The sequence below is a fragment of the Populus trichocarpa genome, chromosome 1 (genome assembly GCF_000002775.5).
Source record: "Populus trichocarpa isolate Nisqually-1 chromosome 1, P.trichocarpa_v4.1, whole genome shotgun sequence".
NCBI lineage: Eukaryota > Viridiplantae > Streptophyta > Magnoliopsida > Malpighiales > Salicaceae > Populus > Populus trichocarpa.
Genome location: NC_037285.2, coordinates 37,765,272 through 37,837,360, shown reverse-complemented (window position 1 = coordinate 37,837,360; position 72,089 = coordinate 37,765,272). Strand labels below are relative to the sequence as shown.

At 32.1% G+C, this 72,089-nt stretch overlaps 1 protein-coding gene across 6 annotated transcripts; it reads left to right on the top strand.

Moving 5' to 3' along the window:
* The first annotated feature begins 14,000 nt into the window (after positions 1-14,000).
* On the top strand, positions 14,001-66,963 carry LOC7485079 (glycerophosphodiester phosphodiesterase GDPDL3). Of its 6 annotated transcripts, none has more exons than XM_052455992.1 (10): positions 14,001-14,342; positions 15,454-15,747; positions 16,458-16,567; positions 16,723-17,224; positions 17,649-17,687; positions 17,797-18,081; positions 18,749-18,891; positions 19,550-20,033; positions 20,374-20,556; positions 30,172-30,647. In XM_052455992.1, the coding sequence occupies exons 1-10, from the start codon at positions 14,231-14,233 to the stop codon at positions 30,282-30,284; spliced, it is 2,265 nt and encodes a 754-aa protein (XP_052311952.1). In that variant the 5' UTR covers positions 14,001-14,230; the 3' UTR covers positions 30,285-30,647. The 6 variants fall into 6 exon arrangements, 5 of the variants coding, with proteins under 5 accessions (XP_052311952.1, XP_052311954.1, XP_052311955.1 ...); XR_008060183.1 differs by having other exon boundaries at positions 14,002-14,342; positions 20,374-20,746; positions 30,360-30,647; XM_052455994.1 differs by lacking the exon at positions 30,172-30,647 and adding an exon at positions 66,499-66,963 and having other exon boundaries at positions 14,002-14,342.
* Positions 66,964-72,089: the final 5,126 nt, after the last annotated feature.

Sequence of the window (72,089 nt, the reverse complement as noted above, 5' to 3'; positions counted from 1 at the left end):
GAGAAGAACTCCTTAGGATAGAGGTACAGATATGGCCCTGAGTTGTTAAGGGTATAACAATAACGAGTTGATATGTCTCGTCAACTTGAATATCAAAAGCTAGAAGCTTATGAGAAGCTACCTAGACGTGTATATTTTCAACTAAGATAGTTCGTCCAGAGAGAGGAATGGTTGTTGATCTTCATCTTTTATTTTATTTTACCTAAGTAATAACGTTTGGGATTATAGTAACGTTGTTTTTAAAATTATGTTTCGCTTGAAAATATATTAAAATAATATTTTTTATTATTTTAAAATTTTATTTTAGATATAATTACATTAAAACAATCCAAAAATATAAAAAAAATTAATTTAAAACAAAAAAAAATATAATTTGTTAAAAGTATGGTTGTCTTGCAAAGACAAACTCCGTCTAAAAATTATAGGGTCGTCTGTTACTATAGGAAAAATTGGGTGGAATAATTTCGTCTTCTTGATGGAGACAAAATCCATCCAAGTCATGTGTTTATATTATATAACTCTAAACTGGGCCGTATGTTTAGTTTTAGGTCTATGCCAAAAATTCTAACAACATGACTACACGCGTAATACAAAACTTATGAAAACAAACAAAAAGTTAGGTGCTAATCTTAAGCACATTTTGGTTTAAATTTACTATTTGTTATGGTAGATTGGAGTTTACTTTGATGCTTTTAATGGAAACACACTTAATGACGTGCGAGCTGGATAAAAAAATTTAAATATTTGACTATTATTTTTTTATTTTTCATAGTCCAGGGTATCCAGGTCAGTTTACGTGCACCACGACTAATTTTCGCATCCACTGAACACCCTGCAAACCCAGTGAGCAAGTAAGACACCGCGGGGTAACATACATGCACAGAGAAGATCAACGACATTATTAATAATACAAGGGTTGAGGGGTGCATTGCTCAATGTTCATATGTTTGGAGTAAAATTGACAAAATCAAACGGTGTGGGACTCAATTGATAATAGAATAATATGCTAGAAGGGCCAGCCTGTTGACAGTAAGACAAAAAAAATAAAAAAATAAAAGAGAAGGTGCCAACCTGTTGATAGGAAGACAAAAACATCTTAGTATGCTGAAACTAAAATCTTTGCTTGCGATCAATGTTCGATTCTATTGTACTAATTATCTAGCTGGCTAGTTCTTTTTAAATCCTGCACCGTGACATTTATTTATCTGCGTCGGCAAACAATACGAAGGTGCTTCCTCTGCGTGTAGAGCATCTCACTATCAATAAATGTCCTGTGCTTGTGTAATCTCATACGCAGTCAATATTCTTACATTAAAAAAAAAAAAAAAAACAATGTGAAAACGACAGAAATCCATGGTCAAATGTTGCTGGGACGAAACCGAGGGCTCGGCATCGCTATACCACGAAATAAGCTCATGAGACAAGAACAATATTTTACAAATTGGACAATGATCGTATGATATCATATCAGTTTAGCAACAAACAGTTAAATATCAGACGCTAATAAGTCAGTATTTTGTGTCTCATTTGAGGTGCGTGAGGGAGCTGGGAAGGTTCTGTCTCAACTCTCAAGTTGGTGAAGAAAAGCCCACGGCCAGCACATGGTGAGGGAAACACGACAGTTGACATAACAGCCATGATTGATATTGCATGACATATAAACTGCTGTCTTGATTATACTAAGTCGTGGGTCGCTGGAGCCACGTTTAGGCAAGAAATATACAGATGGATCGCACTCAAAGCCGCGGATTGAGTCCTCAAAAAAGTATTTCATGGAAAGGGATTTTGTAAATGTTTGTTGATAAATTTAAAATTTATAATGTTCATGCATCTATATGTTACATAAAATAATAAGCTCAATATTAATACTGGAATTTTATGGTCAATTTTGAGAAGTAGCTTTTTATGGTTAAATAAGGTGTCTCTTTAGAAAATTGGTCTTCTCTTACCCATAACAGTATGTTTTATTCCATCAAAAACTTCCGAAAAGCACTCAAGGGGTCAGAAGAGAAACACCATTTTCTTCATCGATCCGCATACGAGATTTCAATCTTTAAGGGGTTTACTATAGATCCAAGAACGCTTTCTTTTAAAGTTTTCTTTAAATATGTATTTGAATGTGAAAATCTTGAAGTTCTAAGATCATAGGTATTATGAATTTATTTGATTGTTCATGTTTGCAATTAGATAATTGCTTACACTATCAACACATAAACATTGCGACCATGATCAACTTACATGTGTTTTAGGTAGCTGCTGATATGCCTAGCCTGTATTTATAATGCAAACTAGGTACAGCTTGCGTTGACATAAAAAGTTTATTTATTTAATTTTTATTATAATTATAATTATAATCTTTATTTTCATGATATTATTCAAATCAAAGATAAAATAGTTAAATTAAATTAAATTATTTTACTTCATATATTATTGTAGTCTTTTAGTTGTTGTTGGAAGATTTTTTTATATATATAGAATCTCAATATGATTATTTTATTAGTAATTTCATTAGATAGGACGGTGTTTAGTAGTGTGACAGTTGTTGAGGATCATGATCCAACCATAAAAATTAATTGTTCAGTTTCCTTTAAAGTGTGGGTACCATTTAAATTAAGGTATAACCATAGTTTCATGTGAAGCATTATGCTCTTGTTTTTCCTGATGTCATATCTCATTTTATTCTCTCCTCACCGATAACTTTTACAAGAAAAAAAAGAGGTATTCATTGTAAAAAAAAAACAAACAAACCAAAATACCCCCATTCTATTCCATCAGAGTTGTCTGTCGTTTCTCTTTTTTTTTAGTGTGTAGACCAAAATCCTAAGGTTAGACCTCAGCTTATTCTCTCTCCACAAATAACTTTTACAAGAAAAAAAAGAGAAATAACCATTGTAGAAAAAACATACCAAAATACCCTCATCTTCTTTCAAAAACCCTCATCTTCACCATTTCTTTTCTTCTCTAATGTGTAGATCAAAATCCTGAGCTCAAACCTTAGTTTATTCTCTCTCCACCAACAACATTTGTAAAAAAAGATAAAGAGAAAGAACCGTTGTTAAAAAAAAAACCAAAATACCCTTATCTTCTTTCAAGAACCCTCTTTTTCTTCCATCAGATATATCTGTCTTTTCTCTTTTTCTCTAGGGTGAAGACAAACCCATCAATTCCATTATCACTTATCTCAATAGATCTTTATAAGTAAACATCATGAAGTAATTTTACCCTTCAATTTTGTTTATTTCAGATGTTTTGTTCTTGTTTCTCATGTTGAATTCACCTTCTTCTTTGTTATCTCTTCAAAGATCTATTACATATTTAGGTTTATATCATATTTACATGTGTGTTAGTGGTGTTGTGTTTTTCTTTCAACTTTTATTTTATATGATGGCAAGAATGAAAATTGCTCCTTATTGGTTTTTGTTGTGAAGCAAGAAAAAGAACAACTCAAATAGTGAATATAAACAGCGGATAAGAGGTTTTCAAACAAGTAATCAATTTTTTTCTTCATGAATCCTTAACTCATAGTTATATTTTTAATCAATTCAAACATAGGGTATTGTTGATTTCTTAGTTTACTTAAGGTTTTTAGACTGGTTTACTTTAGATCTCATGTTCTAACAATGATGTTCCTTTTCGTATTTTTTTTTTATCAAAATGTAAGTATATTTAAAAGATCAAAATAAAATAAACTAGGGGACTAGCAGGTTCATGTACAGAGATATACAAAAGGAAACAAGCTCCCTGACAAAATAATTACATCAAGCTCATCTAAAAAGGAGCTACAAACCAAAGGAGGAGGCAGACATTGGTTACATGGGGAACCTAATCAGAGAGGAGGTGCCCAACCTAACCAAACAAAAAAACCAAAAAGACAGAATAGAGTAACAGTACTACCTAGTAGCCAGCCAAGACTACTTCAGACAACAACCCGCAGCCTTCACCATACACAAGGAGAGAATCACGATAAAAGCATAGCATATAACCTTGCCAGCATAAGCGAACAACAACCAAAAAATGGAGCACAGTACTGGGCAGGAGCAACAACTGCCATCATCCATCAGCATACTTAGCGTGGCCTACAAATAACCAGCAGAGAGAAACGTAGAATCCAAGGCACCATCAACATCCACTAAAACATGCATCAAGTCAGGCAGCAAGCAAACCAAATGTTAATCAACTTGGAGATCAAGGTGGTTTTGATCATAGAAGTGAAGGTAGTATAAAACAGTTTTCTAGTGGTAATTTTAGACAACATTCCCCTACTTGTTATATGCTTTTTTCAAGCTATTTTGGGCAAATTATTTTGTTCATTATTGGTGTTTTTTTTCCCTCACGCTATAGTATACGTAGTTGTCTTTAGCTTAATGTTTTTTAATTTGTTGTGTTATTTTGTGTACCTTTTCCGTAATTATTAAGGATAGTGTCTCTTGATTTATAGCAAAACTAAACTACCTCTCCTCTATTAAAAATCTTAAATCTTAAATGTTTTTAATAAAAATGGAATTCTTGTATTAGCACGTAAAAACTAATAAAACTAGGATCAAGAACATGGGCTATTGTAATGAATTATTTGTATTCTTAACACTTCTTAATTAAATTGAAATTGTTATGTAAATCAACAAAATGTTTTATCCATACTATCTCTTTATTAGGCCTCGTATTCAATATTACAACTATTGTTAACAGCAATCCTTACATATCTTTATTTGAAAACAGGTAGACTTCTTTTTTCTACTATATTTGAAAGAAATTTAATGTGCCATACTATACACTAATTCCATTGTTTTAATTCATAAATTCTAAATTATACAATGCAATCAAACATGTTTACTCTTCTAGTTAATGATTAGATTACACTTACGACATTAAATGCTTAATTGTATGTTTTGAAATAGGTTATCGAACAAAGCAATTGAAGGTTCTAAAAGTGAAGATAAAGCTTCTTAGACTAAATAAGTGTTGTATACTTTCTATGACATTTACATCAAAACTATTAAGAAGGGCACGAGGCCAAATACTCATTTTGACAAAACTGGTTGGAAATTTATGGTTATTGCCTTTGAAGAGCAGGCTGACCATGCTTTGACCAAGGCACAATTGAAGAATAAATGGGATGATATCAAAAGGTATTTGAGGATATGGAAAAAGTTAATTTCTAAAACTAAAGTTTGTTAGAGTAGTGAATTATGAACTATTTTTGCAATTGATAAGTGGTGGAAAGCAAAACTCGAGGTTATTTGTTAGGATCTTCATCTTTTCAATTTCATTTATCTTATTGAAGCATTTCATTAACTCATTAAGTTTAATTAATTATATTTAATTTTTTCTTATGTAGGAAATCAGAGGAGCAAACAAGTTTAGGCATGTTGAACTATATGTTTTGGCTCCCTCTTTAGGAACGGTGCATGATAAAGATGGCAGGGATGATGGAGTGAGCAATGCTAATAATATTGATATTAATCTGGAGGAAATAAGTGATGATTCAGAAGAGGATGATATTTCTAATTTGTTGATATGAGTAACATGATAGTTGGATTCAACGTTGCAAACAACAATAACAACCATAGTAGTGGTAAGAAAAACAGCAACACCATATTCTACAGTTCAAGGTGAAAACAAAAAGGGTTTTGAAATGGAAGCATAATTATTTTCATGCTTGGATCGACTAGTTGATAGCGTTTTGACAAAGAATAATGGTTCCTCCACTGATAGTAATAAGAAATGGTGTAACATTGAAGAGAGGTATTGGATGAGAACTTTAGGTGAGAATAGTAACCTTTGAAAGTTAGTTTTGCAGTTTCAACAACTAATATTCAACTATGTTTATATATGCATCCATTCCTATATAAAATATTGTATTGCAAGCGTATTTGCAATGTCACTTTCAAAGTTAATATTTTACGTTCATAAGTAAACAATTGAAAGTTAATTAGAGCTTGTTGTGTAGACATAAACAAGTAACATTTAACAAGTAACATTTTTTTATTTTTTTATTTTTTTATTTATCAATTACCAGTCTTTGAAACTATCATTATAGTTAAGGAATAATACAAGTCAAATGCATCCATTTTGTTTGTCTGACAATGGTTAAATAATTTTACTACAAGTAAAAAGTAACCAGTGTAACTATTGTCTTTTAAGGAATACAAGTTCAAGGTACATTGTATATAAATGTAACAAGATAGGTATTTTCTTGTGATAATTGGATAGTGAATGCAATGAGATAAGAAAAGTGATAGTGTTTTGTAGGTACAAAAAGCCCATTTAAGTTCTAATATAGGATATGAAGGAAATAATGATTAACTAAATGAAGGATATAACAAACTATGCTAGACATAAATAATAGTGTTTGTGTATTTCATATAATGTTAAACAAACCTTGATGCTAATAGAAAAGTAATATAGATTTTTATATGTTATTTCTATTTTCATTACTGGTAAAATAATTAGTTCATTATTAAACCTTTTATTATCTCTATTTCTTAAATTTCTTGCTATGCAACAATCTTTTTGTAAAGCCACAGTCAACAACAGAAAAATGCAAATAAAAAATACAAAATAAATTTAAGATGATGATGTTAAACATTATGACCCATATTATTAATTATGGAGTTATTAAAAAAATAAAAATAAAAAACACATCTTACAACTTCAGAACATAATAAACAATTATGTTCAATTATTATCATAATTTTAATAAACTTTTCCACAAAACAATAAATTAGTTTCTTGTTAGTTATTTTCCCTATTTAAATTTTTTGTAGAACTAATAGTCTCTTATAATTTATTCTACTCATAAATACAAGAAATGATATCTCATTATAGATATGGATGCTGAACGGTTTAATGCTTTTTTTTATGGAGATTATGATAATGTAATAAATCATTTTGTTGATTATGTTAATTGTGGTGGTGGTGGCGGTAGCATTGGTTGTGTTAGAGAATAATATAAATCATATCCTGGAACCTCACCTAACAGCTTAAGCTATTGGGTTGAGATGGTTTTTTGACATAGTATCAGAGCCTTGATGACCAAGCGGTCACGAGTTCGAATCTCACCGTCCCTATTTATTTGATAAAAATTAAGCACAAGGTAATGTGGGTCTGTGCAAGTTTCAAGCCCAAAGGGCTTTTACTTGAGGGGGTGTATTAGAGAATAATATAAATCATATCCTAGGACCTCACCTAACAGCTTAAGCTATTGGGTTGAGATGGTTATTTGACAAGTTGTGTTAGTGATGGTAGCAATAAAAAGGATGATGATAATAACGATGATGAAAATGCTTTTGATCATCATAAATTAGTATTATGTAGAATTAAAGATCACTCAATGAACTATAATAATTATATATATAAAGAACCTTGTATGATTTCAAACAACACAAATATGCGCTGGTTAAATGAAATTTTACATGGACATTGAGAAATATGTGTAAACATATTTAGGATCGATGCAACAATATTTTAAAGTCTATTCTTTGATTTAGAAAGCCAACGAAGGTTAAAAGCTTCAAGAAAGATGAGAGCTATTGAAAAGGTTGGCATGTTTCTGTATACATCAACATTAGATGCTTCAAATAGGGAAGTTTAGGAAAGATTTCAACATCCAGGAGAAACTATTAGTAGATATTTTAATGAAGTTCTGAGAATAGTTTCTTCTTTCGCACTAGATGTTATAAAACCAAAAGATTTTAAGTTTGTAAACATACAACTTGAAATTGTGATGAATCCAAGTTAGATACTTCATTTCAAGGTAACTCTAATATACTTCTTTATCATTAATAATTTGGATAGTTTTTTTCCAAATTACTTAGAAATTAATGCTTCATGCTTCTTGTTTTTCATGTAGAATTGTATAGAAGTTATCAATTGCACACATGTGTGTGCTTGTGTATCTATAGAAAATCAAATATCATTTATTGGCATAAAAGGTGTGCCGATTCAAAAAGTAATGGTAGCATGTAGTTTTGACATGCAATTCATGTTTGTTTAGGCTAGATAGGAAGGTAGTGCAAATGATACGCGAATTTCCCTTAAGGCAATTAGCAATCCCAATATCAAATTTCCAAACTAACTAGAAGATAATAACAAACAAACAATTTAATTTAATTCTATAACGAAAAATTAATGTTATTGTAACTATTAGGGAATAAATTATAAAGTCATTATGTGTTATCGCAGTGAAGTACTACTTATTTGATTATGAATATCCAAATGAGTATGAATTTTTAGGTCTATATAAAGGTAAGAGATATCACTTGCCAGAATTTCATCGATGAGGACAACCATGAAGTAAGGAAGAAGTATTCAATCATGCTTACTCACCAATACGTTATATGATAAAACATATATTTGGAGCGTGAAAAAAAAGGTGGAGAATTTAGCAGAATATGTCTGCATTTCCTTACAAAACACAAGTTTAGATTGTAGTGGCATCAATGACAATACATACATAACTATATTAGAAGGAAGTCACAGGAAGATGTGGAATTTATAAAATTTGATCACTATTTCAATTTTGTTCCTGATGATTTTTTAACTGATGTGGTTCCGTATTCACAAACCCATGGAAACTAGAGGCCTTGTATGGATTATGTTCTTGATGGGATTGTAGCAAGTTTAATAGGAAAATAAAAGTGGGATTGTAATTTGCATTGTTGTATTTACTATGTATTAATAATCCAATATACATTAATATAATTACAAAATAAGAAATTAATACATGTTTTTTTTTATCATTTTATTAGCAACATCAATTTCAACTATAGTTTCAACCAAACATCTTTAATGTATTTTTTATTAAACAACAATTTCAACCATATTTTTAACCAAACATATATTTTAATCAAACCAACTACAACTAAAAGTAATTTTTCTAAACCTAATTTTTTCAAATTACAACCACAAAAGCTACTACAAAACTAAATTCACTTTAAATGTGTGTTTAGTATTATGATAGCTTTTATGGTTGCGGTTTTAAAAAATAGGTTTAAGAAAAATAATTTTAGTTGCGGTTTTAAAAAATATGTTTAATTAAAATTGTTATGAGATGGATTTTTGTATGCAAAATAAATGAAAAACAAATATATTTCAAAGAGAAAGAGAGAGATGGAAAAATGATATGTTTTTTGGTGTTTTTGTTACAATATATATTAGGGTATTGTGGTCATTTCATCATATTTGAAACTTGCGTTTGATGTAGGTTGCAAACATAAATTTTACAAAACTTGATAATATTGAAAAAAACTCTAATTGAATAATTAATGCAATTAGAATTGTATAACTAAATAATAACCTATGATAAATAGGAAACTAACCATTTAGAATATTGATTTTTAATGTGTTATTATACATCGATTATCGTAGAAACTTCTAGAATAAATTGTCACCAAAATGCAAAGCATTAACACTAAAATCTCGATCACATTCGATGTTTGATTATTTTTTATTTATTTAAGACATACTCGATGCTTATTTTTAATAAGACTTAAGCAATAATTTCTCTTTAATATCAATGATATATGGATTATGATGCCCAAAAGGCCTAATACTCTAAATAAATACCTATTTGATGAAGCTATTGGGCTAGAGGCTCAACAACTAAGATCGAATAACAACATATCTAGCCAAATTGGTGGGGCCAGAGGCCAAATTAAAATAAAAAAGGAAGACCAAATAGTTGGGCTAGTCTTCAGTCCAAAAAAAAAGAAAAGAAGAAGATCGGACAACAAGAGGAGAGAAAAAGACCAGCTCGTTAATTGAAATAAAAGAAAAAATAAAAAAAATAAGAGAAAGGAAAGATAAGTCATTGAAGCAGCATTGTGACTTCGATGATGTAACATGTTGTACTATGAGAAAGCTCTCATCGAGACAAATCCAATAACATCAAAGAATGTCATTGTCAGAGATAGGACAATCTCAAATGCACCACCATAACTTAATGGGGCTCGCTTATATGTAGACACCTATAATACACTCGCCAACCAATTATTCTCTTTTTTCCTTCAATTCAGTTCTCAGTTTTATTTGAATGGACATCATGCAAGGTTGGGAGGGAAGAAGAAATGAAAAACGATAAAATATTATCATGCACGTATTATTGCCACCCAAGCACTTAAAACATCTAAGTTGGCACAAGTTATGAGTGCATGCCTTATCAACACAACATCGCGCAACCACTCACTGATGTTATATGAAGCACACCTAATTCTCTATTGTAAAAGTTATGAAAGTCATGGGCACACACCTTATTAGTACGACGCCACACAACCACTTACTAGTGTTACACAACACATACATAATTCTCTATTATAGAGATATTAGTGTGGGCGTCAACATGTCTCACCAATGGCTACTATGATGCTACCTTATCTCACCAGTTAATAATGTGATGCAACAACCAATGACTCATTTTATATGTTGCCTGCGCGGTAAAAGTAATTATTCTTCATGATTACTCTCGCATGATATATCTACAAATCCACTCTCCTCGAAGCAATTTCATGTAACCAAGGTGTATAAATATCCGATATTACCAAGTAACAATAACAAGCCACAATGTAACACCACACACAACAAACACAACATGCACTCTTTTATGTTTTCATTCTTTTTGTTATATATTATTCACTTCTCATAGTTCACTAATATAAATATTGGAGAGTTTTCTCCTCCTAATAAAAAAAAGACTTGATGTTGAAGGGTTCGTGAAACACCAATACAATCCAACTAAAAAAAAAAATCTTCTAAAATCCATTGCACTAGTTGTCATGGAAAGGCTAATTTTAATTTGAGGTTTTTCCAAACTTTATCATTTTTCGTTCTTTATTTCTCTGTGCTTTATCTATGTGACCTAATAGGAGTCCTCACGGTTGTTAACTTTCTTGAATTTATATCGAAGAAAAAAAGAAAAAAGAACGTCGTGCTTTCTGCTTTCGGGGGCAAGAGAAGGTAAATAAATCCTTTACGGGGACAGTGAGAACCTATGTTTTGTCATTCAATGCTGATTAAAATGAAATAAATACCATACGTGCTGGCAAGTCACCGTCTCCTAAAATAGGAGAACCATTCTACGCGTTTTGCTTCCCTCCGCGCCACCCAATCATATCATGACAAGTGGCTGTTGCCAGATTGTTAGTGCTCATGGTATGGACCCCATTCTAGCTGTCTTCCAACCAGCACTCATCACCTTCTCCCAGTGTCTCGAGCCATCCCGATTCCATCACTGAGTGGGCAGATAGGGCTCTCTAGTCCAACTCAATAGTTAATATATATATATATATATATATATATATATATATATTAACACATTACAATTATTAACACGAAAACAAACTTTCTAAATATATTCTTAGGAAAAAATAAAGAAAAAAAAGAAAATTACATAATTGAAAATCAAAATTCAAGTTAGAAGAATAATTATTGGCAAGTGAATTTCAATTTAGAAAATGAGAGAGATATGATTTAAGGACATTATATTCATCGATCCTTCTCCGTGTGATTTTTAAGAATTTTCTTCCTTTCATATATCCTTATATATTCATATTTTCTTGTCATGCTGTTTTGTTATTTTTGGACATAAAATGTCTGTTATACTATTAAAGGAAAAGTTAATTTTAAAAATATAAAAATCAGATTTTTTTATAAAAAAAATAACCGAATCTAAGAAAAAAAATACTAAAAAAACTAAAAAATTCAGAAAGACAAAAACTTTGAACATTTCAAAAAATTTAAAATAATTCATAGAAAATATAGAAAAAACATCTTTTTAACCTTTAGGTTTTATTGGGTACTTTTATTTTTTTTCTTTTTTCTTTTTATTGTTATTATGTTTTATAAGTTTTTTCCCTAAAGTTTTCAAGTTTCTTTAATTTTTTATAGTTAAGTTTCATCCCCTTTTTTTATGTTTTTATAGTTTGAGGGGTATTTTATAAAAAAAATAATAAGAAAAAAAGTATATGGGAGAAAATAATAAATATATAAGGATGAACATGTCTAAGAATATTATCCAATATATAAAAATAAATCGGTCAATTACTAATGAAGAACTAAAACAATTAAATAAAAAAAAGGTTAGAACAATATGGTTCACCGTAACACAAATGGAACTCCCTCACTAATCCTTTTATCTCGGGACATTATTGTCATTGTACAGACATACATGAAGCTTTCATTAAGGCCATGTTTGTTTGTAGGAAAGTAGTTTCTTTTTGAAAAGTGAATTCCGGGAAAGTGAATTATTTTCTGATGTTTGGTAGTGTAATGGAAAATAAGTTGGAAAACAATTTCCAGTGTTTGGTTATGTCATGGAAAATTAATGAGCTGGAAAATAACTTATTAATGTTTTATTTTTCTCAAGTTTATTAAAATAATGAGAAACAAATCTTACAAATTAAAAAGTTGAATGAGAATGAAATTGAAAAAAAATATAATTTCATAAATTATCTCAAATAAGATAAATAATAATCAAAATAATAGAGATCAAATCTAAAAAATAAAAAAAAATAAAAGATGAAGAAATTAAAATAATAGTAATTAACATTTTATAAATTATTTCAAATAAAATAAGTAATAATCAAAAGAATGAGGACCAAATTTGATACATAAAAAATTTCAATAAAAAAATGATAAGGGAAAAGCAAATAACAATTATAAAAATGAGGACCAAAGTTAATATAAAAATTAAATTTTAAGAGATGAAATTGAAAAATAAATATTCAAAACAAAATATATATAGCAATCAAAAGTTTGAGGACCAAATTTGATATAATCAGCAAATAATATGACATTTCTAAATTTTTAACAACTTCTAGAAAGTGTTTTTCGCCCAAATTTTCTAGGAAAACACTTTCCTGAAAATCAAGCCAAATTTTTCTTTGACCAAGTGTTTTTCGTTGACCAACTTTTCTAATGGCAAACAAACACAGGAAAGTTTGGAAAGTGATTTCCCGAAAAGTGAATTCCAGAAAATAAATATAGCCTAAAATAACAAGTACCGACAACAGAAACCCCTCTTAGCTCATTATCCAGTCAAATAATTTAATAACCTTAAGCCAATTGCTCTCACCATCAAGATAACAAAATTCAAAATGCAAGTTAGATTAGGTAGTGTTTAGCTTACACGATTGCAGTTTTTTCTTAAAATTTAAATAAATAATTTTAAAAAAATAAACTGTTTAGTTAAAATTATTGTGAGATAAACAAATTATTTTAGTTTTTATAAAATTAACGTTTGAAATATAATTATATGTGGGGTTCAATTTAAAAATATAAATTATTTGACTAATTAAATAATTTTTTTTATAATTAAATAAAAAAATAAAAATTACTGCAATAATAAACAGTTTTAACGTATCATTAATACACATTGCATATTTTTAGACAAATAAGCTTAATAACACAACAAATTATAAATTAGTCTCTTGGTTTTTATTTTAATAATAAATTAAATAGTTTTTCTAATTCTAAAAATTAATCAATTATATAGCATTAATTTTGTTTATATTTAAAATAAAAATAAACGTTTTAAAATTCAGATGTTAGCCTAAAATTTAGATGAGTATCAATAGAAAAAAAAAAAAAAAGAGAATTTAGTTTGCAACTTTGCATTAAAAGCTAATAAACCTCTCTCTATAATATTATCATAAGATAAAATCGGCTATGGAAATAGAAAATAACCAAACTTCTTGATGATATGTATAAAAAACATATAATTATTTTTTAAGGTCAACTAATAGTAAATACAATAATTTATTAAAAGGATAAACCTTCAAGGGTTATTTGACTATAGTGAAAGAGAGTTATATATTTTTTAATGTAAATATTGATGGCAGCATAATAATTGTGTATAAAATGTTTATTAATTTGTAAAAACACTTTAAAATATTTATTTTTTATTTTTTATTAAAATCATTAAAAATATTAAAAAATTATCAATTTAATATATATTTTTAAAATAAATACATGTTTCCTCGAAACCTAGCGGCTCTTGCTGACAATCCACGTTATAACGTCGATCAAACACGCAGCAATAACAAATAAGAACACTAAAAAAAGAGGAAAGAAAAGGCTCGATACATTAACAAATCTGTTAAAAGCCTGTCTGAAAAGGTTCCACACCTCCCCCCTCTCTCTCTCACCCTCCCCGGGAAATCTGTCGCATTTATCGAAAAAACTTGGCCGGAGTTTTGCTTAAGCTCCTCCAACAAGTCGCCGGCTAGATTTTCCGGCAATGTGTAACTTACGCTCGTTCTTCACTCCTCTACTAGCTGTCCTACTACTTCAGTCATTGGTGGTTGTTGTCTCTGCTCAGGGATCTGCTAGTACCTGGCAAACACTCACCGGTCTGTCTTTGCTTTTCTCTCACTACCACGCACTCAGATTTCTCTCTCCCTCTAGATTTTGTGTTTGTTTGCTAGGAAAATGCATGTGATGCTCGATTTTCTATTTTAGAATTACAGCTTAGGAGCTAGTTGCATTTGTAGGGAAGTTTGCTTTCCGTCTTTGAAGATTTGGCCTTAAATAAATATTGAAAATATATAAGAGATGCAATATTTTACCTTTTTTTTTTTTTTTTACATTTGATTTATGATAAATGTGTAATTAGTAGAATTTGTGATAATTTTATTTATGGTATCTTAGATCGTTAAACACCGTTTTAAATAAGCTTTAGTTAAGAAAATAGCAAGGAACAACATGGTTACTATTTCTAGAATAAGATCACTTGTTTGTATTGGGCCTTGAAGATTACTTTAAATTCAAAGATTAAAATTGATTTCTTTTTCGAAAGCTGATTTTTATTTCATCTTGGGCTTATGCAAAATGAATTCTTGAATTTCTTTCTTTTCTTGGAGAAATCACATCATGTCATTTATGGAAAACCTTCAATTTATATGAAATTCCTACCAGCTCAGTTCATTATACACACACAAAAAAAAAAAAAAAAGTGCATGCATTTCTTTTTCATGAATTACAGGCTTTTGGATATTGGTGTTGTGGGTGGTTTTTCATTTTTATTTTTACATTTCCCCACACTCTAAGTTCTGATAAGTCAATTGTTTTATGTGATAGTTAATTTGCTTGAACCTGGCTTTCCAAAAAACCGGAGGTTTCTATAAATCTGAGTTTGTTGAGAAAATTGACAAAAAAAAAAAAAAAATTGTTGGTCAACAAAATTCTTTCAAGAAAAATGGCTACTCATAAGATTCTTGGTGCTTTCCAAAATATTTCTATTATGAATACCCAAAAAATGTTGAACTTGCAACTTAACTAATTCTTATCTGCTCACAAAATAATTTGATGTAATTTGTGTTGCAATAACAATTTTTGGTTAGTGAACTTGCAATCTGTGTTGCAGTAAATTTGCATGGATAAAAATATGACCCTATAACACATTTGAGTAGAGTCAATCGACCTTATAATGAAAAAAGCTCACTAATTAATTTCATTCTGCAGGAAATCCCCCTTTAGTCATAGCACGTGGCGGGTTTTCAGGATTATTTCCTGATTCTAGCTCAGTTGCTTTCCAGTTTGCAACGCTTACAAGTTTGCCGGATGTTGTCCTATGGTGTGATGTGCAGTTAACTAAAGATGGTGTGGGGATTTGTGCCCCTGATCTCAGGCTTGACAATTCTACTAGCATTGCTCAAGTTATGAAAAATAAAGATAAGTTGTACCTAGTTAATGGAATTCCTACCCAAGGATGGTTCACAGTGGATTTCACTCTCAATGAATTGTCACTTGTATCCTGTGAGTTTGGCTAAGACTTCAACAACTTGCTTCATATGGTTATTGGTCATTTTTTGGTAGCCTGTTTATTTCTATACTTCTTGTAAAGTATTATTATTACATGAAGTGATCATTTGAAATATCCAGATTTTCTTAGTGTTGATTGCTAAAAATTTGCATGAATCAAGTGAATCAGATGCCATTTCCTTCTTTTCATTTTTTGTTGAAATTAGCAATGAATTGACAAAGGCGGGAGTCAAACTCAAGACCTTACCCCTCTTATTTGCATAAGAATAACACAAAAATACAAGCTGTTTATTCTCCTTTCTTATTATTTATTGTTGTTGTTATAGTCCTTCTGTTTGTGAAGTTTGCTTGATGTATAAGTGATAGTTAGTAATGGTGGTCAAGCATGAAAGATAGTTAATAACATCAAGTCATTTAGAGACACTGAGAGTTTTATTGCAGATAGGATACTTCAATCAAATATTTGAAGAAAAAACCAATTGGGGGTTGTTTTGTTTTTGGATTTGGATATCCCATTGTTGATCTTCAGATTTTACTGATAGGGACCTGCTCATTAGTCTCTGAAGGAGATTTTATCTAAATTGATCTTCATGAGATTGACTATGAAAATTTTCTTAGCATACCAGTCTGTGTGGATCAACTGTTTCTTAACTTCTCAATTCCTGCCTTGAACTTCTGATTCTGACATTGTTTTTCCTTGACAGTGGCTCAGGGAATCTATTCTCGGAGTGAAAGGTTTGATAACACTTATCCCATCCAAACTGTTGAGGATGTGGCGAACTTAAAACCACCAGGCTTATGGTTGAATATTCAGGTAGAGAAGCAATCTTACACCAGTACCTTCTATGAACTTATTAACATGAAGCCTTCTTTACTGCTTTTGCTTTTCTTCCCTTCCCTTTAATTCAGTGGAACATGCACTCCCATCTATTATTTCAACCAAATTGTTTTGTTCTGATACTTTTGCAGCATGATGCATTCTTCACACAGCACAATTTGAGTATGAGAATCTACGTACTGTCTCTATCCAGAAGGGTTGTCATTAATCATCTTTCATCACCAGAAGCGGGTTTCTTGAGAAGTATTGTTAAGAGATTTAACCTAAATATAACAAAACTGGTCTTTCGGTTTCTGGAACCAAATGTCATCGAGCCATCAACAAATGAGACATATGGTTCTCTCTCAAAGAACTTTACTTTCATCAAGACATTTGCATCTGGAATTCTTATCCCTAAGTCATACATATGGCCTTTAGATGCAAGTAATTACTTACAACCTCAGACTTCTATCGTCTCGGATGCACACAAGGCAGGGCTAGAGGTTTTTGTATCAGATTTTTATAATGACGCCCAACTGAGTTACAATTACAGTTATGATCCTGTAACTGAGTATCTCAGTTTTGTTGACAATGGTGACTTCTCTGTTGATGGTGTGCTCTCTGACTTTCCAGTAACTCCATCTGCGACTATTGGTAAGCTGTAATCCTTCTCTTTAAGCATCATGGATCTGAACAAACCGTGAACTATTGGTTCAATCTAGTATTTTTCAACTCAAATAACTGGACATTTGGCAGTAATTTCTTTATGGGAGCAGTTGTTAGCTTGCCTACCATCATTTAACTTTCAACTGTTGCTACTAGCTTCTCATGTCAGAACATGCTTGATACTTGATTCCTTATCACTGCATGATTCAAATTTTGTTCGAACTTAAAAGGTTTAGTGCTGTGACTGCTGTTATCATTGACTCATAGAACCATTGAGACAATATCTCTTCTTATCCTAGCTGTAATCTTTCGGTTGGAGTTAAAGATTATAATGCTTAAGTTCTGTCTGGATATTTCTCCTAATCCGGAGAATAAATATTTTGAGATTCTGATTTCTCCTTCTGTATTGCAGATTGTTTTTCTGGTCTAGGCAAGAATGCTACACCTCAAGGTGCAAAATTATTTTCTGATTCTTTTTATATGAGATTTAACTTCAAAGGATACTGCATTTTTTGAACATTAGTACTTACCTCTTCCGTCCTCCTTTTCTCATGGTTCAGTGAACCTTTCGGTCATCTCAAAAAATGGTGCAAGTGGAGACTACCCTGGTTGCACTGATTTGGCTTACCAGAAAGCTATTTTAGATGGTGCTGATGTTATTGATTGTCCTGTTCAAATATCAAAAGACGGGATACCATTTTGCTTGGGCTCTATAAATCTTTATGATAGTACAACAGTTGCCCAATCAAGTTACAGCAATCGTGAACAGAATATTCCACAGATTAAGGCAGGCGGTGGGATATTCACCTTTAGCTTAACATGGAGTGAGATTCAGAACTTAACTCGTAAGTTCAAACTGGTTGGCTTTTACTTCTTTTGCTTTTTCAATCTTCTGTTGCACCCCCTTCCCAATAAAACATGATTTTTTTTATAAATTTTTTTTCCTTTTAGTGTGGGAAAAAAGCTTGGCCTATGAACAAACAATTACGTGGAGGGGCATTACTCAATCCTCACATTCTGTTAAAATAGAATGCTCAGTAATGGATCACAACGTTAAAATAATTTAGGACATTGAGGAAGAGAAATAAAGAGTGGCCAGCCAAAAAAACACATCCATCTAGGGCTCAAAGGAATAATGTCTTGGTCGTGGGAGTCACAAGACAAGATCTCATAACCAGCTATTCTCACCACTTGAGATTTGAGAATAAATACATGAAAAGAATTACAGAGATTACAATTCTTGGAACAATACTAAACGCAAATGTCCTTTGCCTGGCACCATTCTTTTGATTTTGCTCTCTTTACATTTTGAAAGGTAGAATTTTGTGAGAAAAGGAACAGAAATATTCCTCTGCACTTTTTTTTTTTGACTCCTGCCCAACTCTAAATTCTGCTTTGTAATCTAGTTGTTGTTTGAATTCCATTTTATGTTTATTTGTGGATGTATGATTGTCCAAATGTTTTCATTGAAGATAATGATTTTGTATTGATCTTTTTCTTTTTGCATTGTAGCGGTGATGTCCAATCCATATTCAAAATATTACTTGTTGCGGAATCCCAAATTCAGAAATTCAGGGAATTTTCTAACATTGTCTGATTTCTTAGCATTGGCGAAGAACACTAGCTCGCTTTCTGGTGTCTTGATTAGCATTGAGGTGGGTTTTTGCTAAGCTCACATTACTTGTACATGATCCTTCGTTTGAATCATCTGATTTGAACTTGCATAAACTGCTTGCACTTAATATTCCTTTGATTGTTTGTGGAAATTTTACATTTTTCCTGTTGGATGGAAAGCATGTTATCAAAATCAAATTTATCATCACACTACACCTTATTAGTAAACAAAGCAGTGCTTAATTGGTTAGTTCTGTCAGTGGAACATATTATCTCTTCTATGTTTCTTCCCCAACTTGGAAACCATTTCACACGTGGTGTTAGTTTCCATGGGTGATGAAACTTAATGGACCATCATATTCAATGGTTGCTCATATCAGTTATCTCATCTGCTAGCAATCTGCATTTTCATTTCTTTAGTAGCAATAAAGATGACATTGGTTCCTGTGGTTGTATTAACCGCATCCTTTGGCGTAACTTCCTGCCATCCTTCTAGTCTCATGAGTAGCTCACATGCTTAGTACAGACCTTTGAGCTATAATTGCACGCCTGAGGATTTCTCTCATAGAATAATAGAATAAGGTCTTCAACAGCAGCCAAAAAGAAGAAGAATATGTGATTATTATTTTTGTCCACATTGAAAAAATGAAGGTTGTTCCCACCCTGACTGATGTTTGTTGTCTGTTCTGTTCATTTCAGAATGCAGCCTATCTTATAGAGAAAGAGGGATTACCCGTTACTGACAAAGTACTTGAAGTCTTGAGCTTAGCTGGTTATGATGATCCAACTTCCAAGAAAGTTATGATTGAGTCCACCAACAGCTCAGTTCTAATGAAATTTAGGGACAAAAACAATTATGAGCTTGTGTACCGGATTGAAGAGGATATTCAAGATGCTGAAGATGCAGCACTGAAGGACATCAAAGACTTTGCTAATTCTGTGGTCATCAGCAAGATCTCTGTCTTTCCTAAAAGTTCTTCATTCCTCACTGGTGTCACAAATGTTGTGCCAAAGCTGCAATCGCATGGGCTCTCAGTTTATGTGGAAACTTTCAACAATGAGTTTGTATCTCAGGCATGGGACTTCTTCTCAGATTCAACAGTTGAAATTAACTCCTACGTCATGGGAGCCAACATCAGCGGTGTTATCACAGAATTCCCTCTGACTTCTGCCAGATACAAGAGTAAGTCACTGATGTTTCTAGTTTACATGCAACAATACAGAGTGAATCCTGGACGATGTTGTATGTTCTGGACAAATTATTCCTTAGATGATCTTGTTCTCATGAAAATGTCAGTTTAATTTCATGCTGTACTAGGCTGAGAAAAATAGATTCGCATATTACATGTTAGATGTAGAAATCAGGTTAGGATCATACAATATGACTTGAGAGTATATTTAACTGCCATTATTTGTGTTAGTCTCATTTCAGATTTTATGGAAATTCCATAATAAATATATCCACCAGACATGTAGTGATATCTGTTTGCCATTTAGTGACACATTGCTCCATTTTATTGCAGGGAACCGATGCTTGGGCTATAATGTTTTACCTCCTTACATGAGCCCTGCTCAGCCTGGCGGTCTCATTCAGCTAATCTCACCTTTTGCCTTGCCCCCAGCTGAGCCTCCAAACCCAGTGTTAACTGCACCTGATGTTGTGGAGGGACCCTTGCCCTCTCATACAGCAAGTCCCCCAGTTCCAGGTGGTGGAGCTACAGCAGTACCACCAGGAGCTCCAAATGGGCTGCCCAAGATTGGTGCGTGCATCTTCCTGTCCAAGTTGGCTATGCTCATCACCATTCTTCTGCTGCTTTAAAACTTTATCGTGATCACTCTATTCAAGATCATTATGTGCTTTGTCATTTCCAATCTCTTTGGTCAAAGATGAAGCACCTTGGAGTTTTTTGTTGAACGACTGTTCAAAAGCTAATCTTTTGTGTTCTTTCCCCTCTCATTTGGGTTATTTTATTGGACGGCTGTGAAGCTTTCTTTTTGATGTATAATTGTAGGCATTTTCTTCCTTAATTCCCTACGTATTGTGAAAAAAACAAATTCCTTAGAGGACACGTAAGATGTGATCGTGAATTGACTGCCTGTGTCATGGTTGTAAGATGTTAATTATTCTTTGATGGTAAAGTATATGATTTAATAAATAAAGAGTAATGTCAATCTATTTTTTCTCACTGAAATGTCTTATTTAATTATTTTCATTTGTTGATCTAATAAATTAAGTAGTCATTGATTATTGTTGATTGATAATTAATTCTTTAATTAATATGCTATTAAATTTTCATTCTTTTTCCAACAAAGGAAAATTATAATTAGACACTTAATCTTGATCAAAGAGTTCGTAACTTGACTTCAATATGTTAAGGAAAAAAAAAAGAGTAATGTCAAAACTAGAAACCGAAAAAAACACAAGGAAAAGAAAGCATGTAAGTTATAATTACAAGAAATACTAAAAGATGTGATGATTCCACTGCAACTTTGCATGTGCGGTCCTTTTCTTTTGGTTTATGGTCTTTTCTATTTGTAGTCGGTTCCTTAAACTTGATTACAAGGTTTTAGTCGGTTCCTTAAACTTGATTAGAGGCCAATAAAGTTTGAATTTGTAGCGTAAATACACAATTAAAAGAGAAATAACCAAGCTAAAAAAAGTGTGGCTCATTTGAAATTTAGGTGAATAATTTCACTTTTATTCACATATTCTCCATTAACTCCTCATTTGATTCCTTTAGTTTTAACATTTTATATTTTGATTCAGAACTATTTTTTTCACGTTTCAATCATGGGTTTGCAATAAGAGAGAAATCAAAGGAAAATAAGGAACATGAAAGAAAGTTATCGGTCAATAATATCTTGACAATAAAAAATTAATTTTTATGTCAATGAGTTCTATTTGACAAAAAGAGCTTTATTGAGGTGTTTCTTATCCTTTATCTTGCTAAAAAAAATAGATAAGATTTCTAAATTTTTTCTATATCCTGGATGATGTTTTGGTTTTTTGACAAATAAAGGATTGAACCACCTTTCAACACTACAAATTCATTCCATTCACAAAGCAAAGAATTCATCAGGTTTAAAATTATCAAAACTAAAATTATGCGTGAACTAGTTGGTTGTTTGGTGATACCAAATGTTATATAGTAAGTTATAAACATCATAGTTTTCAATTGTATTATCTACTTTTTAAAAGAGTTTTGTTACATTTCAAACAATTGTAAACCTTCAAAAATTTAGAAGAAAAACTCTTGATTATTGGTGAGATGCATCACAAAGATAAAAAATCTTGAAGATGGTATTTCTTCAACCGGTGAAAAAAATAAAAAAAATAGTAAGAATTCATTAAAAACATTGGAATCTCTGATTTAGATTAGTTAATAATATAATACTCAACATCAGCTTTATGCGTGAGGTGTAGACGTGAGTTTATCGAACCATCGCCGATAATGCGACTATAACAGCTGATATGCAACATACTCTACAAAGATAGAAAGCACAGCGGATCTGCGGCAGCGGATTTGCTATAACTCATCTGCGAAAATGAATATCATATATAATCACAGAAAAGTCATATTCGCTCACCGACTGGAGTGGATTCGGGACATAATAGCAAAACGGCATCAACCATTTGCAAAGAAATAAATGAGAGCTGGGAACTAGTGAAGCATGGAGCTAAATGGGTTACAGGCAACGGAAAACATGGTTGGTTCTGGCAAGATGCTTGGGTGACGGACAAGCCACTCAAATACAGTGCCATCAGAAACCTCTATTTTTCACCGTCAAGATAATAAAATTCAAAACACAAGTTGGATTAGGTAGTGTTTAATTTACGCAATTACAATTTTAAAAAAATTATTTTAAATAAATAATTTTATTGGTAATTTTAAAAATACAAACTGTTTAATTAAAATTGCTGTAAGATAAATAAATTATTTTAGTTTTTTCATAATTAATGTTTGAAATATAATTATATGTGGAGTTCAATTTAAAAATATAAATCATTTTACTAATCAAATAATTTTTTTTATATAATTAAATAAAAAAATAAAAATTAGCACAATAATAAACGGTTTAACATATCATTAATACACATTGCCTATTTTTAGACAAAAAAACTCAATAACACATAAATTACAAATTAGTCTCTTGGTTTTTATTTTAATAATAAATTAAATTTTTTTCTAATTCTAAAAATTAATCAATTATATAGCATTATTTTTGTTTATATTTAAAATAAAAATAAACGTTTTAAAATTCATATGTTACGTATCAATAGAAAAGAAGAAGAAGAAGAGAATTTAGTTTGCAATAAAAGCTAATAAACCTCTCTATAATATTATCATAAGATAAAATGGGCTATGAAAATAAAAAATAACCAAAATTGTTGATGATATGTATAAAAAACATATAATTTTTTTTAAGGTCAACTAATAGTAAATACAATAATTTATTAAAAGGATAAACCTTCAAGGGTTATTTGACTATAGTGAAAGAGAGTTATATATTTTTTAATGTAAATGTTAATGGCAGCATAATAATTGTGTATAAAATGTTTATTAATTTGTAAAAACACTTTAAAATATTTATTTTTTATTTTTTATTAAAATCATTAAAAATATTATCAATTTAATATTTTTTTTTAAAATAATTATCTGTTTCCTCGAAACCTAGCGGCCCTTGTTGACAATCCATGTTAAAACATCGGTCAAGCACTTGCAATAACAAATAATAACACTAAAAAAAGAAGAAAGAAAAGGCTCGATACATCAACAAATCTGTTAAAAGCCTGTCTGAAAAGGTTCCACACCTCCCCCCCCCCCCCCCCCCCCCCCCCCCCCCTCTCTCTCTCTCTCCCCCCCCCCCGGGAAATCTGTAGCATTTATCGAGAAAACTTGGCCGGAGTTTTGCTTAAGCTCCTCCAACAAGTCACCGGCTAGATTTTCCGGCAATGTGTAACTTACGCTCGTTCTTCACTCCTCTACTAGCTGTACTACTACTTCAGTCATTGGTGGTTGTTGTCTCTGCTCAGGGATCTGCTAGTACCTGGAAAACACTCACCGGTCTGTCTTTGCTTTTCTCTCACTACAACGCACTCAGATTTCTCTCTCCCTCTAGATTTTGTGTTTGATTGCTAGGAAAATGCATGTGATGCTCGACTTTCTATTTTAGAATTACAGCTTAGGAGCTAGTTGCATTTGTAGGGAAGTTTGCTTTCCGTCTTTGAAGATTTGGCCTTAAATAAATATTGAAAATATATAAGAGATGCAATATTTTACACTTTTTTTTTTTTTTTTACATTTGATTTATGATAAATGAGTAATTAGTAGAATTTGTGATAATTTTATTTACGGTATCTTAGATCGTTAAACACCGTTTTAAATAAGCTTTAGTTAAGAAAATAGCAAGGAACAACATGGTTACTATTTCTAGAATAAGATCACTTGTTCGTATTGGGCCTTGAAGATTACTTTAAATTCAAAGATTAAAATTGATTTCTTTTTCGAAAGCTGATTTTGATTTCATCATGGGCTTATGCAAAATGAATCCTTGAATTTCTTTCTTTTCTTGGAGAAATCACATCATGTCATTTATGGAAAACCTTCAATTTATATGCAATTCCTACCAGCTCAGTTCATTATACACACACAAAAAAAAAAAGTGCATGCATTTCTTTTTCATGAATTACAGGCTTTTGGATATTGGTGTTGTGGGTGGTTTTTCATTTTTATTTTTACATTTCCCCACACTCTAAGTTCTGATAAGTCAATTGTTTTATGTGATAGTTAATTTGCTTGAACCTGGCTTTCCAAAAACCGGAGGTTTCTATAAATCTGAGTTTGTTGAGAAAATTGACAAAAAAAAATGTTGGTCACTAAAATTCTTTCAAGAAAAATGGCTACTCATAAGATTCTTGGTGCTTTCCAAAATATTTCTATTATGAATACCCAAAAAATGTTGAACTTGCAACTTAACTAATTCTTATATGCTCACAAAATAATTTGATGTAATTTGTGTTGCAATAACAATTTTTGGTTAGTGAACTTGCAATCTGTGTTGCAGTAAATTTGCATGGATAAAAATATGACCCTATAACACATTTGAGTAGAGTCAATCGACCTTGTAATGAAAAAAGCTCACTAATTAATTTCATTCTGCAGGAAATCGCCCTTTAGTCATAGCACGTGGCGGGTTTTCAGGATTATTTCCTGATTCTAGCTCAGTTGCTTTCCAGTTTGCAACGCTTACAAGTTTGCCGGATGTTGTCCTATGGTGTGATGTGCAGTTAACTAAAGATGGTGTGGGGATTTGTGCCCCTGATCTCAGGCTTGACAATTCTACTAGCATTGCACAAGTTATGAAAAATAAGGATAAGTTGTACCTAGTTAATGGAATTCCTACCCGAGGATGGTTCACAGTGGATTTCACTCTTAATGAATTGTCACTTGTATTCTGTGAGTTCGGCTAAGATTTCAACAACTTGCTTCATATGGTTATTGGTCATTTTTTGGTAGCCTGTTTATTTCTATACTTCTTGTAAAGTATTATTATTACATGAAGTGATCATTTGAAATATCCAGATTTTCTTATTGTTGATTGCTAAAAATTTGCATGAATCAAGTGAATCAACTGCCATTTCCTTCTTTTCATTTTTTGTTGAAATTAGCAGTGAATTGCAAAGGTGGGAGTCAAACTCAAGACCTTACCCCTCTTATTTGCATAAGAATAACACAAAAATACAAGCTGTTTATTCTCCATTCTTATTATTTATTATTGTTGTTATAGTCCTTCTGTTTGTAAAGTTTGCTTGATGTATAAGTGGTAGTTAGTAATGGTCAAGCATAAAAGACAGTTAATAACATCAGGTCATTTAGAGACACTGATAGTTTTATTGCAAATAGCATACTTCAATCAAATATTTGAAGAAAAAACCAATGGGGGGTTGTTTTGTTTTTGGATTTGGATATCCCATTGTTGATCTTCAGATTTTACTGACAGGGACCTGCTCATTAGTCTCTGAAGGAGATTTTATCTAAATTGATCTTCATGAGATTGACTATGAAAATTTTCTTAGCATACCAGTCTGTGTGGATCAACTGTTTCTTAACTTCTCAATTCCTGCCTTGAACTTCTGATTCTGACATTGTTTTTCCTTGACAGTGACTCAGGGAATCTATTCTCGGAGTGAAAGGTTTGATTACATTTATCCCATCCAAACTGTTGAGGATGTGGCTAACTTAAAACCACCAGGCTTATGGTTGAATATTCAGGTAGAGAAGCAATATAATTTCTGTTTTATCTTACACCAGTACCTTCTATGAACTTATTAACGTGAAGCCTTCTTTGCTGCTGTTGCTATTCTCCCTTCCTTTTAAATCAGTGGAACGTGCACTACCATCTATTATTCCAACCAAATTGTTTTGTTCTGATACTTTTGCAGTATGATGCATTCTTCAAACAGCACAATTTGAGTATGAGAAGCTATGTACTGTCTCTATCCAGAAGGGTTGTCATTAATCATCTCTCATCACCAGAAGTGGGTTTCTTGAGAGGTATTGTTAAGAGATTTAACCTAAATATAACAAAACTGGTCTTCCGGTTTCTGGAATCAAATGTCATCGAGCCATCAACAAATGAGACATATGGTTCTCTCTCAATGAACTTTACTTTCATCAAGACATTTGCATCTGGAATTCTTATCCCTAAGTCATACATATGGCCTTTAGATGCAAGTAATTACTTACAACCTCATACTTCTATCGTCTCGGATGCACACAAGGCAGGGCTAGAGGTTTTTGTATCAGAATTTTATAATGACGTTCCACTAAGTTACAATTACAGTTATGATCCTGTAACTGAGTATCTCAGATTTGTTGACAATGGTGAATTCTCTGTTGATGGCATGCTCTCTGACTTTCCAGTAACTCCTTCTGCGACTATTGGTAAGCTGTAATCCTTCTCTTTAAGCATCATGGATCTGAACAAACCGTGAACTATTGGTTCAATCTAGTGTTTTTCAACTTAAATAACTGGACATTTAGCAGTAATTTCTTTATGGGAGCAGTTGTTAGCCTGCCTACCATCAACTTTCAACTGTTGCTACTTCTAGCTTCTCATGTCAGAACATGCTTGATACTTGATTCCTTATCACTGCATGATTCAAATTTTGGTCGAACTTAAAAGGTTTAGTACTGTGACTGCTGTTATCATTGACTCAGAACCATTGAGACAATTTCTCTTCTTATCCTAGCTGTAATCTTTCGGTTGGAGTTAAAGATTATAATGCCTGTCTGGATATTTCTCCTAATATGGAGAATAAATATTTTGAGATTCTGATTTCTCCTTCTGTATTGCAGCTTGTTTTCATGGTCTAGGCAAGAATGATACACCTCAAGGTGCAAACAAAATTATTTTCTGATTCTTTTTATGTGAGATTTAACTTCAAAGGATATTGCATTTTTTGAACATTAGTACTTAGCTCTTCTGTCCTCCTTTTCTCATGTTTCAGTGAACCTTTCGGTCATCTCAAAAAATGGTGCAAGTGGAGACTACCCTGGTTGCACTGATTTGGCTTACCAGAAAGCTATTTTAGATGGTGCTGATGTTATTGATTGTCCTGTTCAAATATCAAAAGACGGGATACCATTTTGCTTAGGCTCTATAAATCTTTATGACAGTACAACAGTTGCCCAATCAATTTACAGCAATCGTGAACAGAATATTCCACAGATTAAGGCAGGCAGTGGGATATTCACCTTTAGCTTAACATGGAGTGAGATTCAGAACTTAATTCGTAAGTTCAAACTGGTTGGCTTTTACTTCTTTTGCTTTTTCAATCTTCTGTTGCACCCCCTTCCCAATAAAACATGATTTTTTTTATAAATTTTTTTTCCTTTTAGTGGGGGAAAAAATCTTGGCCTATGAACAAACAATTACGTGGAGGGGCATTACTCAATCCTCACATTCTGTTAAAATAGAATGCTCAGTACTGGATCGCAAAGTTAAAATAATTTAGGACATTGAGGAAGAGAAATAAAGAGTGGCCAGCCAAAAAAACACATCCATCTAGGGCTCAAAGGAAATAATGTCTTGGTCGTGGGAGTCACAAGACAAGATCTCATAACCAGCTATTCCCACCACTTGAGATTTGAGAATAAATACATGAAAAGAATTACAGAGATTACAATTCTTGGAACAATACTAAACGCAAATGTCCTTTGCCTGGCACCATTCTTTTGATTTTGCTCTCTTTACATTTTAAAAGGTAGAATTTTGTGAGAAAAGGAACAGAAATATTCCTCTGCTCTCTTTTTTGACTCCTGCCCAACTCTAAATTCTGCTTTGTAATCTAGTTGTTGTTGTTTGAATTCCATATGTTGTTTCTTTGTGGATGTATGATTGTCCAAATGTTTTCATTGAAGATAATGATTTTGTATTGATCTTTTTCTTTTTTCATTGTAGCGGTGATTTCCAATCCATATTCAAAATATGAATTGTTACGGAATCCCAAATTCAAAAATTCAGGGAAGTTTCTAACATTGTCTGATTTCTTAGCTTTGGCAAAGAACACTAGCTCGCTTTCTGGTGTCTTGATTAGCATTGAGGTGGGTTTTTGCTAAGCTCACATTACTCGTACATGATCCTTTGTTTGAATCATCTGATTCCTGCTATAGCATTTGCTGCATTTTTACTCTGAACTTGCATAAACTGCTTGCACTTGATATTCCTTTGATTGTTTGTGGAAATTTTACATTTTTCCTGTTGGATGGAAAGCATGTTATCAAAATCAAATTTATCATCACACTACACCTTATTAGTAAAACAAAAGCAGTGCTTGATTGGTTAGTTCTGTTAGTGGAACATATTATCTCTTTTATTTTTCTTCCCCAACTTGGAAACCATTTCACACATGGTATTAGTTTCCATGGTTGATGGAACTTAATGGACCATCATATTCAGTGGTTGCTCATTTCAGATATCTCATCTGCTAGCGATCTGCATTTTCATTTCTTTAGTAGCAATAAAGATGACAATGGTTCCTGTGGTTGTATTAACCGCATCCTTTGGCGTAACTTCCTGCCATGCTTCTAGTCTCATGAGCAGCTCACATGCTTAGTACAGACCTTTGAGCTATAATTGCACGCCTGGGGATTTCTCTCATAGAATAATAGAATAAGGTCTTCAACAGCAGCCAAAAAAAAAGAAGAATATGTGATTATTATTTTTGTCCACATTTCATGCAGCTCAGTAGAAAAAATGAAGGTTGTTCCCACCCTGACTGATGTTTGTTGTCTGTTCTGTTCATTTCAGAACGCAGCCTATCTTATAGAGAAAGAGGGATTACCCATTACTGACAAAGTACTTGAAGTCTTGAGCTTAGCTGGTTATGATGATCCAACTTCCAAGAAAGTTATGATTGAGTCCACCAACAGCTCAGTTCTAATGAAATTTAGGGACGAAAGCAATTATGAGCTTGTGTACCGGATTGAAGAGGATATTCAAGATGCTGAAGATGCAGCACTGAAGGACATCAAAGACTTTGCTAGTTCGGTGGTCATCAGCAAGGCTTCTGTCTTTCCTGAAAGTTCTTCATTCCTCAGTGGTGTTACAAATGTTGTGCCAAAGCTGCAATCGCATGGGCTCTCAGTTTATGTGGAAACTTTCAGCAATGAGTTTGTATCTCAGGCATGGGACTTCTTCTCAGATTCAACAGTTGAAATTAACTCCTACGTCATGGGAGTCAACATCAGCGGTGTTATCACAGAATTCCCTCTGACTTCTGCCAGATACAAGAGTAAGTCACTGATGTTTCTAGTTTATATGCAACAATACAGAGTGAATCCTGGACGAAGTTGTATGTTCTGGACAAATTATTCCTTAGATGATCTTGTTCTCATGAAAATGTCAGTTTAATTTCATACTGTACTAGGCTGAGAAAAATAGGTTCGCATATTACATGTTCTGTGTAGAAATCACGTTAGGATCATACAATATGACTTGAGAGTATATTTAACTGCCATTATTTGTGTTAGTCTCATTTCAGATTTTAGGGAAATTCCATAATAAATTTATCCACCAGACATGTAGTGATATCTGTTTGCCATTTAGTAACACATTGCTCCATTTTATTGCAGGGAACCGATGCTTGGGCAAGGAATTACCTTCTTACATGAGCCCTGCTCAGCCTGGCGGTCTCATGCAGCTAATCTCACCTTTTGCCTTGCCCCCAGCTGAGCCTCCAAACCCAGTGTTAACTGCACCTGATGTTGTGGAGGGACCCTTGCCCTCTCATACAGCAAGTCCCCCCCCAGTTCCAGGTGGTGGAGCTACAGCAGTACCACCAGGAGCTCCAAATGGGCTGCCCAAGATTGGTGCGTGCATCTTCCTGCCCAATTTGGCTATGCTCATCACCATTCTTCTGCTGCTTTAAAACTTTAACATGATCACTCTATTCAAGATCATTATGTGCTGTCATTTCCAATCTCTTTGGTCAAAGATGAAGCACCTTGGAGCTTTTTGTTGAACGACTGTTCAAAGCTAATCTTTTGTGTTCTTTCCCCTCTCATTTGTGTTTATTTATTGGACGGCTGTGAAGCTTTCTTTTTGATGTAGCATTGTAGGCATTTTCTTCCTTAATTCCCTACGTATTGTGAAAAAAACAAATTCCTTAGAGGACACGTAAGATGTAATGGTGAATTGACTGCCTGTTTCATGGTTGTAAGATATTATTATTCTTTGATGGTAAAGTATATGATTTAATAAATAAAGAGTAATGTCAATCCATTTTTTCTCATTTAAATGCCTTATTTAATTATTTTCATTTGTTGATCTAATAAATAAAGTGATCATTGATTATCCAACAACGAAAAATTATAATTAGACACTTAATCTTGATCAAAGAATTCGTAACTTGACTTCAATATGTTAAGAAAAAAAAGAAAAAGAAAAACAAGCTTTGATTTCACTATATCTTGAATTCGTAAATTATAATTGCAGGAAATACTAAAAGATCCGATGATTTCACTATAACGTGCTCCACTGCTCACCTCCTTCTAGTTCACCGTGGATTATATTTGCAACTTTGCATGTGTGGTCATTTTCTTTTGGTTTATGGTCTTTTCTATTTGTATATTCTAAAAAACACACTTAAAACGCTTGAACATTCATTTATGTTAAAAATTAACTTTTGATTCGACCTGAATTCAAGCACGTGTAATATGACTAGTAAAATGTATAAGGAAAAGAAATATATTGTCATACATAAAAGAAAGCAATAAATAGCATAAAATTATGAGTAAATTGCATAATAAATTATGTATATAACACTAACCATTATTTTAAGCTATTAAATGATATATTTATATTTTTATTGAGATAAAATCTCACATAAATATAAAATCTTAATCTTAAACAAACAATTTATAACATATAAAGATTGTACAATATTAATCCTAGCATAACTTGCACTTATTTACTATTTTTCTGGCAGACATCTTTATAATAACATATGCTTATATCAATTTATAATATCCATAAGTTAAGTTCTTTTTTATATAGGATTAATCAATCACTTAATGTGAAACTTAATCTCTTAGATGATTTTCGAACTTAACCTTCTTTATTGGTTGATATTTAATTTTATTTTTCTTCGTTATTTTTCTTAAAAACTAACAATAAATTATATTGTTCTTAATCACATGATACATGAATGGTTTAACTTTGACATAAATAATGCATCCATATTTCTTTATTTAATATAAATGAAAGAATATTGATTTACCTTTTATATTTCAATCAATCATAAAATTAACCATGAATGACATGGAAAATCAAGAATTGTTTTTCCAAAATATCCACCATATTTCATTGTCTAACATGTTAGACATTTAAGAAATTTCAAAATAAAATGTTTTCTAGCTTTTTGGCATGATATTACCGTTACAATAACTATAATTTTGATTTATAGTTAATTTATCAATTCAATCAATTAACATCCTATCCTTTCATTTTATTTAAAAAGCTCCCAATCCTTATCTGAAGAAACCAAAGATTTCTAAAAAAGAGGATAAACCTTAACCTTACTTCTCTCTTTAAACACATAAATGACATCTTCAAGCTCTGCAAAATAAAACCCTTCTCTTATCACCCACTTCTAGCATTACATAGATTGTATCACTAATTTACACTGATCTATAATCAGCATTTCCCTAAAAATATTGATTCAAGAATGTCTTTGGACAATATTAAGAAGAAATTCTATAAAAAAGATATAACTTGTTTGCCTTAGATATATAGAGAAAGGCTTTCACTCTAGAAAAATCAAGTGAACCTCAATATATAGAGAGAATAAAACCACACTTTGATGAAGAATGAAAATGCTAATAGATCTTTGACGTAATCCAACTATATAGGATTACCACTAAGCCTAGCAAGGAAATGTGACAACTTTATCATTTTTTAGTCAAATCAAATAACATCTTTGTATTTAGGTATAGGATGCAAATTATATATATTTCTATATGATTTGGCTTTGATAGGAGCCTATACTCAAAAGGTTAGCTTTGTGCATCCATATAATTTATTATAGGTCAATTTGAAGACTTATTGGTAAGTACTCCTAAATATAGTGTTATTTTTAAAAAGGAGAAGAAAGGAACCAAATTTTCCTTCTAGATAGAACATGTGGCTTTTTTTTTTCCTTTCTCTTTTGGGTATATAGATATTTAATTTTTTCCAGGTCTTATAAATTAAATAAGGCCTAGTTAAATATAGTTGTGACCTTGGATAATGGTAGGACCATTGTTGATTAGTACTTAAAAGTGTATTTTTATCAAGGTTTTATATCATCATTTTGCATTTGAAGTATCAATAACTCCTTAACTAGAGCATGTTTTATAATAACAAGTCTGATAATATAAGATACATTTAATTTATGGTAAATATTCATTTTAAATGCAGACCTATCACATAAATCAAAGGATTGATTGATGAGTTTAACTACTGAAATTAAGAAGACAAAGAGAGGGCTAAGCTTAGAAAAGAGATGTTGGTTGAATTCAAATTGAAACACCATTCGGTTATTGGATCATAACTAGAGTTGTAGAACTTGGATTTAGGTCTGGTTTATATGGATATAAAGCTAAGACATAGGCCTAAAACTTTCATGAGAGTCCAAGATTCAAAAGGACCATTTTCAAGTTCAAATTATAGCAACAACAGAGAAGTCAGAATCTATCCTGCAGCCCAGACATTGTTCAGTGTTCAGCCCATATCTCGAGTTCTAGAAGTCCACATGACCTCATTCTTGTTTTGTTGGAAAGCTGAGACAATTTTCGAGAACTTTCATGAGACTATTTGTTCAAATTATGATGTTAGCAATGACGTTTTCTGCAGACAAGAAGATAAGGATTGTTACCAAGTGAAGAGGTGGCCACCCACTCAACAATTAGTCATCAAATCAATAGTTTTGAATTTTGGCCTATAAAAGGAGGCATTTTTCATGCATTTAGGCCTCTTGGTTTTCAGATCAAGATCATCTTCTTGCTTTCTTTCTTTGTATTTTTGTAATGTTTAAGTTTTGCTTTTAATAATCTCTTGTTTATACTTTTCATCATAACTATGTTCTTATCTAGTTTATTTATGTTTTCTCTTCTTCACAATGTTTAGCTAAGTTTATTATGTCAAGGTGAAAAGATTTCACTAATGGTGTTAGAATAGATATAATATAAACTCAACATGGACTTCAATGTTTATATCCAAGAAAGTTTGTTATTAACATGTCTTATCTTTTTATCTTACTAATTCTTAATACCTTACTTGTTAAATAATTAATCTAGATTTGTATTGTACAACCCTTGGTACAACAAATACTTGACACTTTCATAGCCTACTATATGGTATAATCGACACCTGTGCTATGAAAGGAACTTGATTTGTTGTTAACATAAGTTAACATCATGAATTCCTGACAATATTTAAAAGTATGGTGTTACTAAAATAAGATAATCAATATGATCATGTTAAAAATTTATAATGAACTATTAAGGATAAATCATCTGATTTGAACCTTCTTTGTGTGTGGTTTCCAGTTGATTAATAAAAAAAGTTTATACTATACTTATTTCTAATACTATTAGTTGATCCTCTAACCTTGACAATTGCTTTTATCTTTGATTAATACTCACATCAATATCACATTTCAAAAGTTCTCTTCAACTCCTTTTCATTTGTTGTTTATAATTTTATATAGTTCACCTCCCTGTGATTCAACCTTAGTCTTGTCGGGTTATTTATTACTATTTTTTGATAATGTAAATTATCCTAAGACCTTTTATGTTAAATCACACACACACACACACACACACACACATATATATATGGTATTAGAGGAATGCCAAGTGAGAGGTGAAGACCAACCACCCTTTCATGATAAAAGGAAACTTTTATTGAATTTTATGGTGGATTTAAGCATGGGAAACTATAAATTTCCATGAATCTAGTGTCGTGTAGTCAAATTTGGACTCCCTATTAATTTGTAGAGGACAAAATGATCCATTTCCACAACTTTCCTTTCAAGAGATACCTAGATATTTTTCTATCCATGACAAGGAGGAATAACCGATCCATGATCATTTTAATGTCTATGAGAACATGCCCTAGATGACTATTGATTCTTAAACATCAAAGTATAAATTGTAAGGGAGAGGAGAACATTGTAGTGTGAAAAATTATTCTAACCTAAAAGGATCTACAATTTAGTTTAGTGATAGATTTATTATAAAGGAAACTATTGTTCTTATGAGCCCTATAACCTCTATTTCGTGGCAAGACAATCGAAGTTTGTATAATGTGTTCCATTTCTAATGTAATATACCATTAATAGTTCTAATCTAGATAATAATTTTCAAAATGCTAAAGGAAGTGAAAAATGTAACATAGTTAACAAAACATAATTTTGGATTCTATAGTGTGAGAGACTTTATGCTAATATTAGGAAATTAATTAAGGTTTTTTCTATTGTACAAGAAAGCTATAATATGTCATCTTAAACCTTTCTTTAAAAAAGATGGCTAAGAAACTTTTATATGATGAAGAACCTTTTACAAAAGATGGTAAGAGAAGGCTTACTAAAAATTTAGCTAGTAGATCAGCTAGAAAATTGAGCAAAACAAACTTTTGGTGAGAAATCTTTATACTTTAGTTATTCATTATACCTTATTGGATAACTTGTCTTCTAATATAGTTTCTTATTTTTTAGCATCATAATCTATAAGGGCTCCTTCTCAAAAGGTCTCTCAACCTACCAATTATTTATAGCACATTATTATTGAAAAATAAAAAGATGATGCTTATAGGAAATGGTGAACTTATATTTCTATGTATTGTTATTACCTATAAATAGGCATTACTGGACATTTATGTAGGATTGATTCTTGCTATATATATATATATATATATAATTTGTCTACAGAGATTATAGAAACATATTGAATTACAAATATTGTGGAGACCATGAAGTGAATAAATAGGGAGGATCCTGACATAGAGATCCCAGTAGAGGATCTCTCAGTAAAGAGATCTCAGCAGGATCTCAGCATCTGCATATCTCTATATCTCATCATCCCCCCTCAAGCTCAAGGCGGGACTGGACTGAGACAGAGCTTGCCATGATTTGGAATAAATTTTATAGCATAAAGGGATTTGGTAAAAATATCTGCAATTTGATCCGATCCTGGAATGTATACCAAAGAGAGAACACCACACGCAACCCATTCATGAACAAAGTGAACATCAATTTTGATGTGTTTTATACGGTGATGGAACATTGGATTCTTGGCCATATGAATGGCACTAATATTGTCACTATACAACGTAGAAGGAGGGACACAATAGCCAATATTCTTTAGTAAATGCACAAACCAAATAAGCTCACTTGTAGTTAAGGTTAAGACACAGTATTTAGCTTCAGTTGTCGATCGAGACACAATAGCTTGTTTCTTAGCGCTTTAAGATATCAAATTATCGCTTAAAAAGATAGCAAAACCAGTAATGAAATGTTTATCATCCCTGCAACTAGCCCAATCGACATCACAAAAACCACGAAGTTTATGAATAGGGGTACAGACGTAGTGAAGACCAACATTGAGAGTACCCTTCAGATACCGAAAAATCCTCTTAACAACAATGAGGTGAATATCATGGGGTGTTTGCATGAATTGACAGACTTGATGAACAACATAGGAGATGTCGAGTCTGGTTAGAGTGAGATATTATAATGAGCCAACCAAACAGCGATAAAGGAAAGGATTAACTAAGGGAGCACCATCAACAGCATACATAGAAGGCCCCCATACTAGTGGAGTGCTTACAAGTTTGGTGCCATCAAGACCAAACGTTTGAAGAAGAGACAGTAAATACCTTGTATGAGTGACAGTGGATGCATGGCAAATGATTTGAAGACTTAAGAAGTAATGAATATCACCAAGATCTTTCATATGAAAGATGAAAGATAGGTGTGTAATAAACTTGTCAATCTGTGAAGAGGAACTTCCTATTAAAAGAATGTCATTAACATAAATAAGTAAAAGAAGAATGCCTGATCCTTGAGTGCGAGAATAAAGATTGATCATAGGGACATTATATGAATCTCATTTGCTGGATATAAGTACTGAATTTTAGGTACTAGACGCGAGGGGCTGCTTTAAACCTTACAAAGCTTTATGGAGATGATAAACATGATCTGGATGGGAGAAATCCTCAAAACCTGGGGTTGAGCCAAATATACTTATTCGTGTAGGTCACCATGAAAAAAGGCATTACTAACATCTAGTTATCTGATAGACAAGCTTTGAGATAGCCCAATGGTAAAGATTAACTAAATAGTACTTGGTTTGATGACTGGACTAAAGGTTTCATCATAATCTAGGCTTGGTTGTTGTGTAAATCCACGAGTCACTAGTTGAGCTTTATACCTTTCAATAGAGGTATCAGATCGTGTTTTGATTTTGAACACCCATTTACTACTGATAACATTCATGTTTGGCTCTCTAGGTACCAAATTTCAGGTGTTGTTGGTGTGAAGAGCATCCATTTCAACTTGCATTGCTTGATGCCATTGCAGATGTTGAAGTACGCTAGGTCTTGTTGTTGAGTGATAAGGTCAGCAACAAAACAAGCAGGTATTGAATATTATGAAGAGAACAATACCTTGGGTTTTAGCTTCCCTATTTGAGCCCGTGTAACCATATGATGATGTTGTTGTGGAGCAAGTATGGGAGAATCCTCTGGTGCTAAAGTATTGAATTCTAGTGCAGTGAATGGAGGAATTGGTTCAGGAATTGGAGACTGAGATACTCATACACTTTGGACATTTTTTGCTGAAACATGATGTATTATTTATTGAGTTGAGACATTTGTTTTTTCAGTCATGGTCTTGAGTAGTCGAGGAAGTGCTCTGACTTTAAATAACTGAGAAACATGTGTGTCACGTTTCTGCATGCATCTGTAGGGAAACTGAGATTCATTAAATTTCACATGATGAGATATGTAGAGGCGACTTGTCTAAGGTTCAAGACAAAGATATCCTTTATGATTATTTGAATAACCAAGAAACACACACCATGTGGATTTAAAGTCCAATTTTGATCAACCAAATTGTGCAAGTAATGGGTAGCAGGAGCACCCAAAAACTTGTAGGGAATTATAAGCAGAAGCATAACTGAAAATAACTTTATGCGGTGAGTTGTAACCAAGAACTGAAGTAGGTAGACGATTTATTAGAAATATTACAGTACAAAAGGCTGCTATTCAGAATTGTATCGTAATAGAAGCATGTGATAACAATGTTAATCCATATTCCACAATATGCCATTGACGACGTTCAGCCAATTCATTTTGTTCTGATGTTTATGGACATAAGAATCTATGAATGATACCATTAGTTTTGAAAAGATTATGCAGGCTTTGATTAACAAACTCACCACCCTCATCACTTTGAGTTATTTTAACATAAACATCAAATTGTTTTTCCATTTGCTTGAGGAATGTAGAAAATATTGTTGCTACGTCAGATTTATGATTTATAAGAAAGAACCATATACATCAAGAATATTCATCAACAATGATTAAGTAAAACTAATAGCCATCATAAGAAGAAACAGATGCAGGACCTCATACATCTGTGTGAAGTGTATACAGAAAAGAAGTAGCATAGGATTTACGAGATTCAAATGGTAACTTTGTTGATTTTCCCAAAACATAGCCTTCATAGAAAGCATTTTGTTTATTTATAGATGGTAAACATAACTTTATAAGAATCCGGGCTTGAGGATGGTCAAGTCATGCATGCCATAAGTTGCTAGATACTTTATTGGCTAAAAAACTGATTGAAGATGTTGAAAGTTGTTGCAGGTTGATCGGATACAACCATCCTTTATGGAGCCCTTAAGGACTACCTACTTCATCTTCATGTCCTTGAAAACAAATCCCCATGGATAAAACAAAAAATAACAATTAATTTCTCTTATAAATTGAGAGACATATGATAGTTTCTTCTTAATTGCAGGAACCACATGAACATCATTTAACTTAAAATTAGTGGTAAGAAAAATAATGTGTCAAGTGCTAGTGATAGGCAAGTCATGACCATTACCAACCATGAAAGAATCATTGCCAAGATAAGAGTTAATACCTTGAACTTCATTTGTGTTAGAGGTCATAAGTTGGTTTGTACCAGTGACAGAATACCAGATCTCTTCTGTAGTTTCTCTAATTTTGATATTAGCAAAAGCTTTTTATTGATCTTCATCAGAAGCAAAACATCTGGCTGCTTTGTGATTAAGCCCCCCCACATTGAAAACAAGTGATGCCATCCACGACCACCATTATGTGAGAATTATTTCTGACGAGTTCTAGATGAGCCTATATTAAAGTGAGGGAATCAAGTCTTTTTAGCTCGTGATGATGAAGTACTGTCCGTGGAATTTCTTCTAGTGAAATTGTGATTATTGTAGCCTTGAGTGCCGGGGTTCACCCATGGCTTTGAGTTTTTTCAGCCACGATTTGTATAAAAACCAATGTTGGAAGTAGTTGCTCGTGCTCCTTGAAGTCGAATTTCAAATTCACGGAGTTTGCCAATAACTCCTTCAAAAGATGGAAAAATATCTCTTGCATTCAATGTTGCTACTATAAGATCAAATTCAGATCCTAATCCTTGAAAAATGCAAATGATGAACTCATCGTCATCCATTGGTTTTCCTGCACCATAAAGAGACAACCAAAGATTTTTCTTTGTGTAAATAATCTTTTAAAGAATAAGTACATTTATTCAAGGACTGTAACTCGCCATTGATTTGTTGAATATGATCTTGTGTGTGAGTACCATAAAGAGTCTTTAACACTTTTCATGCAATGGATAATGTAACACCATTTCCATCATATACTCACTCATAGCCTTAGGAATTGTAACACCATTTTCGGTTCTGGTAGGTTTAAAAGGTCTATTCTCTATCCTTATATTTTATAATTGACACGACCAAAAAATTGATGTCTTCTTCCAAGTGCAGGAGTGTCGAAGCAATAAATAACCCGGCAAGACCGGGGTCGAACCACAGGGAGGTTAATTGTATATAAAAAACAACAACAACAACAACAATAACAACAACAACAATAACAAAGAGAGCTTTGAGATGTGATATTGATATAAGGATTAAACAAGCATAAAATAATTGTCAAGGTTAGAGGATCCACTAATGGTATTTCAAACAAGTATAGTATAAACTCTTTTTATTACTCAACTGGAAACCACACACAAAGGAGGTTCCAATCGGATTATAAATTGTTAACATGATTACATTAGTTATCTTATTTGAATAATGCTAATACTTGTAAATGTTGTCAGGCATTCATGATTATAACTTATGTTAACAACAAATCAAATTCCTTTCATAGCACAGGTGTCGGTTATACCATATGGTTGGGCTATAAAAGTGCCAAGTATTTGTTGTACCAAAGGTATACAAAATAAATCTAGATTAACCATTTAACAAGCAAAGTATTAAAAGTGAACAAGATAACAAATATAAAACATGTTAGTATCACATATTAAGGTCCATGTTGAGTTTATATTATACTTATTCTTACACCATTAGTGTAACCTTTTCACCTTGACATGATAAACTTAGCTAAACATAATGAAAGAGAGAAACATAAATAAACAAGGAAATGAAATGAAAAGCATAAGTAAGAGATTAATATAAGCAAAACTTAAGCATTACAAAATATAAAGAGAGAGCAAGAGCATGATCTTGATCTAAAAACCAAGATGCCTAAATACTTGGCAAATGCCTCCTTTTATAGGCTAAAATTCGGAACTATTGATTTGTTGACTAATTGTTGAGTGGATGGCCACATCTTGACTTGGTGACAATCCTTATCTTCTTGTTTGCCAAAAAGGTCATTGATAACGTCATAATTTGAACAGACTTAAATCATGAAAGTTCTAGGAAATTGTCTCAGATTTCCAAGCTAAAAATTAGAGGTCATTTGGACTTCTAAAACTCGAGATATGGGCTGAACACTGAACAGTGTCTGGGCTGCAGGACAGATTCAGACTTCTCCATTGTTGCTACAATTTGGACTTGAAAACAGCCTTTTTAAATCTTGGACTTATGAAAGTTTTAGGCCTATGTCTTAGCTTTCCATCCATATAAGGCAGATCTAAATCCAAGATCTACAGCTTCAGATATGACCCGATGACCGAACAGTGTTCCAATTTGGACTGAACCAACATCTCTTTTCTAAGTTTGGCCCTCTCTTTGTCCTTTCAATTTCTGTACTTAAACTCATCAATCAATCCTTTTATTTATGTGATAGGCCTGCATTTAAGATAAACATTTACCATAAATTAAAGGTATCTTATGGTATCAGACTTGTTATTATAAAACATGCTTTAGTTAATGAGTTGTAGATACTTCAAGTGCAAAATGATGATATAAAACCTTGATAAAAATGCATTTTTAAGTACTAATCACACCCCCCCAACCAGCTTATTACTAGTCCCTAGTAATCAAAGCGTTAAAATAGAAAAACAATTTGCAAATTCCACAAAGCAAGGCATTCATCATTCAACTTCCATTAATCTATCCAGATAAACAAACTCTCATTAAATTTATATATTTGCTCAATATCTCTTAAACAAAATATTAATAAATCTTCCTTTTTATATGCTCAATGTATGAAAACATAGATGATGGGGCTTTTATTGGAAGAAAATAATATTCTATTCTAATGTTTAAGGTTAACTTTCTTGGGTTGAGATTATTATCTTCTTTTTTTTCTTTTTTTTTTCTCTTTTTTTTCTTTTAAATATATATACATATAACTTAAAATACAATGCATCTTTAACCCATGTAACGAGCTTTCGGCTAATGACTCCTAGACCAGTTGGTCTTAGAGCATTAGGTGTTGAGACACCCCTACGAGCTTAGTAACTTGAGTTGCAGATACTAATACGTAGATAATGCAATGTTTGATTTTCTTAAGCTTTTCTCCTTAACCCATGTAACAAGTTTTGGACCAATAGCTCCCAAGTCAGTTGACTTTAGGGTATTAGGTGTTAAAACACCTCTTCGGGCTTAATTGCTTAGGTTAGGGAGGCTACGAAACCAAACTTATCTACGTTTTTATTATCATCAATATTATCAATTTGTTTTTTTTTTCAAATTATATACTATCCCTTTTTCCTTAGTTGTTACCTTTAACAAAAGAACATAAATAATGTAATAATCCAATGTGTGACCCACAATCATATGTTAGAGTGTGTGTGTGAAAATAAAGGTTTAAGAATACTTGTTAAATGAGTATATGAGCAGAATCAAGTGATAACAATGCGAGAGTTTGTAAACATGAATATTTCAAGAAGTATTCTGATAGGCCTTGATAAAACTATTTACTAAGATGCGTCTCAAGAGTCAATAAAATTCCTCCTTACTCTGCCATCCTAATAAGAGTTGAATGTATGGGTTAAGTAGAAATGAAGGGAAGAAAGAAAATATTTTATAGATGAGAAATTAAAAATACAATCATACCACTTATATGTAGGCTAGCTGGAGTCTCACACACTCTCTCTATTTATTTACTTACTTATTTTGAAAAAGCATGTGTATGTACAGGTAGTTGTGATTGTGGCTCACATCTTCCCTTGGTTTTACGTCCAAGAACAGCTTAAACGCCCTCTATGGGTCGGGGATAGGCTTCCCATCCAGTTTTCTTAAAAACTGGCAAACAGGGTCTTTTATAGTTAGATTCCCAAGACTAAGTCTATCATGTTCTTTATGGAATTGTGGCCATAAATCATGAATTGCACGATGCACATCTCCACCAGGATGCGTCTCAAGAGTCAATAGAAGATTATCTAAAGACCCCTTACTCAGGCCATCCTTAATGAATTGTATTTTATCTTCACGGTTTATAGATACCATTCCTAAAGAACGACATGTTGCATTACAAGTCCATCTGGCACATCGGTGGTAGAGTTTCAGTCGTTTTGCACGACGTTTCTTTGCAAAAGTGCTTTTACCTGTTCCAGGCATGTATGAGATGAAAGAATTGGAGTACTCACCTGATAATCAGATCTTTGCTTCAATCAGCCAACGAATATCTTCAGGAATTCCATGATTCATTAACAACCTCAATCTTGCACACCTAGCACGGTAAATTTTTGTAATCGCATTCTAAGGCAGAGCGGGAAAGTACTTTTTCAATTTTTCAAGAGTGGTGTCCATTTTCAAATGAGAGTTGGAGAAGATATTCAAAGAAGGGAGAAAGAGCAAAGAATTGCACAAATATATACATATATCAGTTATTATGGGAAACTGAAAGAACCGACTTAAGTCATGGAGTACCGTTATCCGCCATTTGACCGGGGTGAGAGAGACTAGCAAAACAAAATTCACACCAAAATGAAACACAAAACAATGTGAGAAAAAGAATCAATCTTTATATACAGGATCACTTAATTCAATAGAGTCATTTTCAACTAAAAAATTGTCAAAACAAACTTTCAAACAATGTCCATTTACCTTGAAAACATTGTCATTCTTTGGATTCTCGATATCACAGGCCCCATATGGATACACATGTTTCACAATAAATGGACCGCTCCATCTTGATCTTAGCTTTCTAGGAAATAAATGGAGTCGAGAATTATAAAGCAAAACTTTTTGACCAACATCAAATGTTTTTCTGAAGATTCTCTTGTCATGAAACTCTTTGATTCTTGCTTTATGAATTTTTGAATTCTCATATGCATCATTTCTTATTTCCTCAAGCTCATTTATTTATAATTTTTGCAGCTGACTAGCATCATCAAGGTTAGAATTGAAAGCTTTAATAGCCCAACAAGCTTTATGTTCAAGTTCCACAGGCAAGTGACAAGGTTTTCCATAGACTAATCTATAAGGTGACATACCTAATGATGTTTTATATGCAGTTCGATAAGCCCAAAGTGCATCATTAAGTCTTAAAGACCAGTCTTTCGTATTAAGGTTTATTGTTTTCTCCAAGATCTGTTTGATCTCCCTATTAGCAAGGTCTACTTGTCCACTTGTCTGAGGGTGATAAAGGGTGGCAACTTTGTGTGTGATTCCATATTTTTTCATTAAAGACTCAAATAACTTGTTGCAAAAATGTGTTCCACCATCACTTATCATGGCCCGAGGGATTTCAAATCGACTCAAAATATTTTCTTTCAAGAACTTTATCACTGTTTTGTGGTCATTGTTTCGACTTGGAATTGCCTCTATCCATTTTGAAACATAATCTACTGCGACTAATATGTACAAGAAACCAAATGATGGAGGAAATGGACCCATGAAATCTATACCCCAACAGTCAAAGATCTCAATGACAAGAATAGGATTTAAAGGCATCATGTGACGTTTTGAAATAGATCCCAACTTTTGACAATTTTCACAAGTGTTGCAGAATGCATGTGAGTCCTTGAACATGGTGGGCCAGTAAAATCCACTTTGTAAGATTTTTGCAGTGGTCTTTCTTGATGAGAAATGACCTCCACATGCCTCAAAATGACAAAATTTAATGATACTACTTACCTCATTGTCAGGAATGCATCTTTGAAATATTTGATCAGGACAATATTTGAATAAATAAAGGTCATCCCCATAAAAGTTCTTTACTTCGTTCAAGAACTTTCTTTTGTCTTGGGTACTCCAATGAGCTGACAATTGTCCTGAAACAAGAAAATTAACAATATTAGCATACCAAGGCATTGTAGAGACAAAAAATAAAGATTCATCGGGAAAGTAGTCATTGATTGGTGTGATGTCAGATCTCGAATCTGTTGTCAATCTTGACAAGTGATATGCGACAAAATTTTCGGTGCCTTTCTTGTCTTTGATTGTGATATCAAATTCTTGAAGTAACAAAATCCACCGAACCAATCTAGCTTTAGAATCTTTCTTAGAAAGAAGATATTTCAATGCTGCATAATCACTAAAAACAATAACAGGTGAGCCAACAAGATAAGACCTGAATTTTTCACATGCAAATACTACTGCAAGTAATTCTTTTTTCAGTGGTGGTGTAATTCATTTGAGCACTATTTAAGTTTTACTTGCATAGTAAATCACATAAGGTTTCTTATCTTTTCTTTGTCCCAAGACAGCACCCACAACATAATCACTAGCGTCACACATTATTTCAAAAGGTAATGACCAATCAGGAGGTTGAATGACAGGAGAAGAAGTAAGCAAGTTTTTCAGTTTAACAAAGGCTTCTTCACAATGTTCAGTCCATTCAAAAATATTATCCTTTGTTAGAAGGTTACTCAAGGGCTTGGATATCACACTAAAATCTTTGATGAACCTTCTATAAAAACCAGCATGTCCTAAGAATGATCTAACATCTTTAACAGATTTTGGTGTTAGCAATTAACTCGATTTTAGATTTGTCAACCTCAATTCCTTTCGATGAAACAATGTGACCAAGTACAATGCCGTTTGTTACCATAAAGTGATATTTTTTCCAATTCAGTACAAGATTCTTCTCTTCACACCTGCTCAAAACCTTTTCTAAGTTAGTCAAAGAATCATCAAATGAATCGCCAAAAACAGAAAAATCATCCATAAAAATTTCAAGAAAACGTTCAACCATATCACTAAATATACTGAGCATGCATCTTTGAAATGTGACTGGTGCATTGCATAATCCAAAAGGCATCCTTCGATATGTAAAAGTACCAAATGGACATGTGAAAGTAGTCTTCTCTTGATCTTCCAATGCAATTTCAATTTGGTTATAACCTGAATAACCATCTAGGAAACAATAAAATTCATGACCTGCAACTCTTTCTAGGATTTGATCCATGAAAGGTAAAGGAAAATGATCTTTTCTAATCATTGAATTAAGTTTCCTATAGTCAATGCACATGCGTCAACCAGTAATAGTCCTAGTTGGAATTAACTCATTTTTCTCATTTGTTATCACAATGACTCCAAACTTCTTGGGTACAATTTGGGTAGGACTTACCCATTTGCTGTCAGAAATAGGATAAATGATTCCATTATCTAGAAGCTTAATGACTTTATTTTTCACTACTTCTTTCATATTAGGATTAAGCCTTCGTTGCATTTCTCTAGAGGGTTTAGCATTTTCCTCCAAATAAATCCTGTGTGTGCAAATCAAAGGACTAATTCCTTTTATGTCAGCTATGGTCCATCCTAATGCATTTTTGTGCATTTTCAGAGTTTGTAATAACTTACCTTCTTGAAGTGCATTAAGTTTGGAAGAGATTATTACCGGAAAAGTTTCATTTTCTCCAAAAAATGAGTATTTGAGATTGAATGGTAAGGGCTTCAAATCAGGTTTTGGTGGTTGAACACTTGAAGGTATGGACTCAATTGATCGTGGTGGCAATTCCTTAATTTTCGGTCTCCAACTATTTTCCTTTGATTCTTCCTGAAAATAAACCATTTGCAAATCGTCAGATTCATCAATCTCAGTTTCACTAGAAGTGGTTTGAAATTGATCATGAACTAATTTTTCAGTAAAGTCCACTTCCTGTAAATCATTATCATCTCCAGGTTGCTTGCAAATATTGAAAATGTTCATCTCCAATGTCATGTTTCCAAATGATAGCTTCATCAGTCCATTCCTACAATTAATCAATGCATTAGAAGTTGTAAGAAACGGACGTCCTAAAATAACAGGAAATGAATTACATGCTTCAACAGGTTGTGTATCCAAGACAATAAAATCCACAGGGTAAATGAATTTATCGCCTTGTACTAACACATCTTCAAGTATTCCTCTAGGCACTTTTACAGATCTATCGGCAAGTAAAAGAGTTACAGAAGTTGGTTTTAACTCACCTAGATTGAGACTTTAAAAAACTGAATATGGAAGTAAATTCACACTAGCTCCAAGATCAAGTAAAGCTCTTTCAATTTTATGTTCTCCAATAAAGCATGAAATTGTAGGACAACCAGGGTTTTTATATTTCGAAGCATTATTGTTCTGAAGAATGGCACTTACTTGTTCGGATAAAAAGACTTTCTTTTTCACATTCAGTTTTCTCTTCACAGTGCACAGATCTTTAAAAAATTTAGCATAAGAAGGAACTTGTTTAATAGCATCCAACAAAGGTATATTGATCCTTACTTGTTTGAAAGTTTCAAAGATTTCAGAGTTGTGATTGACTTTTCTTTGTTTGGTCATGGCATGAGGAAATGGAAGTGTTGGTGGGGAATCAGTCTTTTTTTTGCAATGTTCAGATTCAACCCCTTCCTTACCCTCAGAGATTGACTCATCATCTTTCTCACAAGGTTCAAGAATGGGTTTTTCAATAACCTTACCACTGCGAAGAGTGATGACTGATTTGGCTTGATCCATGTGTTGGCTTCCAGAACTACTTGCATTCACATTGTATTGCCCCTTTGGATTTTGTTATGGTTGAGATGGAAACTTACTTTTCTCTTGAAAACTGAGAGCATATGTCAATTTTGCAAGAGTATCTTTAAAATCTGTCATGCTTTGAGCAAGTTGAGTGTTGATTGTCTCTTGCTTTTCAATGAATGCATGCAATGTTTCCTCAAGATTTCTTCTAGGAGGTGGAGCATAAGGAGGTGCATATCCATGAGAATTTTGAAAATTATGGTGTGCTTGAAACGGTGGCTGTGAAGTTTGTGCATTATTATTATCACTCTTCCAATTGAAATTTGGGTGATTTCTCCAACCAGGGTTGTATGTTTGCGAGTATAGGTTATGATTGGGCCTTTGGAAACTATTTAAAGCATGAGCTTGTTCATGGAGACATTCCTTAAAAGAAGGCAAAGTTGGACAGTCATTGGTTGAATGTTCATTAGTTTCACAGATTTGACACACAATGTCTTGAACAGATTTTAGTTGACCACTCCTTTTTAATTCTAGTGCCTCAACTTTTCTAGCTAAAGATGTAAACTTGGCTTGGAGGTCATGATATTCCCTAAGGTTGTACATACCTCCACTAGATGTATGAGGTTGGGTTTTACTTGGTGCCTCATAAGTGCCTGTAGTATCCTAATTTTGAGCATTTTCAGCTAGCAAGTCTAGGTACTCCATTGCTTCATTAGGGTCTTTATCCTCAAAAGTTTCATTGCACATCAATTCAACCATTTGCCTATCTCTAGGTGTTAACCCTTCATAAAAATGTGAAACTAATCTCCATGTCTCAAAACCATGATGAGGGCAAGTATTAAGCAAGTCTCGATACCTATCCCAACATTGGTAAAATGTTTCTCTTGGTTTTTGAGTGAAAGTGATGATTTGTTTTTTGAAAGAGTTTGTTCTGGGAGATGGAAAAAATTTCTTTAAAAATTATTGTTGCATTTCATCCCAAGCACAAATAGATCCTGGTCTCAAATTTTGTAGATGTTTTAGCTTTATCTTTTAATGAAAAAGGAAAAAGCTTTAACCTGATGGTGTTCATGCTATAATTTGAGTCATTATAGGTGTTACAGACCTCCTCAAATTCCCTTAAATGCAAGTATGGATTTTCTAAATCTAAGCCATGAAAACAAGGTAAAAGTTGAATAATGCCTGGCTTAAAATTAAAATGAGATGCATCAGGAGGAAAAACTATGCATGAGGGTGCACTTGTTCTTGTGGGATTCATGTGGTCTCTAAGTGTTCTAACACGAATATTCTCATTATTCTCGTTATGAAGCGACTGGTTATCTTCTTCGGCCATATTTTCTGAAAATGATAAGGATACCCTACAAAGTCTACCACTTAATGTACGTGACCAAACTCTCGTGCACGTGTAGGAAGAGAATAAAAAGAAGAAAAGAAAAGGAAACAAAACAAAACAAAACAAAAGTTAGATAAAATGAAAGGTGAAAAGAGAAAATAAAATAAATATTATAATTTTACAAGAATTTACCTCCCCGGCAACGGCGCCAAAAACTTGACACGACCAAAAGATTGATGTTTTCTCCCAAGTGCAGGAGTGTCGAAGTAATAAATAACCCGGCAAGACCGGGGTCGAACCACAAGGAGGTTAATTGTATAAATTATAAACAACAACAACAACAACAACAATAATAATAACAAAGAGAGCTTTGAGATGTGATATTGATATAAAGATTAAACAATGATAAAATAATTGTCAAGGTTAGAGGATCCACTAATGGTATTTCAAACAAGTATAGTATAAACTCTTTTTATTACTCAACTGGAAACCACACACAAAGGAGGTTCCAATCGGATTATAAATTGTTAACATGATTACATTAGTTATCTTATTTGAATAATGCTAATACTTGTAAATGTTGTCAGGCATTCATGATTATAACTTATGTTAACAACAAATCAAATTCCTTTCATAGCACAGGTGTCGGTTATACCATATGGTTGGGCTATGAAAGTGCCAAGTATTTGTTCTACCAAGGGTTATACAACATAAATCTAGATTAACCATTTAACAAGCAAAGTATTAAAAGTGAACAAGATAACAAATATAAAACATGTTAGTATCAAATATTAAGGTCCATGTTGAGTTTATATTATACTTATTCTTACACCATTAGTGTAACCTTTTCACCTTGACATGATAAACTTAACTAAACATAATGAAAGAGAGAAACATAAATAAACAAGGAAAGGAAATGAAAAGCATAAGTAAGAGATTAATATAAGCAAAACTTAAGCATTACAAAATATAAAGAGAGAGCAAGAGCATGATCTTGATCTAAAAACCAAGATGCCTAAATACATGGCAAATACCTCCTTTTATAGGCCAAAATTCAGAATTATTGATTTGTTGACTAATTGTTGAGTAGGTGGCCACATCTTGACTTGGTGACAATCCTTATCTTATTGTCTGCCAAAAACGTAATTGATAACATCATAATTTGAACAGACTTAAATCATGAAAGTTCTAGGAAATTGTCTCAGCTTTCCAGGTTAAAAATTGGAGGTCATTTGGAGTTCTAAAACTCGAGATATGGGCTAAACATTGAACAGTGTCTGGGCTGCAGGACAGATTCAGACTTCTCCATTGTTGCTACAATTTGGACTTGAAAACAGCCTTTTTAAATCTTGGACTCCCATGAAAGTTTTAGGCCTATTTCTTAGCTTTCCATCCATATAAGGCAGACATAAATCCAAGATCTACAGCTCCAGATATGACCCGATGACCGAACAGTGTTCCAGTTTGGACTGAACCAACATCTCTTTACTAAGTTTGGCCCTCTCTTTGTCCTTTCAATTTCCGTACTTAAACTCATCAATCAATCCTTTCATTTATGTGATAGGCCTGCATTTAAGATAAACATTTACCATAAATTAAAGGTATCTTATGGTATCAGACTTGTTATTATAAAACATGCTTTAGTTAAGGAGTTATAGATACTTCAAGTGCAAAATGATGATATAAAACCTTGATAAAAATGCACTTTTAAGTACTAATCAATAATCAATCGATTGAAGATATAGAATCATCATAGCTTTCCAATAGGCATAGTCATTACCATCAAAGAAAGGTGGCCTAGAGGTTGATGATCCTTTATTTTGTACATTAAAACTAATGGTTGCAATTCTACTCAAAGTCTAAGCAAACTTATAAATGAGAACCAGACTCTAATGCCAATTATTGTTATAGGATTAAGGTAACAATAACACCTAAATGAGTGAATTAGATGTTCCACTAATATTAACACATATTGCAATTAATTAAAAAACAATTAAACACAATTAACCAACAATATAATTAAATTGCGTAAAGTAAAAGGATAAGGAAGAGAGATTGCAAACTCGATTTTTAATGTGGTTCAACAAACTCACATCCACACCTCATGCACCAAGCCGGTCTTGAGTATTATATTATTAACTAATCCAAGCCAGATATTACAATGTCCTTGGTGAATCCTTATTGAGCCCTTTTTTTTCCACTACTTGAAGAAATCTCAACTTCAAGATTTTTTACCTTGGTGATGCATCTCACCAATGACTAATAGTTTTTCTCCTAAACTCTTGAAGGTTTACAATTGTTTGAAATGTAACAATACTCTTTCAAAGAGTAGATACAATTGAAAACTATGATGTCTATAACTCACTAAATAACATTTGGTATCACCAAACGATCAACTAGTTCACACATAATTCTAGTTTTGATAGTTTTAAACCTGATGAATTCTTAGAACCGTTTTATTAATCCTTTTAAAATGTATGCAAAGTGAAGTGTGTGAATTCATTTTTGTTAGTATTATCAAGTAGGATATAAAGATTTATATATGAGCACTAAAATGAAAAATTCATTTTGCTTCCTTCTTGGACTTGATCCATGCTTGTTGATGTATTCTTACATGTTTAATGCTTATTCTCAACTAAGCATATTATTAATATAATTTTGATATTATTATCATCATCAAAATATATATAAAATCATAAATATATTACCTAAAGATCAATAGAAACAACCACCTATTTTCTCTTTGGTCGTTTATCCTTTAATTTTAGTTTTTGTTAACAATTTTGAAATAATTGACCATCGACTTGGCTAGAAAAGGATTCAGTAAAAAAAGAGAGATTAAAATTAAAAAAAAGACCACTTTTTTAATCAATAATGATTTGTAAAAAGATGGACAATGCAGGTGTGTCCAGTAAATGACCTCTAGGCTTAGTTCCTTTTTTTGTTTTTGTTGATATATATATTCCATAAAAAACCGAAGAAAACCACAATATGTATATACACAAAGAATTAGTAAATAAATATAAATTTAAAAATTGGAGACATAATTATTATAAAAAAACCATGGGTCATTATTAAAAGAGTCATGTCAAAATGATAAGTATATTTATTGACTCCTAAATGTAAATTATTGTTGCAAATTGGTTCACCATCATCTTTTCCCAATGTCTTCTGTCATTCGAGTATGTCTTATTGTTTCTCTTTGCGTGTTGACAAGTCACCTTCTCTTAAAATAAGAGAACCATTCCACGCATTTTGCTTCCCTCAATGCGCCCCCTAATCATATCATGACAAGTGGAATGTTGCCAGATTGTTAGTGCTCATGGTGTCGACGCCATTCTAGCTGTCTTCCAACCAACACTCATCACCTTTTACTCAGCGGCTCGAGTCATCCTGATTCCATCACTAAGTGGGCAGATAGGGATCTCTAGTCCAACTCAATTGGTAATTTACCACATATTATTTGATATATTTGTTTTAGTAAGATTAATGGTCGGTGTCTCTGTCTATATATATATATATATATATATATATATATATATTAACACATTAAAATTATTAACACGAAAACAAACTTTCTAAATATATTCTTAGGAAAAAATAAAGAAAAGAAAGAAAATTTTATAATTGAAAATCAAAATTCAAGTTAGAAGAATAATTATTGGCAAGTGAATTTCAATTTTCAAAAAGAGAGAGATATGATTTAAGGACATTATATTCATCGATCCTTGAACATATTTCTCCATGTGAGAATTTTCTTAAAATTCATATATCCTTATATATTTATAAGGATATAAAAAATTACAATTTTTTAAAAAATTAACCGAATCTAAGAACAAAAAAACTAAAAAAATTAAAAAATTCAGAAAGACAAAAACTTTGAATATTTCAAAAAAATTAAAATAATTAATAAAAATATAGAAAAAACATAGAGACTAATGAAAAATGTTTAGAACTCGTGTCCTACAAAATCAGATCAATTTTTTAACCTTTAGATTTTACTAGGTACTTTCATTTTTTTTCTTTTTTCTTTTTATTGTTATTATGTTTTGTAAGTTCTTTTCCTAAAGTTTTCAAGTTTCTTTAATTTTTTATAGTTAAGTTTCACCCTTTTTTTTTAATGTTCTTATAATTTGAGGGGTATTTTATCAAATAATAATAAAAAAACAATATATGGGAGAAAATAATAAATATATAAGGATGAACATGTCAAAGAATACTATCCAATGTATAAAAATAAATCAGTCAATTACTCCTATAATCAAATATAATAAAGAACTTATTCGCAACTAATACAATAAAATAAAAAAAGAAGGTTAGAAGTATGGTTCACCGTAACACAAATGGAACTCCCTCACCAATCCTTTTACCTCAGGGCATTATTGTCATTGTACAGACTTCCATGAATTGAATACACGAAGCTTTCATTAAAATAACAAGTAATGATAATAGAAACCTCTCTCAGCTCATCATCCAGTCAAATAATTTAAAAACCTTAAGCCAGCTGATCTCACCGTCAAGATAACAAAATTCAAAACGCAAGTTAGATTAGGTAGTGTTTAGCTTATGCAATTGCAGTTTTTTTAAAAAAGAATTTAATAAGTAATTTTATTAGTAATTTTAAAAATATAAACTGTTTAGTTAAAATTGTTGTGAGATAAAAAAATTATTTTAGTTTTTATAAAATTAATGTTTGAAATGTAATTATATGTGGGGTTCAATTTAAAAATATAAATTATTTGACTAATCAAAAAAAAATTTCTTTATAATTAAATAAAAAAATAAAAATTACCACAATAATAAACGGTTTAACATATCATAAATACACATTGCATATTTTTAGACAAATAAACTCAATAACACAATAAATTATAAATTAGTCTCTTGGTTTTTATTTTAATAATAAATTAAATAGTTTTTCTAATTCTAAAAATTAATCAATTATATAGCATTATTTTTGTTTATATTTAAAATAAAAATAAACGTTTTAAAATTCATATGTTAGCCTAAAATTTAGATGAGTATCAATAGAAAAAAAGAAGAAGAAGAGAATTTAGTTTGCAATAAAAGCTGATAAACCTCTCTTTATAATATTGTCATAAGATAAAATCGGCTATGGAAATAGAAAATAACCAAACTTGTTGATGATATGTATAAAAAACATATAATTTTTTTTAAGATGAACTAATACCAAATACAATAATTTATTAAAAGGATAAACCTTCGAGGGTTATTTGACTATAGTGAAAGAGAGTTATATATTTTTTAATGTAAATGTTGATGGCAGCATAATAATTGTGTATAAAATGTTTATTAATATGTAAAAACACTTTAAAATAACTTTTTATTTTTTTATTAAAATCATTAAAATTATTATCAATTTAATATTTTTTAAAAATAAAAAAATATTATGATTATATTAATCATTTTGGATGAGCGACACAATCTTGAGGGGAAAGAAATTATTATTTTTATTTAACAATAACAATATTTTTGAACTGAAAGATTTTAAAAACACACTTTTCCATAAATCTTTTTTTCTAATGCAAAAAAAAAAAAAAAAAACCTTTAGGGATTGATGATGTGTTTTCTGAAAAAGAATTAATCATGAATACAAAATCCAACACATATTTTATGATATATTTTTTTAATATTGAGATGATGATATATTGAATAATTATTTTCTCAAATATTGTAACAACAACATATTAGATCGACCTGAGTTAATCAAGATTAACCAGCTCAATTTGCAACCTAAATCATAAGACCATGATAATCCATCTAAAGCAAATCAAAACAAATAACAAGGCTCAATACCCAAGGAACTGAATGTTGAAAGACTAAATTAAAAATTAAAAATATTCAATTCAAAAAAGACAAAAAAAAAGACCCAAGTAAATTTAAATCAACCTATTAAACTCATGATTTGGGTCATGTATCATATTGAATTTAATAACTTTCTATCTCTTAAATTATTCTTTATTTAGTCACACGAAGTGTGGGGCTAAAAAAAGAAAAAATAGCCTTTTTTAAAGTTGGATAAACAAAAAGGTTTTTTTTTTTTAATGAAAATAACAAAAAGAGAAACTTAAATGACGAAGGACGAAATTTTTTTTTAATTTTAAAGAGCTAAAAAAGCATTAAAAAAAATATCATTTTAAAAAATATCAATTCAGCCAAGTGCGCAGGCCAAGCCACACATCTGGCCCATAAACATAGGCATGGCTGGCACGTTGAGCCTTTTTTTTTTTTTCTAATAATAGAGGGTGGACAACACATCGTCTGCTCACTATTTAAAAAATAAAACGAGGCAAAAGACATGTCATCTACGTCTCCAGAATCCAACGAATAGAGAGTCGCTGAAAAATTAGGGTAGTAGTATTTTTTTCATAAAATTTATTTTTTCAACCTATTTGTGACCTAAAACACTTAGAAAATACCCTAAAGACCTTGTTAAGCTTGTTTATGGGATCAAATAACCTAAAAACATGTCCATAAACCTAAAATCAACCAGAATTCAAAAACCTTGTTGAGCTCAAATATATCATCTCAAGCAATAGGAAGGCCAAATAACACCCCATTACAACTCATCTCATCGATTGGAACCCATTAACATCAAAATTGACTTTTTTAGTGATCTAAATTGATGTCAACAAATATTTTCTCTCTCTATCATTGGAATCTAACGAATTTATCCCTCCACTCTAAAACAAAGACTAAGAAACAAGAAAAATAAAATTTTGGACTAAAATGCATTTTAAAAAACTAAAAGGGCTAAAAAGTGATAAAGTGAAAAATAGGAGGAGTAACGTATATTTTTGGAAATTGTTGTTCTAAGATTAAGGCAATAATAACACCTAAAAGAGTTGAATTAGGTGTTCAACTAATATTTACAAATATTGTGATTAATTTAAATAAACAATTAAACACAATTAACCAACAATATATTATCAAAATTAAGACCAGAGTCTTTTAAGGTTTGTTTTATCCATAAACTTTATGCACAACAACTACCCGCTATAATATATTCGACTTCAGTTGTTGATAGGGCTATTGAGTTTTGTTTTTTACTAGCCCAAGATACTAGTGATGATCCTAAAATAACAAGTTTCATTAGTACTATTTTTATCAACTTTACACCCAATAAATCCAACATCTGAATACCGATTCAAATTCAACTCGTTTCCTTTCGAATACCACAACCCTAAATCAATTGTACATGCAAATATCAAAGAAATTCATTTTATAGCACTAACATGGAATTCTTTAGGACATGTTTGAAAATTTCCACATAGACATACACAAAACATAATATCGAGTATACTTGGAGTTAAATATAAGAATAAACCGATTATACCTAAATATTTGGTGATGTCTATATTCTTATCATTTTCATCCATATCAAGCTTGGTTGATGTTCTTATAGGTGTGTCAACTTCTTTGACATGTTTCATCCCAAATCTTTTAGTAGATCTTTGATACACTTGCTTCGGTTGATGAAGATGTCATTCTTTGCTTGTTTGATTTGCAATTTAAGGAAAAACATTTAATTCTCCCATCATGCTCATTTCAAATTCATCTTGCATACATCCTGCAAATTCCTTACAAAGAGATTCCTTAGTAGCATCGAATATAGTAACATCAACATATATTTACACAAACAAGATATCTTTACCTTTTTCTCTTTGTGAAGAGGGTGATGTTAATTTTACCAATGTTAAAACTATTATCAATAAGAAAAGATTTTAATTTATCATACCATGCTCATGTTGCTTGTTTTAAACCATATAAAGCCTATTTGAGTTTGAAAACATGATCGGGAAAATGAAAGTTTTTAAAACCTTGAGGTTGCTTAACATACACTTCTTCCATAATAAGACCATTTGAAAATGCACTTTTAACATTCATTTAAAAAAGTGTAAAATTAGCATGGCATGCAAAAAGCTAAAAGCATTCTTATTTATTTTAATCGAGCCATCAGTGTAAAGGTTTCTTTATAATCAATATCTTCTTCTTGATTATAACTTTTGACAACTAGTCTAGCTTTATTTCTAACAATGGTCTCATGCTCATCAACTTTGTTCCTAAAAACCCATTTAGTTCCAATAATTAATTGGTTGTTATGTCTAAGGACTAGTTCTCATACATAATTTTCTTTTGAATTGGTTTAACTCATCTTGCATGGCTAAAATTCAATTATCATCATTTTCAGTTTCAAGAAATGATTTAGGTTTTATATATGAAACAAAAACAAAATGACCATTTATATTTGTAAATGAAGTTATAGCCTTTGTTCTTCAAAATGGTTGTCAATAATTAACTCAAAAAGGTAAGAGATTATGTACCTTAACTCTTTTGGTGGAATAAAAGAGTTACTTACCATCTCTTATTGATTACTTGTGCTTGGTTGGTCTTTGTTTATTTTTTTATTGTTAGCCTCCATGGGGGTCTTATCATTAAGACTCAAATGTTGACCACATTCATTAATGTGATAAAGAATCTCAACAATTTTATCATTTTGAGTTTCCTTGAAGACAACATACATGAATTCTTCAAGACACAGTGTTATATTATTATAGACTCTATATTCTTTACTAATCCAAGTTAGAGATTACAATGTCCTTGATGAATCCTTGTTGAGCCCTTTATTCACCACTTGAAGAAATATCAACTTCAGATTTTTTACCTTGTAGATGCACCTCACCAATGACCAAGAGTTTTTCACCTATACTTTTGAAGGTTTACAATTGTTTGAAATGTGACAACACTCTTTTAAAGAGTAGATAATACAATTGAAAACTATGATGTCTATAACTCACTAAATAACACTTAGAAAGTATGAAAGTGTTTAAGTATAGTGAGTGTGAGAATTTATACTCTTGTGCTAGAATATGAAGGTTGAATTTAGCATAACATTATAGTATGTTAGGATTGATGATTTCTAGCTAGTTTTGCTTTTGAAATAGTCTCTATATATTGTATGTTCGGAATTCTCTTACAGTTTTGCAAGAATGAGAGCTATTTATAAGTTTCTAAAAGAAACCAGTCGTTAGACCCACTGACGGCTGAAGCGATCGACCAGTTTCTATAAATTTCTAGGTGTTCATCCCTGATGAGCAAGCAGTCGACCGGTTCATTTGGTATCATCAAATGATCAACTGGTTCATGTATAATTCTAGTTTTGATAGTTTTAAACTTGATGAATTCTTAGAACCGCTTTATCAATCCTTTTAAAATATATGTGAAGTGAAATGTGTGAATTCATTTTAATTACTGCTTTCAAGTAGTATTTAAAGATTTACACATGAGCTGTTGCGATGTCGCGGTCGCACAAATTAATTACCCTAACTTAAAACACACAAGATAGTATAGAGCAAGCAAGGGGTCGATCCCACGAGGAAGGTTTAGTTCAGATTTTTATGCTATACGTTATGTAATTGGGGGGGTTTGATTTACAATGATCTAAACTATGGTAGAAATTACACTAATAAACAAAATCAATTGAAACTGAAATATATCAAGAAAACAAACCTTGGTCGCAAGCACACATCCACCAACAGAAATCACAACCGATCCTTGAAACGAAACTCCAGTTTATATTCTGAATTTTTATCTTTTCTTAACGTTGGTTAATTAACAGATCCGCTGTATAATTAACCCTAACCAACAAACAATCACAGTGTCCGCACTAATGATTTAATCCAATGGCAGCCTTAAGATCTAGATAAAGTCATTAATCTTAACAACCAAGTTGTCAGTTTGTGTTGCATTTGATCGAATGTTCTCCCTAAGTTTAATAACGTAGTTCCGCTACAATTATCAAGCTTAGTTGCTTCACAAGTTTATATACCACAACTCCGGTTTTGATATCAAACTTAGCAATAAATTGTTCACAATAATAACTTAGAGTCCGCTCTAGCAATTAAGATAAACAATCACAGGAAATATGCATAGGAAAACAAACATACTCATTCATAATACAAACTGAAAATAAATGGAAGAATAAATCTCATTGTTCTTGAAATCTGAAGGTGTTTGCGTCCTTGCAACCAAGAAAACGAGCTTAGCCTTGCATATCTATTGAACAACTACTCCTAAAGATGAAAGAATACATGATTTCTGATTTGTAGAGGGGAGAGTTTGTGTTTCTTCTCTTATGGCTGCCACCCCTCTTTCTTTTATTCCACTGCACTCCCTCTCCCTCTCTTGGCTCTCTTTCCTTCCCTATTGGCTCTCTTCATAGCATAAACTTAGCTGCCTATTTATACACAAAATGTAAGTAAGAAGAATCAAAGTTCAAGTGTGAACATCGATAGATGGTGGTAGTGTGAAGGCGGCTGACGGCTGGTGGCTGGTGGTTGGCAGCTGGTTTGTGGTTGGTGATTTGAGGTTGGTGGCTTGAGGTTGGTGGCTGCCTTCCTTGACCTTCTGGATTGATTTACTAGAGGAGCTAAATTGCTGAAATTAAAACTTGGATGTCGGTTTGGATGCTTCGGGATGTAATTTGGATTCGTTTCTTCATGAAACCTGTTTGCTGGCAGAATTCAGTTGTCATCTTTGAAAAATCATATCTCCCTCATATGACATTTTTTTTGGCTGAAATTTGGAGCGTTTGTACGAATTTGAGTCAGGAATCCAACACAATTGAGTTTGCATCAATTGGATGTCTGTAGCTCCAGATATTGAATTTTTAATGGACAAAGGTCAACACTGGCAGAATGCGAGTTTTGACTTTGAAGGATGTGATTTCCATGCTCTTTGTATTTTTATTTTTCTTGACTTATATTTCCAGAAAGGTATGGATGTTATCTTTCTAATGCCACTAGAATCACTTCATTTCGACTTCTAGAACTCACGCTCTGCACAAAACATCGACTGAGGGTCAAATCTGTCAATTACCTCCAATTTACTCCTTTTTGCATCTTTCATCTAAAGGTGCCTTCAAAACATAAAACAAAGAATATCAAGGCATTTTATACATAAAACATAGGCAAAACACTAGTTAAATGTAGGTGAAACTATCGAATAATATGATTACATCATGAGCACTAAAATAAATACTTCGTTTTGCTTTCTTCTTGGACATGATCCATGCTTGTTGATATTCTTCATATAAAACAAGTTTAAAGTTATTCTCAACCAAGCATATTATTAGTATAATTTTGATATTATTATTATCGGCAAAACATATATAAAATCATAAATGTATTACTTAAAGATCAATAGAAACAACATTTATTTTCCCTTTAGTCTTTTATCCTTTAATTTTGCCTTTTGTTAACCATTTTGAAACAATTGACTATCAACTTTGCTAGAAAAAGATTCAGTACAAAAAAAACAAATTAGAGATTAAAATGAAAAAAACAAGATCACTTATTTAATTAATAATAATTTGTAAAAGGATGCACAATGCATGCGTGTATAATGAAAAGATCTCTAGGTTTAGTTTATATATATATATATATATATATATATTCCATTAAAAACCCAAGAAAACCACAATATATATAAAACAAAGAATTAGTAAATAAATATATAATTATTATAAAAAAACAACGGGTCATTATTAAAATAGTCATGTCAAAATGATAAGTCTATTTATTGACTCCTAAATGTAAACTATTGTTGCCAATTGGTTCACCATCATCTTTTTCCAATATCTTCTGTCGTTTGTGGATGTCTTCTTGTTTTCTCGTTGCGTGCTGACAAGTCACCTTCTCCTAAAATAGGAGAACCAATCATATCATGACAAGTGGACTGTTGCCGGATTGTTTGTGCTCATGGTGTGGACGCCATTCTAGCTGTCTTCCAACCAGCACTTGTCACCTTTTACTCAGTGGCTCGAGCCATCCCGATTCCATCACTGAGTGGGCAGATAGGGATCTCTAGTCCAACTCAATTGTTAATTTACCACATATTATCTGATATATTTGTTTTAGTAAGATTAATGGTCGGTGTCTCTGTCTATATATATATATATTGGCCGGAGTTTTGCTTAAGCTCCTCCAACAAGTCGCCGGCTAGATTTTCCGGCAATGTGTAACTTACGCTCGTTCTTCACTCCTCTACTAGCTGTACTACTACTTCAGTCATTGGTGGTTGTTGTCTCTGCTCAGGGATCTGCTACTACCTGGCAAACACTCACCGGTCTGTCTTTGCTTTTCTCTCACTACCACGCACTCAGATTTCTCTCTCCCTCTAGATTTTGTGTTTGTTTGCTAGGAAAATGCATGTGATGCTCGATTTTCTATTTTAGAATTACAGCTTAGGAGCTAGTTGCATTTGTAGGGAGTTTGCTTTCCGTCTTTGAAGATTTGGCCTTAAATAAATATTGAAAATATATAAGAGATGCAATATTTTACTTTTTTTTTTTTTTTACATTTGATTTATGATAAATGAGTAATTAGTAGAATTTGTGATAATTTTATTTATGGTATCTTAGATCGTTAAACACCGTTTTAAATAAGCTTTAGTTAAGAAAATAGCAAGGAACAACATGGTTACTATTTCTAGAATAAGATAACTTGTTTGTATTGGGCCTTGAAGATTACTTTAAATTCAAAGATTAAAATTGATTTCTTTTTCGAAAGCTGATTTTGATCTCATCATGGGCTTATGCAAAATGAATTCTTGAATTTCTTTCTTTTCTTGGAGAAATCACATCATGTCATTTATGGAAAACCTTCAATTTATATGAAATTCCTACCAGTTCAGTTCATTATACACAAAAAAAAAAGTGCATGCATTTCTTTTTCATGAATTACAGGCTTTTGGATATTGGTGTTGTGGGTGGTTTTTCATTTTTCTTTTTACATTTCCCCACACTCTAAGTTCTGATAAGTCAATTGTTTTATGTGATAGTTAATTTGCTTGAACCTGGCTTTCCAAAAACCGGAGGTTTCTATAAATCTGAGTTTGTTGAGAAAATTGACAAAAAAGAATGTTGGTCAATAAAATTCTTTCAAGAAAAATGGCTACTCATAAGATTCTTGGTGCTTTCCAAAATATTTCTATTATGAATACCCAAAAAATGTTGAACTTGCAACTTAACTAATTCTTATATGCTCACAAAATAATTTGATGTAATTTGTGTTGCAATAACAATTTTTGGTTAGTGAACTTGCAATCTGTGTTGCAGTAAATTTGCATGGATAAAAATATGACCCTATAACACATTTGAGTAGAGTCAATCGACCTTATAATGAAAAAAGCTCACTAATTAATTTCATTCTGCAGGAAATCCCCCTTTAGTCATAGCACGTGGCGGGTTTTCAGGATTATTTCCTGATTCTAGCTCAGATGCTTTCCAGTTTGCAACACTTACAAGTTTGCCGGGTGTTGTCCTATGGTGTGATGTGCAGTTAACTAAAGATAGTGTGGGGATTTGTGCCCCTGATCTCAGGCTTGACAATTCTACTAGCATTGCACAAGTTATGCAAAATAAGGATAAGTTGTACCTAGTTAATGGAATTCCTACCCGAGGATGGTTCACAGTGGATTTCACTCTCAATGAATTGTCACTTGTATCCTGTGAGTTTGGCTAAGACTTCAACAACTTGCTTCATATGGTTATTGGTCATTTTTTGGTAGCCTGTTTATTTCTATACTTCTTGTAAAGTATTATTATTACATGAAGTGATCATTTGAAATATCCAGATTTTCTTATTGTTGATTGCTAAAAATTTGCATGAATCAAGTGAATCAGCTGCCATTTCCTTCTTTTCATTTTTTGTTGAAATTAGCAATGAATTGACAAAGGCGGGAGTCAAACTCAAGACCTTACCCCTTTTATTTGCATAAGAATAACACAAAAGTACAAGCTGTTTATTCTCCATTCTTATTATTTATTGTTGTTGTTATAGTCCTTCTGTTTGTGAAGTTTGCTTGATGTATAAGTGATAGTAATGGTCAAGCATGAAAGACAGTTAATAACATCAGGTCATTTAGAGACACTGAGAGTTTTATTGCAGATAGGATACTTCAATCAAATATTTGAAGAAAAAACCAATGGGGGGTTGTTTTGTTTTTGGATTTGGATATCCCATTGTTGATCTTCAGATTTTACTGATAGGGACCTGCTCATTAGTCTCTGAAGGAGATTTTATCTAAATTGATCTTCATGAGATTGACTATGAAAATTTTCTTAGCATACCAGTCTGTGTGGATCAACTGTTTCTTAACTTCTCAATTCCTGCCTTGAACTTCTGATTCTGACATTGTTTTTCCTTGACAGTGAATCAGGGAATCTTTTCTCGGAGTGAAAGGTTTGATTACATTTATCCCATCCAAACTGTTGAGGATGTGGCTACCTTAAAACCACCAGGCTTATGGTTGAATATTCAGGTAGAGAAGCAATATAATTTCTGTTTTATCTTACACCAGTACCTTCTATGAACTTATTAACATGAAGCCTTCTTTACTGTTGTTTCTGTTCTTCCCTTCCCTTTAATTCAGTGGAACGTGCACTACCATCTATTATTTCAACCAAATCTTTTTGTTCTGATACTTTTGCAGCATGATGCATTCTTCACACAGCACAATTTGAGTATGAGAAGCTATGTACTGTCTCTATACAGAAGGGTTGTCATTAATCATCTCTCATCACCAGAAGCGGGTTTCTTGAGAAGTATTGTTAAGAGATTTAACCTAAATATAACAAAACTGGTCTTCCGGTTTCTGGAATCAAATGTCATCGAGCCATCAACAAATGAGACATATGGTTCTCTCTCAAAGAACTTTACTTTCATCAAGACATTTGCATCTGGAATTCTTATCCCTAAGTCATACATATGGCCTTTAGATGCAAGTAATTACTTACAACCTCATACTTCTATCGTCTCGGATGCACACAAGGCAGGGCTAGAGGTTTTTGTATCAGAATTTTATAATGACGTTCCACTAAGTTACAATTACAGTTATGATCCTGTAACTGAGTATCTCAGATTTGTTGACAATGGTGAATTCTCTGTTGATGGCGTGCTCTCTGACTTTCCAGTAACTCCTTCTGCGACTATTGGTAAGCTGTAATCCTTCTCTTTAAGCATCATGGATCTGAACAAACCGTGAACTATTGGTTCAATCTAGTGTTTTTCAACTTAAATAACTGGACATTTAGCAGTAATTTCTTTATGGGAACAGTTGTTAGCCTGCCTACCATCATTTAACTTTCAACTGTTGCTACTTCTAGCTTCTCATGTCAGAACATGCTTGATACTTTATTCCTTATCACTGCATGATTCAAATTTTGGTCGAACTTAAAAGGTTTAGTACTGTGACTGCTGTTATCATTGACTCATAGAACCATTGAGACAATTTCTCTTCTTATCCTAGCTGTAATCTTTCGGTTGGAGTTAAAGATTATAATGCTTAAGTTCTGTCTGGATATTTCTCCTAATCCGGAGAATAAATATTTTGAGATTCTGATTTCTCCTTCTGTATTGCAGATTGTTTTTCTGGTCTGGGCAAGAATGCTACACCTCAAGGTGCAAAATTATTTTCTGATTCTTTTTATATGAGATTTAACTTCAAAGGATATTGCATTTTTTGAACATTAGTACTTAGCTCTTCTGTCCTCCTTTTCTCATGGTTCAGTGAACCTTTCGGTCATCTCAAAAAATGGTGCAAGTGGAGACTACCCTGGTTGCACTGATTTGGCTTACCAGAAAGCTATTTTAGATGGTGCTGATGTTATTGATTGTCCTGTTCAAATATCAAAAGACGGGATACCATTTTGCTTAGGCTCTATAAATCTTTATGACAGTACAACAGTTGCCCAATCAATTTACAGCAATCGTGAACAGAATATTCCACAGATTAAGGCAGGCAGTGGGATATTCACCTTTAGCTTAACATGGAGTGAGATTCAGAACTTAACTCGTAAGTTCAAACTGGTTGGCTTTTACTTCTTTTGCTTTTTCAATCTTCTGTTGCACCCCCTTCCCAATAAAACATGATTTTTTTTATAAATTTTTTTTCCTTTTAGTGGGGGAAAAAATCTTGGCCTATGAACAAACAATTACGTGGAGGGGCATTACTCAATCCTCACATTCTGTTAAAATAGAATGCTCAGTACTGGATCGCAAAGTTAAAATAATTTAGGACATTGAGGAAGAGAAATAAAGAGTGGCCAGCCAAAAAAACACATCCATCTAGGGCTCAAAGGAAATAATGTCTTGGTCGTGGGAGTCACAAGACAAGATCTCATAACCAGCTATTCCCACCACTTGAGATTTGAGAATAAATACATGAAAAGAATTACAGAGATTACAATTCTTGGAACAATACTAAACGCAAATGTCCTTTGCCTGGCACCATTCTTTTGATTTTGCTCTCTTTACATTTTAAAAGGTAGAATTTTGTGAGAAAAGGAACAGAAATATTCCTCTGCTCTCTTTTTTGACTCCTGCCCAACTCTAAATTCTGCTTTGTAATCTAGTTGTTGTTGTTTGAATTCCATATGTTGTTTCTTTGTGGATGTATGATTGTCCAAATGTTTTCATTGAAGAAAATGATATTGTATTGATCTTTTTCTTTTTTCATTGTAGCGGTGATTTCCAATCCATATTCAAAATATGAATTGTTACGGAATCCCAAATTCAAAAATTTAGGGAAGTTTCTAACATTGTCTGATTTCTTAGCATTGGCAAAGAACACTAGCTCGCTTTCTGGTGTCTTGATTAGCATTGAGGTGGGTTTTTGCTAAGCTCACATTACTCGTACATGATCCTTTGTTTGAATCATCTGATTCCTGCTATAGCATTTGCTGCATTTTTACTCTGAACTTGCATAAACTGCTTGCACTTGATATTCCTTTGATTGTTTGTGGAAATTTTACATTTTTCCTGTTGGATGGAAAGCATGTTATCAAAATCAAATTTATCATCACACTACACCTTATTAGTAAAACAAAAGCAGTGCTTAATTGGTTAGTTCTGTTAGTGGAACATATTATCTCTTTTATTTTTCTTCCCCAACTTGGAAACCATTTCACACATGGTATTAGTTTCCATGGTTGATGGAACTTAATGGACCATCATATTCAGTGGTTGCTCATTTCAGATATCTCATCTGCTAGCGATCTGCATTTTCATTTCTTTTGTAGCAATAAAGATGACAATGGTTCCTGTGGTTGTATTAACCGCATCCTTTGGCGTAACTTCCTGCCATGCTTCTAGTCTCATGAGCAGCTCACATGCTTAGTACAGACCTTTGAGCTATAATTGCACGCCTGGGGATTTCTCTCATAGAATAATAGAATAAGGTCTTCAACAGCAGCCAAAAAAAAAGAAGAATATGTGATTATTATTTTTGTCCACATTTCATGCAGCTCAGTAGAAAAAATGAAGGTTGTTCCCACCCTGACTGATGTTTGTTGTCTGTTCTGTTCATTTCAGAACGCAGCCTATCTTATAGAGAAAGAGGGATTACCCATTACTGACAAAGTACTTGAAGTCTTGAGCTTAGCTGGTTATGATGATCCAACTTCCAAGAAAGTTATGATTGAGTCCACCAACAGCTCAGTTCTAATGAAATTTAGGGACGAAAGCAATTATGAGCTTGTGTACCGGATTGAAGAGGATATTCAAGATGCTCAAGATGCAGCACTGAAGGACATCAAAGACTTTGCTAATTCTGTGGTCATCAGCAAGGCTTCTGTCTTTCCTGAAAGTTCTTCATTCCTCAGTGGTGTTACAAATGTTGTGCCAAAGCTGCAATCGCATGGGCTCTCAGTTTATGTGGAAACTTTCAGCAATGAGTTTGTATCTCAGGCATGGGACTTCTTCTCAGATTCAACAGTTGAAATTAACTCCTACGTCATGGGAGTCAACATCAGCGGTGTTATCACAGAATTCCCTCTGACTTCTGCCAGATACAAGAGTAAGTCACTGATGTTTCTAGTTTATATGCAACAATACAGAGTGAATCCTGGACGAAGTTGTATGTTCTGGAAAAATTATTCCTTAGATGATCTTGTTCTCATGAAAATGTCAGTTTAATTTCATACTGTACTAGGCTGAGAAAAATAGGTTCGCATATTACATGTTATGTGTAGAAATCAGGTTAGGATCATACAATATGACTTGAGAGTATATTTAACTGCCATTATTTGTGTTAGTCTCATTTCAGATTTGAGGGAAATTCCATAATAAATTTATCCACCAGACATGAAGTGATATCTGTTTGCCATTTAGTAACACATTGCTCCATTTTATTGCAGGGAACCGATGCTTGGGCTATAATGTTTTACCTCATTACATGAGCCCTGCTCAGCCTGGCGGTCTCATGCCGCTAATCCCACCTTTTGCCTTGCCCCCAGCTGAGCCTCCAAACCCAGTGTTAACTGCACCTGATGTTGTGGAGGGACCCTTGCCCTCTCATACAGCAAGTCCCCCAGTTCCAGGTGGTGGAGCTACAGCAGTACCACCAGGAGCTCCAAATGGGCTGCCCAAGATTGGTGCGTGCATCTTCCTGTCCAATTTGGCTATGCTCATCACCATTCTTCTGCTGCTTTAAAACTTTAACATGATCACTCTATTCAAGATCATTATGTGCTTTGTCATTTCCAATCTCTTTGGTCAAAGATGAAGCACCTTGGAGCTTTTTGTTGAACGACTGTTGAAAGCTAATCTTTTGTGTTCTTTCCCCTCTCATTTGGGTTATTTATTGGACGGCTGTGAAGCTTTCTTTTGGATGTAGCATTGTAGGCATTTTCTTCCTTAATTCCCTACGTGTTGTGAAAAAAAACAAATTCCTTAGAGGACACGTAAGATGTAATGGTGAATTGACTGCCTGTTTCATGGTTGTAAGATATTATTATTCTTTGATGGTAAAGTATATGGGTGGTATGGAAGAAACTTCAAGGATAGATTTCCATTTGTTATTTGCTGACTTTCAAGTTGCAAGCTGATTTTCCTTGTTTAGAAAAGGATGAAGAGATGAAGCTCTTATTAAAAAAAAAAGAAAAAAAAATGTGACAGACGTGCACATGAGGGCTCGAACCTAGGAGCAGTGGAAGGAGACAAGCCCCTCCCACCGCCAGGCCAAGACCCTCAGTGCTTTTTTTGCAACTTTGCATGTGTCATTTATGGCTTCTTCTTTTTTTTTATGGTCTTTTCTATTTGTATATTCTCGGAAGTTCAAGGTTTCGGTCAGATTTCCGAACAGTTCGATTTAATGAGATAAAGTTTGAATTTGTAGCGCAAAGACACAATTAAAAGAGAAATGACCAAGCTAAAAAATGTGGCTCATTTGAAATTTGGGTGAAGAATTTCATTTTTATTATTGTGATATCACGGTCACACAAATTAATTATTCTAGCTTAAATAAACAAGATAGTATAAAGTAAGCAATAGATCGATTCCATAAGAAAGGTTTAATTCAAGTTTTTACGCTAGATGATATGAAATTGAAGGGGTTTTGAACACAAATTAATTATTCCAGCTTAAATAAACAAGATAGTATAAAGTAAGCAAGAGGTCAATCCCACGAGAAAGGTTTAATTCAAGTTTTTACGTTAGATGATATGAAATTGAAGGGGTTTTAAAGTTATATAGGTTATGCTATGGTAAACAAGATAAAGCAATCACGCTGAATTAAATAAATCTAAAACTTATCAAGAGAAAAACATTGGTCTCAAGTAAATGGTTACCTATAAAAATCAGAACTGATCATTGAAACGATACGTCAATTTATATTCTGAATATTTATCTTTTCTTGACATTAGTTAGTTAACCGATCTGCAGTGCAACTAACCCTAACTATTAAACAACCATAGTGTCCGCACTTGTAATTTAATTCAATAGTAGCCTTAAGAACTAGATATGATGATAAATCTAGATAACATAATTGTTTGCAGTCTATGTTTGATTTGATTGAATGTTTTCTCTAAGATTAATAATATAGATCCACCATAATTATTAAACTTAGTTGCTTCACAAGTTTAGATATTACAACTCCGATTTTGATAGCAAACTTAGTAATAGATGGGTTAGAATAATAATTTAGAGTCCGCTCTAACAATCAAACTAAACAATAATAGGAAATAATCATAGGAAAACAAACATACTCATCATAGAAACTGAAAAGAAAAGGTAAAATAGATCTCACAGTTTTTAAAATCCGAAGGTTTCTATGTCCTTGCAATCAAGAAAAAGAACTTAGCCTTGCATATCTATCGAAAAACTAATGAAGAGAAAAGATGAATACATGATTTCAGGTATAGGAGGAAAAGGTGGAGTTTTTTTTCTCTTTCTGGCTGCCCCTCCCTTCCTTTTTCTCTTTCTTTTTTATTTGATAGGAAACCATAATCCCTACTTCCCTACAAAATAGTCCTTTTCTAAGTAGACAATTTACATTTAAGTAGTGCAAATAAAATCTTCAAGCTTTGACTTTGAATTTAGAGAAGTTAAATTTTCTAAATAAAGACTTGGATGTTAGTTTGGATGCTTGGGAAGTAAATTGAACTTGTTTGTTCACAAAACTTGTATGCTGGTCGAATTTATAAATCGTCTTAGAAAAATCATATCTCTCTCATTTGAGCTCTTTTTCTGCTGAAACTTGGTAGGTTGATAGGTCTTCAAGTCAGGAATCCAATAAAATTAAGTTTGTATCATATGGATTTCTTTAACTCAAGATATTCAAGTCAAAATGACTGAAAGTCAACACTGGCAGAATGTGAGATTTATCTTTGAAGGCTGCAATTTCCATGCTTATTTTTTTTTTAATTTTTCTTTCCATATATGTATAGAAAAGTATGAATTTTAGCTTTTTAATTTCACTAGAATCACTTCATTTCGACCTCTAGACCTCAGGCTCTGCACAAAACATCGATCGGAGGTCAAATCTATCAATGTTCGACATGGGCTGGAATATGGTTTGAATTATCTCCAATTTACTTTTTTTTTAAAATCTTACATCCAAAAGTACATTAAAAATATAAAATAAAGAATATCAAGGCATTATATATATAAAACATAGGCAAAATACTAGGTAAATGTGGGTTAAACTATCAAATAATATGGTTGCATCATTTATTCACATATTCTCCATTAACTCCTCATTTGGTTCCTTTAGTTTTAACATTTTATGTTTTGGTCCAAAACTATTTTTTTCACGTTTTAGTCATTGGGTTTACAATAAGAGAAAAATCAAAGGAAAATGAGGGACGTGAGAGAAAGTTATCGATTAATAATATTTTGACAATAAAAAAATTGATCTTTATGTCAATGAGTTCTATTTGATGAAAGGAGCTTTATTGATGTGTTTCTTACCTTTGATCTTGCTAGAAAAAATAGATAAGATCTCTGGATCTTTATTTATATTTAGGATGATGTTTTGGCTTTTTGACAAATAAAGGGTTTGTTAGAGGTTATATATTAGTTTGTGGAGGTTTATAGGGTGTTTCTTTGGTATTTTTAAGTAAAAAACGGGTTGAATTATTTTTTTTTGGGTCTAATAAATAAGGACCTTACTTTCTAGTTACATCAAGTTGCCTAAAGTCTACTAGTAAGTGACGCGTCATTTACCACTATAGACGCCACATCGTACTCTTATTTTTTTTTTTTTTAAGATGGCCAAGCATGTGGACTTGGCCTCCTTTGTTATGGGCCAAGTGTGTAGGCCCACCCAAGCCCAATTACACAACCTCTTTTTGTTAAGGTCTTTATGGTTTTTTCATTCTATTTTAATTAAATTTTATTTAAATAAATTACTTAAAAATATATCTAGGACATCATTTTATTAAATATTGTTCTATTTTTACTTGGATTTCAACTAAGACTATAGTGTTCTTTTTATAATATTAGTGAGTGTTCTTTTTATACACTCTTTCATGATTTTTTTAAAAAAACTCTTATTCATTGACTTTTCTATACATGTCTATTTTTATTATTGTATAATTAAATAAAAAATAGACTTAAAAAGTTCATTGTGGAATCACTCGAGCAATGTATTATTCTTATATTGTTTTAATATATTCATGTCAAGATTATAAAAAAGAACCTCATTAATAAGATGAATGAGTTTTAATTGAAGAGACCTTTTTTTATCATTATTTCAAATCGTTCAAATTCGTTTTTGATATTTATTCTAATTGCTCTCAATTTTTATCAAATAAAGCATATAGTGAAAAAAAAAACTATATTCTTTTAGAGAAAAATATATTTATAAGAAAAGAAGGAATTATACATGCAAATTACTTTTTTCATTGAAATTTAAATTATTAATTTTCTTATAAGAAAAATTGACATATAATTAAATAAACAAAATTGATTAACTCCTCTTTGCATGAGATCAACTATCTTAATCTGTATCTATCTCTTGAATTTTCAATTTATTTTTTAGCTAGCGTTAATGACTCTTTTTAACATTTATTCACACATATAATTCTTGATTTATTTGATTAAACGTATGTGTTAACTTTTTATTTAACAATTAAATTTTTTTCTTTAAGCTAAAAAACACACTTAAAACGCCTGAACATTTTTTTATGTTAAAAATTAACTTTTGATTCGACCCGAATTGAAGCACATGTAAGATGACTAGTAAAATGTGTAAGGAAAAGAAATATATTGTCATACGTAAAAGAAAGCAATAAGTAGCATAAAATTATGAGTAAATTGTATAATAAATTATGTATATAAGACTAACCATTGTTTTAAGCTATTAGATGATATATTTATATTTTTATAGAGATAAAATCTCACATAAACATAAAATCTTAATCTTAAACAAACAATCTATAACATATAAAGATTATACAATTTTAATCTTAGCATAATTTGCACTTATTTACTTGCACACATTTTTCTGGCAGACATCTCTATAATAACATATGCTTATATCAATTTATAATATCCATAAGTTAGGTTTTATATATATATATATATATATATATATATATAGGATTTGATTAATCAATCACTTAATGTGAAACTTAATCTCTTAGATGATTTTCGAGCTTAACCTTCTTTATTGGTTGATGTTTAATTTTATTTTTCTTCATTATTTTTCTTAAAAACTAACAATAAACTATATTGTTCTTAATCACATAATACATGAATAGTTTAACTTTGATATAAATAATGCATCCATATTTCTTTATTTAATATAAATGAAAGAATATTGATTTACCTTTTTTATTTCAATCAATCATAAAATTGACCATGAATGACATGGAAAATCAAGAATTGTTTTTCCAAAATGTCCACCATATTTCATTGTCTAACATGTTAGACATTTAAGAAATTTCTAAATAAAATGTTTTCTAGCTTTTTGGCATGATATTACAAGTATAAAAACTATAATTTTGATTTATAGTTAATTTATCAATTCAATCAATTAACTTTCTATCCTTTCATCTTCTTTAAAAAAAAGCCCCCGATCCTTATTTGAAGAAACCAAAGATTTCTAAAAAAATGGATAAACCTTAACCTTACTTCTCTCTTTAAACACATAAATGACATCTTCAAGCTCAAAATAAAACCCTTCTCTTATCACCCACTTCTAGCATTACATAGATTGTATCACTAATATACACTGATCTATCATCAGCATTTCCCTAAAAATACTGATTCAAGAATGTCTTTGGGCAATATCAAGAAGAAATTCTATAAGAAGGAGATAACTTGTTTGCCTTAGATATATAGAGAAAGGCTTTTACTCTAGAAAAATCAAGGGAACCTCAATATATAAAGAGAATAAAACCACACTTTGATGAAGAATGAAAATGCTAATAGATCTTTGACATAATCCAACTATATAAGATTACCACTAAGCCTAGCAAGGAAATGTGACAACTTTATCATTTTTTTAGTCAAATCAAATAACATCTTTATGTTTAGGTATATGATGCAAATTATATTTCTATATAATTTGGCTTTGATAGGAGCCTATACTCAAGAGGTTAGCTTTGTGCATCCATATAATTTATTATAGGTCAATTTGAAGATTTATTGGTAAGTACTCCTAAATATAGTGTTATTTTTAAGGAGA

What these genes read in the sequence shown, in the direction of transcription:
- LOC7485079 (XM_052455994.1), top strand. Translation starts at nt 14,231, where the DNA reads ATGTGTAACTTACGCTCGTTCTTCACTCCTCTACTAGCTGTCCTACTA. An exon ending in TGAGATTCAGAACTTAACTC is followed by an intron (nt 18,082 to 18,748) that starts GTAAGTTCAAAC and finishes TTTGCATTGTAG; the next exon opens with CGGTGATGTCCAATCCATAT. An exon ending in GTGTCTTGATTAGCATTGAG is followed by an intron (nt 18,892 to 19,549) that starts GTGGGTTTTTGC and finishes TGTTCATTTCAG; the next exon opens with AATGCAGCCTATCTTATAGA.